Below are 72,089 nucleotides of genomic sequence, written 5' to 3' on the forward strand. Positions count from 1 at the left end.
TTGAACTGTGGTGTTGAAGAAGACTCTTGAGAGTTCCTTGGACTGCAAGGAGATCCAACCAGTCCATTCTGAAGGAGATCAACGCTGGGATTTTTTTTGAAGGAATGATGCTAAAGCTGAAACTCCAGTACTTTGGACACCTCATGGGAAGAGTTGAGTCATTGGAAAAGACTGTGATGCTGGGAGGGATTGGGGGCAGGAGGAGAAGGGGACAACCCAGGATGAGATGGCTGGATGGCATCACGGACTCGATGGACGTGAGTCTGAGTGAACTCCGGGAGATGGTGATGGACAGGGAGGCCTGGCGTGCTGCGATTCATGGGGTCGCAAAGAGTCAGACACGACTGAGCGACTGAACTGAACTGAAAAAGGAAAAGGCTTTCTTAACTCTAAACAAAAAAATTGATATACTTTTAGCATGTAAACAAAACATTTTCTACATGGCAAAAATCAGAGTAGCAAAGTCAAGAGACAAATGGCAAGTTAGAGAAAAACACAACCACTTCATGGTTGAGGAGCCAATCTCTCTAATAAATAAAATGTTCTTACAAAACAATAAAAAGTCAATAAAATTTTTTATGAAGTAAATAGTTTGCAGAATAGGAAATTCAAAAAACTTTAAAAGCTACTCAACCTTATTTATAATAAAACTTTAAAAGTTGCTCAGTCTTATTCATAATAAATTAAATGCAAAGTAAAACCATGATGCCATTTAGTGGGGGTTATTTTGGCTGTACCACATGGCAAGCAGGATGTTAGTTCCCTGACAAGGGATCAATCCATGCCCCCTGTAAACTTGGGAGTCTTAACCACTGGACAACCAGGGAAGTCCCGAAATGACCCCATTTTTGAACTGATATTAGTAAAGATTACAAAAATTTGAAAAATGATACACTCTTGGTGAGGGTATAAAGTAACAGGTGCTCTCATATATTGGGGGAGAGGGTAGTTTGTAAGTTTTCTTAAAAGTACAAATGTGTGAAGCCTTTGATCCAGAAACACCACTTCTAGGAATTTATCTTACAGATACATTAATAAACAAATTATATTATTAGCAACATTGTTTGTAGTTGCAAAAGACTGGAGGAAAAATTCTGAAAAATTTTAGAATATAGATTAGAATTTACAAATTCTAATAAAATTCTGAAAAATTTTAGAATATAGATTGGTTAAACAAATTCTAATTTATCCATTTGATGGAAATTTAGGCAGCATAAAAATGGATGAGAAAACACTTGCTATCTGATATAGAATAATAAGATATAATAACAAATGGAAGCAGGGGGGCAAAAAGTGAAAAAGAAAATATATGCAAATACTTTTGTATAAGTATAAAAGATGTTTGGGAAGATATGCAAGAAATGTATAAAGTTGGGTGCCAATGACAAGAAAACCTGGGTGGCACAGGGCAGGGTAAGAGGAAGACTTTTCATTGTGTTTCATAGTATATCCTTTCGTAAACTTTGAATTTTGAACTAGATGAAAGTTTTACCTCCAAAAAGGGCATATCTTCAAACTCATTTCATGGGGAGGGTTAAAGGCAATAAATGATCTATATAAACTCCACAGCATATAGTAGGTGGTTCCTGAAGAAAGATTCAGTCTTGCTCTCTGGGATGGGACCTGTGTCTTGCCACTGTGGCCGGTCTCAACACCACTGGCCCACTTCTCCCAGGAAGAGTCCTTCAGGCATTCAAGGAAGCCTCTGACTGGCCGTCCCCATGATTTTTTCAATATGTTTGAATCCTAAATGAAACATGACTTTGGCTCAAACTCTGAGTCCCAGCTATATATATTTTTAAAAGACAGAAAATTGAAACCCTACTCTCACAGAGTTCATGCAAGGAAGGTTGAAGAGGGACACTGCCTTTGCAAGATGATCTTTAAGGCTTGGAGGAAAAAAAAAAAAAGCAAAAACAGAATAGAATAACCTAGACTCTGAGAGGCACTGCAGATCGTGCAGGCGGAATTTGCGGCGTGCACACAAGGATTTGTTTACTGGACGAGTGATGACAGCATTACCCCATTATTTTCAGGTGGAAACAATTCTAAAGCTTAACTGGGTGTTCTGAGCATCCAGTTGTCAGAAGCACACTCTTTTGTGAGGCATTCCCTTTATGCAGGCATTTTACACGACTGGTCGGGAGACAAGCAAGCCCGACTGTATTCTAGACTAGGGTTCCTACAGACTGACCTAGACCTGTAAACTCTGTATAACTAGTCCCAGACGAGATAAGTACCAGAAATGGAGAGTGAGAGCGTAGAATAGTGTATCTGCTGAATCCAAGACTTTAAAATTAAGCTTGCATTTTACATTTCACTTTCTATTTCATTTTTATTTTTTCCAGTAATTCTTTTTTAATTTTACTTTACAAAAATGTCAGTCCAAAATAGATTGGAAATTAAAAAACCCAAAAGCACTGGTCCTACACCAGTGCTAGTCTGAGATGCACTGTTTTGGTCTACATTTTCTTCCGGCAAGAATGACTATAAAGTTCCAGTAGAAACTGTGGTGTCCTACATGGCAGCCACTGACTACCACACATGGCTATTAAATGTGGCTTGTCTAAATCATGAGGTGCTGTCAGGGTAAAGCACAGACTGAATTTCAAGTCCTGGTGCAAAAAAAAGTCAATGTTTTAGTAGTGATTAAGTGTTGAAATGACTGTTTTATGACATATTGGGCTAACCAAAATATATTACTAACATTAATTGAATAGTTTTCTTTTTACATTTGAATGCGGCTTCTAGAAAATTTAAATTACATGTGCGGCTTATCTGTGGCTCACATTACACTTTTTCTGCATAGATCTGAGCGCTGCTGTAGACTTTTCCTGTTCCCTCTGAACCAGTTTTGTGGTATCCAGTCTTTCCACTACAAATTCAGCTCAAATATCACCTCTTCAGTTGAATCTCATGAATCATGATTATAAATAAAGCTGCTTTTTATGTGACTCTTTATGGATTCACATAAGGATTTTTGTGAATAATATTGACTGATCTTAAAACATTGGATTAAACCTGTATTCCAAGGACAAACCCCACTTTAGTCATACTGTCTTTTTTCTTGAGTGATTTTACATCTCTGTTCATAAAATATGCTGGTCTGTAGTTTTCTTTACTTGTAATAACTTTGGTTTCAGTATCAGATTAATGCTGATTTTACAAAATGAATGGGGAATGTTCTGGAATAGGATGCATAGAAGTGGTATTATTTCTTAAATGTTTGAAAGAATTCACCAGCTAAGCTATTTTGACCTGGAATTTTCTTTGTCCTCTGGTTTTCAACAGCTTGGATAGGAAATCTCTTGAGGGCTGTGTGTGTTTTGCTTTTATCCTGCGTGAGATTCTCTGAGTTTCTTGATCTGGTATTTGTGTCTATCATTAATCTTACAAAATTCTCCACCACGTATTTCTTATACCCTAGTCTTTCTCTTCTTCTTGGGTTCCAATTATACATAGTTACACTATTTGTTATGGTCCCATAGCTCTTGAATGCTTATATTTTCTACTCTTTTGCTTTAGTTTGAATAATTTCTTTTCTTTTTTCATTGAAGTATAGTTGATTTACAATATTATATCAGTTTCAGGTGTATGGCCCAGTGACTTAGAATTTTTTGCAGATTATACTCCATTATAGGCATTACAAGATAATGGCTATAGTTTGGATAATTTCTATCAACCTGCTTTCAAGTTCACTAATTCTTCCCCTAGCTGGGTAAGTCTTCTGATGAGACCACTGAGTTTCTTCTTGACCTCGGTTACTGGTTTTTCTTTTTTTTTTTTACCTTTAGCACTTTCACTTTATTCTTTTTTTATTGCGTCCATCTCTGTTGAAACTGTCTATCTGATCTTGCATGGTGCTAACCTTTTCCTATGAACCATTAACATAATTATCAACTATGGTTACTGTATTAGTCTGATTTCAACACCTGTGCCATATGTAAATCTTGTCTGTCGTTTGCTTTTTTTTTACTCTCAGTGTGCTGTTTTTCTCGCTTTTTCATAGGTCTTGTAGTTTTTTCTAGTGTTAAGTCAGTAGTGACTCAGTTAAGCTGTTTTTATGTCTGGAGTCCTTTAGTATGGGGTTTTAAGTCAATAAGGTTGAGCTGGTTTTAGGGTTCATTATGCACCAGTCTTCAAATTCTTCTATAAATACTTGCTTCCTGGAGTAGGGCTCAGAAGATTTCTCTCAGTATCTGCTCCTCCTTCAGCTTAGGTTTATCTGTTTGTGCTGTGTGTGCATGCTAAGTCGCTTCAGTCAGGTATGACTCTGTGTGATTCTATGGACTGCAGCCCGCCAGGCCCTTCTGTCCGTGGGATTCTCCAGGCAAGAGAATATATTTAGCATATATTTAGCCTTAGTCAGTTCAGTCGCTCAGTCGTGTCTGACTCTTTGCGACCCCATGAATTGCAGCACGCCAGGGCTCCCTATCCATCACCAACTCCCAGAGTTCACTCAAACCCACATCCATTGAGTTGGTGAGGCCATCCAGCCATCTCATCTTCTGTCGTCCCCTTCTCCTCCCGCCCCCAATCCCTCCCAGCAACAGAGTCTTTTCCAGTGAGTCAACTCTTCGCAGGAGGTGGCCAAAGTACTCAGCTTTAGCATCATTCCTTCCAAAGAACACCCAGGACTGATCTCCTTTAGAATGGACTGGTTGGATCTCCTTGCAGTCCAAGGGACTCTCAAGAGTCTTCTCTAGCACCACAGTTCAAAAGCATCAATTCTTTGGTGCTCAGCTTTCACCACAGTCCAACTCTCACATCCATACATGACTACTGGAAAAACCATAGCCTTTACTAGATGGACCTTTGTTGACAAAGTAATGTCTCTGCTTTTCAATATGCTATCTAGGTTGGTCATAACTTTTCTTCCAAGGAGTAAGCATCTTTTAATTTCATGGCTGCAATCACCATCTGCAGTGATTTTGGAGCCCCAAAAAGTAAAGTCTGACACTTTTTCCCCATCTATTTCCCATGAAGTGATGGGACCAGATGCCATGATCTTAGTTTCCTGAATGTTGAGCTTTAAGCCAATTTTTTCCCTCTCGTCTTTCACTTTCATCAAGAGGCTTTTTAGTTCCTCTTCACTTTCTGCCATTAGGGTGGTGTCATCTGCATATCTGAGGTGATTGATATTTCTCCTGGCAATCTTGATTCCAGCTTGTGCTTCTTCCAGCCCAGCGTTTCTCATGATGTACTCTGCATAAAAGTTAAATAAGCAGGGTGACAATATACAGCCTTGATGTACTCCTTTTCCTATTTGGAACCAGTCTGTTGTTCTACGTCCAGTTCTAACTGTTGCTTCCTGACCTGCATATAGGTTTCTCGAGAGGCAGGTCAGGTGGTCTGTATTCCCATCTCTTTCAGAATTTTCCACAGTTTATTGTGATCCACACAGTCAAAGGCTTTGGCATAGTCAATAAAGCAGAAATAGATGTTTTTCTGGAACTCTCTTGCTTTTTCCATGATCCAGAGGATGTTGGCAATTTGATTTCTGGTTCCTCTCCTTTTCTAAAACCAGCTTGAACATCTGGAAGTTCACAGTTCACGTACTGCTGAAGCCTGACTTGGAGAATTTTGAATTACTTTACTAACGTGTGAGATGAGTGCAATTGTGTGGTAGTTTGAGCATTCTTTGGCATTGCCTTTCTTTGGGATTGGAATGAAAACTGACTTTTTCCAGTCCTGTGGCCACTGCTGAGTTTTCCAAATTTGCTGGCATATTGCGTGCAGCACTTTCACAGCATCATCTTTCAGGATTTGAAATAGCTTCACTGGAATTCCATCACCTCCACTAGCTTGTTCGTAGTGATGCTTTCTAAGGCCCACTTGACTTCACATTTCAGGGTGCCTGGCTCTAAGTGAGTGGTCACACCATCGTGATTATCTTGGTCGTGAAGATCTTTTTTGTATAGTTCTTCCGTGTATTCTTGCCACCTCTTCTTAATATCTTCTGCTTCTGTTAGGTCCAGACCATTTATGTCCTTTATCGAGCCCATCTTTGCGTGAAATGTTCCCTTGGTATCTCTAATTTTCTTGAAGAGATCTCTAGTCTTTCCCATTCTGTTCTTTTCCTCTATTTCTTTGCATTGATCACTGAAGAAGGCTTTCTTATCTCTTCTTGCTATTCTTTGGAACTCTGCATTCAGATGCTTCTATCTTTCCTTTTCTCCTTTGCTTTTCACTTTTCTTCTTTTCACAGCTATTTGTAAGGCCTCTCCAGACAGCCATTTTGCTTTTTTGCATTTCTTTTCCATGGGGATGGTCTTGATCCCTGTCTCCTGTACAATGTCACGAACCTCATTCCATAGTTCATCAGGCACTCTAAGATCTAGTCCCTTAAATCTATTTCTCACTTCCACTGTATAATCATAAGGGATTTGATTTAGGTCATACCTGAATGGTCTAGTGGTTTTCCCTACTTTCAATTTAAGTCTGAATTTGGCAATAAGGAGCTCATGACCTGAGCCACAGTCAGCTCCTGGTTTTGTTTTTGTTGACCATATAGAGCTTCTCCATCTTTGGCTGCAAAGAATATAACCAATCTGATTTCAGTGTTGACCATCTGGTGATGTCTACTGCTAAACAGATTCCCCAAATGGCCACAGTGCACCACTTTACAGTCAAACTAACAAGGTATGAGAATTTTAGCTGCTCTACCTCCTTGTAAACACTGGTAATGTTGATCTTGTCTCTATAAATTTACCTACTTTAAATACCTCATATAAGTGGAATCATACAATATTTCGTGTTTTTTGTGTCTGGTTTATACCAGCTTCCCTTGTAGCTCAGTCGGTAAAGAATCTGCCTGCAGTGCAGGAAACCCCCCGGGTTCGATCTGTGAGTTGGGAAGATCCCCTGGAGAAGGAAATGGCAACCCACTCCCGTATCCTTGCTGGAAAATCTCATGGACAGAGGAGCCTTGTGGGCTGCAGTCCATGGGGTTGCAAAGAGTCGGGCATGACTGAGCGACTAACCCTTATATCACTCAGCATAATGTTTGTAAAGGTTTATTCATTGCATGTGTGTGTGCTGCGTTGTTTCAGTCATGTTCAACTTTTTGTGACCTCATGGACTGTAGCTTTCCAGGCTCCTGTGTCCATAGGATTCTCCAGGAAGAAATACTGGAGTGGGTTGCCATTTCCTTCTCTGAATCCATGTTGTAGCACAGACCAGAGTTTCCTTCCTTTTCAAAGCTGAAGAATATTTCATTGCTTTTATAAACCATACTTGACTTATTTAACCATTCACGGACACCTGGATTGTTTCTACCTTGTTACTATTGTGAATAATGCTTCTATGAACACTGGCATGTAAGTATCCGTTTCAGTCTCTGCTTTCAATTCTATTGAGTATTTTCCAAGGAAAGGCACTAATCATACGGCATGGCATGATCACTCTAGGTGTACTTTTAGAGGAACCACTAAATGTTTCCCATAGGGCTGCTCTTTTTTAACCTTCCCACCAACACTGTACCACGGTTCCAGTTTTCCCACATTTTTACCAATGTGGGTTATCTTCCAGTGTTTCAATACAATAGCCATTGTAATGAGGATTTGAAGTGGTACCTTACTGTGGTTTTGATTTGCATTTCCCTAATGACTAATGATGTTTGAACATCTTTTTTTTGTACCTATTGGCCATTTGTATAGAAATATGTATTCAAATATTTAACTTATTAACTGGGTTGCCTCTGTTGTTGTTGAGTTGTAGGGATTTATATATTCTGCATATTCTTTATCAGATCTGTGGCTAGTATATATTTTCTCATGTTTCATGAGCTGCCTTTTCACTCTAATGATACTGCCTTATGATGCATAAAAGGCTTAAAAAAATTTTTTTTTATGAAGTCCAATTAGTCTATTGTTTATTGTTTCTCTTTTTTTGATTATTCTTTTGGTGTTTTTTCCGAGATTAGCAAATCCAATATTATGGAGCTTTTCTTCTGTTTTCTTCCAAAGTTTTATAATTGCAGTCTTAAATTTAGGTTTTTATTCATTTTGAGTTAATTTTTATATATGGTAAGGGTTCAACCTCATTCTTTTGCATGTGATTATCCAGTTTTCCTATTTGCTGAAAAGACTGTCCCTTTACTGTTCATTAGCCTTGGGACTTGTGTCAAACACAAATTGATAATATATGTGAGGATTTATTTTCAGACTGTTTTATTCCATTGATGTACACATCTGTCTTTATGCCACTGTTTGGATTGCTGTAGCTTTGTAATGTTTTTGAAATAGGGAAGTGTGAGTTCTCCAATTTTGTTCTTTTTAAAAATGTCTTGTTTACTTAGGGACCCCTGAGATTTCCTATATCAAAGACCTAAGTCTCAGTGACAATATTTGGAGATAGGGTCTTTAGGGAGGTTAAATTAAGGTTAAATGAAGTAATGAGGGTGGGACTGTAATCTGATATTTATGACTGTTTGTTTTCTTTTTCTTAGCTGCACTGATGCTGATATGGGATCTTAGTTCCTTGACAAGGGGTCAAACCCAGGCCCTCAGCAGTGGAAGCACAGACTCCTAAATCACTGGACTGCCAGGGAATTCCCAGGACTGTTGTTCTTAAAAGAAGAGGAAGAAACACCAAAGAGCTTTTTTCTCAACTAGTTAAGGAATGAGTTCTCCCCAGAGACCAGCCCTGATGACATCCTGGCCCTGGACTTCAGAACTACGAGAAAGTAAGTTTCTGTTGCCTAAGCCACCTGGTCTGTGGTGTTTTGCCACGGCAGCCCTCGCACACGGCTACCTCTACCAACTACTGTGTATACATGGAGAGCAGAAAATCAAGCACAGTCAGTGGTGACGGCAGCTGGGGCACTCGTAATGGGGATGGTGGACAGTGGACAAGTCTGGGCTACGTTCTGGAGAGCAGCCCACAGGACAGGCTGATAGGCTGGAATGTGAGGATACGGCAATCAAAGGAATTAAATTCCAGATATACCGTAGGTAAATAAAACAGGGCAACTTTTCATTTTCAGTCTGGACTTCAAAAATCACTGAAAAACAGAAATAAGCTTGAAGATGACACAGAAGCTATTTTCAGATGGAAAGAACAGTGCAGTTGTATAAGCACTATCATTTTATGCTGTGACGCCATGTATGTTTCAATAGAACAGGATCCTGAAGTCTGAGGAAACTGAGGCAAAGGCATCTGAAGGAGGCGAAAGCCACTTCCTCCAAATCCCAAAACAAGGCCTCATCTAGGCTCCCCCAACACAGTAACCTATGACTTCTTCCCTCAGTGGAGGAAGAACATACATTATGACAATATTGCTCTTAAATCACTTGGGCACCTATGAGAATATTATCATTTAATGAGGCATTGGAAATTTCTGTGAAGCCACTACTTTAGAGCCAAATTGTAGCCTTCATTTTGCTTTCACATTTTCAGAAAACACCAGTCCTTTTCAGAGTAAGACTTTCAGTCCACAGCAGCAGCAGCAGCGTAATCCGCTTTAGTAGTAGAGAAAAACAGAAGTAATTAGTTTTTAATACAGATTTTTTTCTTATTACCAAAGGTTTGCTTTTTTTTTCTTTTTTGGTCATGTTGAACATTAAAAAAACTAAGATCATGGCATCCGGTCCCATCACTTCATGGCAAATAGAAGGGGAAAAAGTGGAAGCGATGACCGATTTTCTCTTCTTGGGCTCCAAGATCACTGCAGATGGTGACTGCAGCCATGAAATTAGAAGACACTTGCTTCTTGGAAAGAAGGCTATGACAAACCTAGACAGCATATTAAAAAGCAAAGAAACCTCTTTGCTGACACAGGTCCATATAGTCAAAGCTATGGCTTTTCCAGTAGTCATGTACGGATATGAGAGCTGGACCATAAAGAAAGCCAAGCACCGAGGAATTGATGCTTTCAAATTGTGGTGCTGGAGAAGACTCTTGGGAGACCCTTGGACTGAAAGGAGAACTAACCAGTCAATCCTAAAGGAAATCAACCCTGAATATTCATTACAGAGACTAATGCTGAAGCTGAAGTTCCAATACTTTGGCCACCTGATATGAAGAGCCGACTCATTAGAAAAGACCCTGATGCTAGGAAAGACTGAAGGCAAAAGAAGAAGGAGCTGAAATGAACTTGGGCAAACTCTGGGAGATAGTGAGGATCAGGGAGGCCTGGCATGCTGTAGTCCATGGGGCTGCAAAGAGTCGGATGCAATTTAGCAACTGAACAACAATGTGATGCTACACAACCAACTTCCCAGAGCCTTCTGTAGCTGATGGGCCTTCTCTGCCTAGGATATGTGTTCTTTTGAGTACAGTTCCTCCTGGATATGAGGAATAAGACAGGAGAGTACCAAGGTTGGGGGCAGAGATGTGCACAGATGCTCTTAAATGAAGCAAACTGCTGTTATTCTGTTATATGCCTGATTTGGCTCAAATTTTATTCACTTATTCATGTCCCATACTAAAACCACCCAATCAAAACTGGAATAGTAGCTTTAATTTATCCAACAATGACATTGTGATTCTGATCTATTGACCAACATCCAGTCTTACTGTCAGCCACAATGTTAAGCTGTCAAAAAGCACAAAATATTTACCACTGCTTTGCTGCATGGAAATGGTATGTGGCAGTTTTTATTAGCAAAATTACTATTAAATTCATTTCTAAAATTTTTCTTATCCAAGATTATGTAGTATTCTTCTTAGTCACAGCTATAAACTCCTTGAAAATTAATATTTATGTCAAGAAATAAAAATCATAATGAATATTCTATCAAAAATGAATTATGACTTATTCATACATTTTAGGATCAAGTATTATTGCTGTATGTTTGAAGCATTATTTTTTCTGGCATTATATCTGGAGTACATATAACCTTGTTATTCATCACTTGTTAACTACATATTAAAACAATACCCATCACTATTCTTTTTTTTTTTTTCCATATCAATGTGAGTCATGAAACTTCTACTTTTCCTCCAACACTTAAGTAAGACTAAGTTCTTTCATTTAAATGAGCGGAGTGTTCAAATCTAAAGCAGTTTTCAGAGGAAGAAACCAACCACAGATACAGACTCACAAAATTATTTTCATTAAACCTAAGAAAAGATATAAATATCCAAATTTAGAAGTTTCCAACTACCTAAATTAGTGTTTTTAAGATCAAAAGGCATTATTTTTAAAAGAAAACACAGAACCACATTTCCAGTTGTTCTGTTTCCAGATCAGTAATAAGATGCCTGTTCAAGCTTTCTTTCTTTACCCCTGTAACTAATATAAGCCCATAATGACCTAATGCATACAATTATTTTTCTGAGACACAAAAGATAGCTTACTGGCAACAGACACTTGTCAACACATTCGAAACTGATTTAGTTCCTCTTACTCTTAGGGGGAAGAAAAACCAAAAGATTAAGATCGATATAAAGAACTTTTTTTATAGTAGGTTTAAAAAAAGTACAGTGCTTTTTTCAATTAATATATTTGTCATCATTAAAATGATTTTTAAAAGTCCAAAGGAGTAGCTTTTTAATGGATAATTATAAGGTTATCAAAATAAATCTAGTTTATAGAGTAACTGATGAAAAGCCAAAGTTTACTAATAAAATTCAAGCTTTTTAAAGGGTTAAAAAAGTATAACCCTAATCATTATATGACTTCTATTAATCAATACTGTCTCTGCTTCCACAGAGTAATAAACTAGATTTACTATCCCACTTAAGACAACTAAAATGTCTATGACAAAACAGTTTTCATGACTTTGGACATGAAGGAAAAACAAATGAGCCATGAGAGAGGGTTTTCCCAGCTCACTGCCTTGAGTTTCCCTGATGCAGCCATGGGGAGTCAAGAAGATGGAGACCCAGGTACCACAGGTTGCAAAGCAGAACACCAGAGAAAAGAGAGGGGCACAGATGGCATAGAGTTGGCCCTTGTTTTTCAGTCCTTTCTGCCTCTTTGCCTTTTAATTGAAGAGTTCAATCTACTTTCATTTAAAGCAATTGCTGGTAACACAATTTCATTTCTGCCATTTATTTTTTTTCTATGTCCTATTTTTTGGTTCCTCAATTCCTCTATTACTGTCTAGCGTTTATTTGTTCTAGGGTACTATTATGATTATCTAATAGTATAGATATTTTTTACTATATATTTTTTACTTATTAGTGGTTATCCTATGGATTAAAATTTGCATCTTAGAACTGTAACAATCTACTTTGAATACCAATTTACCTTCAATAATGCACAAAATCTCTGCTATTACTCAACTTTGTTCCTCCTTCCTGTTGTAATGGTCACTAATTATATCTTTGTACACCGTGTCCATTACATGGATTTATTTAACTTATATACAGAGTACATCATGAGAAATACTGGGCTGGAGGAAGCACAGGCTGAAATCAAGATTGCCGGGAGAAATATCAATAACCTCAAATATGCAGATAACACCATCCTTATGGCAGAAAGTGAAGAACTAGAGCCTCTTGATGAAAGTGAAAGAGGAGAGTGAAAAAGTTGGCTTAAAGCTCAACATTAAGGAAACTAAGATCATGGCATCTGGTCCCATCACTTCATGGCATATAGATGCGGAAACAGTGGCTGACTTTATTTTTTGGGGCTCCAAAATCACTGCAGATGGTGACTGAAGCCATGAAATTAAAAGACGCTTACTCCTTGGAAGGAAAGTTGTGATCAACCTAGACAGCATATTAAAAAGCAGAGACATTACTTTGTCAACAAAGGTCCATCTAGTCAAGGCTATGGTTTTTCCAGTAGTCATGGATGGATATGCGAGTTGGACTATAAAGAAAGCTGAGCGCCAAGGAATGGATGCTTTTGAACTGTGGTGTTGGAGAAGACTTGAGAGTCCCTTGGACTGAAAGGAGATCCAACCAGTCCATTCTTTTTTTTTTTTTTTTTTCTTTTTTCTTTCTTTTTTTTTTTTTTCCAACCAGTCCATTCTAAAGGAGATTGGTTCTGGATGTTCACTGGAAGGACTGATGTTGAAGCGGAAACTCCAATACTTTGGCCACCTGATGTGAGAGCTGACTCATTTGAAAAGACCCTGATGCTGGGAAAGATTGAGGGCAGGAGGAAAAGGGGACGACAGAGGATGAGATGGTTGGATGGCATCACTGATACAATGGACATTGGTTTGGGTAGACTCCGGCAGTTGGTGATGGACAGGGAAGCCTGACGTCAATGGACATTGGTTTGGGTAGACTCTGGCAGTTGGTGATGGACAGGGAGGCCTGGCGTGCTGTGGTTCGTGGGGTTGCAGAGTCGTACGCAACTGAGTGACTGAACTGAACTGAACTGACACTGTGTGTCCATTACCTAGATTTATAACCAATTTTATGCATTTGTTGCTTAAATCATATATAAAAGAAAAATTACCAAAAAATACAGTAATAACAGTTAACCTCATTCTTGTACTTTGTCATATGGCTTGAAGTTACATCTAATGCTCTTCATGGAAGTCTGAAAGTTCCCATTAGCATCTCTTGTCAGGCAGGTCTCCAGGTGACTGGCTGCCTCAGCTTTTGTTCATCTAGGAAAATCCTATTGCTCCTTCATCTCTGAAGGTCAGTTTTGCCAGATACAGTATTATTTATTAATTTTGGCTGCACTGGGTCTTTGTTGCTGTGCATGGGCTTTCGCTAGTTGCGGTGAGAGGGTACTATTCTCTAGCTGCGGTACATGGGCTTCTCATCGCGGTGACCTTTGCTGTAGAGAACAGGCTCTAGGCACATGGGCTTCAGCAGTTATAGCACATGCGCTCAGCAGTTGTGGCGCGGCCTCAGTAGTTGGGGCCTAACAGCTTAGTTGCTCCACAGCAATGTGGGATCCTCCTGGACCAAGGATGGAACCCGTGTCCCCTGCATTAGTAGGCGGATTCTTATCCACTGGGTCACCAGGAAAGTCCCAGCTACAGCATTCTTGTTTGATAGGACTTTTCCTTCCAGCACTTTCAATGTATTATCCACTCTCTGGCATCCATGATTTTTGATAAGAAATTGGCTCTTAATTGTAGGTCTTGTACTTATTTCATATCAGAGAAAAGAACTGTATTGGAACCAATGTACTATAAGAAACGCAACCAAATCAAACATCCAGTGCTTTGAAGCACAGATAACAAATTCGATAATCATAACAAATGCCACTAAACTGATACACTAAAACTAGTATTTCAAAATTTTCCTAAATGTGTGATCGGGTATGCTTTTGATGGTCTTGGAAAACAAATACTCCACATTTCCCAGTGTAATGAACTTTTATTTTTAAAGCAAAACAGATTTCATTGCACAGAATTTAAAACAGACGGTAGCTTATGTAACTAAATCTAATGGCCTAAAATATTTTCTCCTAAATCATGCTGCACATATTTTATTAATCTATGAATAAAATTTATTCCAGGATGGTACTGCACATATTTAATCATACTCAAGGCTTTCTTCATGCAGATCAAATATAGCTAATATTGCTTAGAAAATGGGAACCACAGAGGGCTTAAGAATTAAGAAATGTTTTAAACCGCATTTCAATTCAAATACTACTTAACGCAATTTTTACTGAAGCATCAAGGAGAAGTTTGAAGAACTGGCTTTGTTCAGAGCAACCAAGATAAAAACATCAAATAATTTCAGTTTTTAAAATGGCATTATGAAATATTTAGAGACTTGAATTAAGGTTTCTGGCAATATAGCAGAGCTAGAATACATGTAGCAAATTATCAACATAAGTTGAAAACTAACAAAATAAGGATGGCTATTTTTAACTGCTATATATCTATTACCTAAACAAATATAAGCTGATAATTTAGCTGAAATCTATAAATATGAAAGTTAAATATTAGAAAAATAACTCATAACATAGAAAAGAAACAGAAGTATTTCACTGATGCAAAAATGCACTAAAATTTTGTGTTCATAAATAAGATACCTCATAACATATGCCTAAAATTGAAAAGAGAACTCTCTTATAAATCATAATATTTCCAAGGAGCATTTTGGCCTAAAATGCTTTCATTCTTGGTCTCAACCCAGATAAATATTTTGGAAAACTGGAAGAAAAATTGTATTTCATGGTTGTTTGAGGTATCTGAATATGGCTGGAAAAAGAAGATATTTTCCCCATTCTCATTTGGGCGCTTTGCCACTCATTCACACATGGCATAAATTTAAATTCTGAAATGGCATGGACAAAATCCTCTGTGAGGATATCACAATTCAGAAATAAAAGCTGGCAATTTCTGACTTCTGAAGCAGAGCACAAACAACATCTGTAATACCTGTTTCCTCAGTGGTGAACTAGGCTTTCAATCTGGCCAGGCATCTGCACGACTCAAGACTTGTTGGCAAAAAAAAAAAAAGACTTGTTGGCAAATGAGACATCATGTGAAAGCCCCTTACTAGGAAGTAAACTGTATGAACAGTATACATCACCCCTATAAAGCTAAAAATGTTTATACATACATATAGGACCAGAAGCTGGAGTCAAAAGAACTCAGTGGCTTCCAGTAATGGCAGCCTGAGTGGTACATACCAGTTCTCACTGAAAACGGCTCTGCAGCTGGGCAAGACAAATGGCAGCAGCTTGAAAGCATCCAAATGCTAACAAGGCAGAGAAAGCCTAAGGACCGTGGCCATGCAAATCTACAGAGGTGAGCCTACCACATGGGACTGCTTTCCCCATGGAGACATCTGCCGACAAGGTGATCAGAGCTGAGCAGGACTTTCAGAAGGATGGCTGGAAAAGGGGACAAGAACTGGAGCTCAGGGTCGCCCAAGAAGAAGGGCCCTGCTGAGCGCTCCTGGCTTTGGGTGATGCTAGAATACGGAACTGAACCCAACTTCAAATCTCAAGCCCTTTCTGGATCACGGAGATCCAGGATCCTAAGTGCCCCCACCCACCTTCCAGAAACAACGATAAACCCATTCTGAAGGAAGATCAACAGTGCCCTCCCTCATCTATCTTCCACACACAAAACACCACCAGTTAGGCAGCCTAGGAGGGAGTCAGCACCACGAGTCACAGAGCAGACCAGGTAACTGAGTCATTGGGCAGACTTCATAGGAAAATCGAAGAGGAGACTAAGAATTCTGACAGAAAATCAGAAAAAATAATTTGAAATTCCAGAACTCGGAGGAAAAGAACTCAACTGGAATTAAGAATTGAATGAATGGGTTTAAAAAATTAGACACAGATAAAGAGAAAAAGTTGATGAGCCATAATATAGGTTAGAAACATGCAGAATGGAGACATGAAAGATAGGAAAAAAAAAAAAAGATTGAAAGTTTTCTGAAACTGATAAAAGATATTTTTACATCATTAAGTAATGCTGAACAACTACACAGCTTAGAATCATATGCGCCAACAAAATCAGCACTGTTCATGTTTGAGAAAACTCCCTATGACAGACAATCCCATATCTCCAATAAATCACAAGAAAAAAAGAAAAATGAAGCAGAAACCTAAGAATTAAAGACTTTGGAAACAAGTCCACCAATCACTGAGTAGGGACTGTAACTGGATCCTGATTAAAATATTCTTGGGAAAAAAGACAGCTGTGATATCCATAAGACAATTGGAAACTTCAACTCTAAGTGGGTATGAAGATATGAGAGATTTATTGTTTTTGTTTGTTCTACTTAGGTTTGATAATAACTTGATTATGTTATAAAAAAGTTACCTTTTGGTGGTAACTGATAAAATGACAGAATGACTGAAATAGGCTTAAAATAATACCAACTGGGTAAATAAATGGGGTTATACATTAAAGCAAATTTGCCATGAGTTAATTACTGAAACAGGTGATGGATTTATGCAAAAAAGGTCCATCTAGTCAAGGCTATGGTTTTTCCAGTAGTCATGGATGGATGTGAGAATTGGATATAAAGAAAGCTAAGCGCAGAAGAATTGATGCTTTTGAACTGTGGTATTGGAGGAGACTCTTGAGAGTCCCTTGGACTGCAAGGAGATCCAACCAGTCCATCCTAAAGATCAGTCCTGGGTGTTCATTGGAGGGACTGATGTTGAAGCTGAAACTCCAATACTTTGGCCACCTGATGTGGAGAGCTGACTCATTTGAAAAGACCCTGATGCTGGGAAAGATTGAGGGCAGGAGGAGAAGGGGACGACAGAGGACGAGATGGTTGGATGGCATCACTGATACAATGGACATGGGTTTGGGTGGACTCTGGGAATTGGTGATGGACAGGGAGGCCTGGCGTGCTGCAGTTCATGGGGTCGCAAAGTCAGACACAATTGAGCGACTGAACTGAACTGATTATACTTTTCAGTTTACTTCTGTGTTCAAAATTCTCCATAATAATAAAGTTTTACATAATTATCAGTAAGCTTGACCATATTTATTACTTGTCCATTTCAATTGCTTCTGTATCTTTTTCTTTGCCTATTACTTAAACATTTGTGGAGCTCATTATTAGAAAAAATAGCCCTTTTCTACAGCATCAGAATTTTGCTTACAGCTGTCATGTGGCATGGCTTCTCATTTTAAAGTAGCCAAATTTATCAATATATTCTTTTATAAATTCATGTCATATTTGAAAAGGTACCCTTTTCTACTTGAAGTTCATAATATTCATCCAGGATCTGTTTAATACTTTATGGTTTCACTTCTCCCCTTTCACATTTGAATTCTGACCCACTTGGAATTTATTTGGGTATAAGAGTGAGACTGGGACCAAACTGGTTTTTTTTTTTTTTCCTCCTAGTAGCTACCAATTGTCCCTGGCAGCTCAGATGGTAAAGAATCTGCAATGCAGGAGATGCAGGTTTGATCCCTGGGTGAGGAAGATCCCTTGGAGAAGGGAATGGCTACCCACTCCAGTATATTCTTGCCTGGAGAATTCCACGGACAGAGGAGCCTGGTGGGCTACAAGTCCATGGGGTTGCAAACACTCCGATACGATTGAAGTGATTAAGCACACAACAGTTGTCCCAATAGGATTTACTGAATACTCCATCTTTCTATTGACCTGAAATGTTGACCTTTATCATACCACTATAAATCCCCACATATATCTTGAATATATTTCTGGACTGTTCTATTGGTTTGTCTATCTCAAACCAGAAATATTCTGTTTGAATTATCTTACTTCATATTTTCATGTCATTTGTCAAAATTAAAAAAAATTCTTTCTTTTAGTGAGTTTTGTATATCCTTACTCATACACTTTCAATGACTTCTAAGTTTCTTTTAAATATGCTTATGGAATTTCAATTGACTGCATCATCATTAACCGATATGTAGGCAAAACTGTTACCCTTATATTAAGCCTTTCTATCCAAGAACAAAAATCATTTTTCTAGGAATTCAAACCTTTCATCTCTTGGTATATCTCAATTTTGAGTGTCTGGTACAAAGCAATCATGGGTAAATGTTTACTGAATGAATAACTCCATTATACCAGTATTCTGGAATTAAGTGTCACAAGTAGAGAAGTTTGAAAACTTTAAAATCAGTGGAGTTTATAACACCTATCCTACTCAAACTCTTCCAGAAATTGCAGAGGAAGGTAAACTTCCAAACTCATTCTATGAGGCCACCATCACCCTAATACCAAAACCTGACAAAGATGCCACAAAAAGAGAAAACTACAGGCCAATATCACTGATGAACATAGATGCAAAAATGCTTAACAAAATTCTAGCAATCAGAATCCAACAACACATTAAAAAGATCATACACCATGACCAAGTGGGCTTTATCCCAGGGATGCAAGGATTCTTCAATATCTGCAAGTCAATCAATGTAATACACCACATTAACAAACTGAAAATAAAAACCATATGATTATCTCAATAGATGCAGAGAAAGCCTTTGACAAAATTCAACATCCATTTATGATAAAAAAAAAAAAAACCTCTCCAGAAAGCAGGAATAGAAGGAACATACCTCAACATAATAAAAGCTATATATGACAAACCCACAGCAAACATTATCCTCAATGGTGAAAAACTGAAAGCATTTCCCCTAAAGTCAGGAACAAGACAAGGGTGTCCACTTTCACCGCTACTATTCAACATGGTTTTGGAAGTTTTGGCCACAGCAATCAGAGCAGAAAAAGAAATAAAAGGAATCCAAATTGGAAAAGAAGAAGTAAAACTCTCACTGTTTGCAGATGACATAATCCTCTACATAGAAAACCCTAAAGACTTCTCCAGAAAATTACTAGAGCTAATCAATGAATATAGTAAAGTTGCAGGATATAAAATCAACACACAGAAATCCCTGGCATTCCTGTACACTAATAATGAGAAAATAGAAAGAGAAATTAAGGAAACAATTCCATTCACCATTGCAACGAAAAGAATAAAATACTTTGGAATATATCTACCTAAAGAAACTAAAGACCTGTATATAGAAAACTATAAAACACTGATGAAAGAAATCAAAGAGGACACTAATAGATGGAGAAATATACCATGTTCATGGATCGGAAGAATTAATATAGTGAAAATGAGTATACTATCCAAAGCAATTTATAGATTCAATGCAATCCCTATCAAGCTACCAACGGTATTTTCACAGAGCTAGAACAAGTAATTTCACAATTTGTATGGAAATAAAAAAAACCTTGAATAGCCAAAGCAATCTTGAGAAAGAAGAATGGAACAGGAGGAATCAACCTGCCTGACTTCAGGCTCTACTACAAAGCCACAGCCATCAAGACAATATGGTACTGGCACAAAGACAGAAATATAGATCAATGGAACAAAATAGAAAGCCCAGAGATAAATCCACACACATATGGACACTTTATCTTTGACAAAGGAGGCAAGAATATACAATGGATTAAAGACAATCTCTTTAACAAGTGGTGCTGGAAAACTGGTCAACCACTTGTAAAAGAATGAAACTAGAACACTTTCTAACACCATACACAAAAATAAACTCAAAACGGATTAAAGATCTAACCGTAAGACCAGAAACTATAAAACTCCTAGAGGACAACATAGGCAAAACACTCTCCGACATACATCACAGCGGGATCCTCTATGACCCACCTCCAAGAATATTGGAAATAAAACAAAAAATAAACAAATGGGACTTAATTAAACTTAAAAGCTTCTGCACAACAAAGGAAACTATAAGCAAGGTGAAAAGACAGCCTTCAGAATGGGAGAAAATAATAGCAAATGAAGCAACTGACAAACAACTAATCTCAAAAATATACAAGCAACTCCTGCAGCTCAATTCCAGAAAAATAAACGACCCAATCAAAAAATGGGCCAAAGAACTAAATAGACTTTTCTCCAAAGAAGACATACAGATGGCTAACAAACCCATGAAAAGATGCTCAACATCACTCATCATCAGAGAAATGCAAATCAAAACCATAATGAGGTACCATTTCACATCAGTCAGAATGGCTGCGATCCAAAAGTCTACAAGCAATAAATGCTGGAGAAGTTGTAGAGAAAAGGGAACCCTCTTACACTGTTGGTGGGAATGCCAACTAGTACAGCCACTATGGAGAACAGTGTGGAGATTCCTTAAAAAACTGGAAATAGAACTACCTTATGACCCAGCAATCTCACTGCTGGGCATACACACCAAGGAAACCAGAACTGAAAGAGACATATGTACCCCAATGTTCATCGCAGCACTGTTTATAATAGCCAGGACATGGAAGCAACCTAGATGTCCACTGGCAGATGAATGGATAAGAAAGCCATGGTACATATACACAATGGAGTATTACTCAGTCATTAAAAATACATTTGAATCAGTTCTAATGAGGTGGATGAAACTGGAGTCTATTATACAGAGAGAAGCCAGAAAGAAAAATACCAACACAGTATACTAATGCATATATATGGAATTTAGAAAGATGGTAACGATAATCCTGTATGCGAGACAGCAGAAGAGTCACAGATGTCTAGAACAGTCTTTTGGACTCTGTGGGAGAGGGGGAGGGTGGGATGATTTGGGAGAATGGCATTGAAACATGTATGATATCATATAAGAAACGAATCGCCAGTCCAGGTTCAATGCAGAATACAGGATGCTTGGGGCTGGAGCACTAGGATGACCCAGAGGGACGGGATGGGGAGGGAGGTGGGAGGGGGGGGTTCAGGATTGGGAACACGTGTACACTCGTGGCAGATTCATGTTGATGTATGGCAAAACCAATACAATATTGTAGAGTAATTAGCCTCCAATTAAAATAAATAAATTAAAAAAAATTAGTGGAGTTTATAAAGAGAATATATTCTGAGGTTACAGAAGAAGCCAGTGCTTTCTATTAATTAGAATTTTTAACCAGTATCTATTTTGTATACCTCATAGTTAGAATGACCTTAAAGCTCTGTAAAATTCCAAGGTAACTTTAGAATTACAATAAATAAACACATATAACTTAGTATTAATTTACTGTAAAATGGACTTTCTTGCCTCCTATTCCTTTGAAAACTGACAGCTGTTTACATGGGTACACAAAAGAAGGAAAACATTGGGTTGGGAAACTAGCTAGTAGATCATTAAATTAGAAGAGAGGTAATGACATAAACTAAGCTGATCATAACAGAAATAAAGTTAATAAAAGAAACTGCAAAAAAAGAAAGGGTCCAAAGGATCTGAGTTTGAGCTATGGTGGTAGAGAACAATGGTACCAACAACAGAAATAAGAAAATAATGAAGCTAGCCAATTTTAAGGAAGAAAATAATTTTAATTTAAAACAGGTCAAATTGGAGGTAAAGCACAAAGTCCAGCACACCAATCATGATAAAGTTTTAGGGGTGGGACTAAAATAATGATTTGATAGTCCTATAGCCAGACGTGAGCACGAAACTCTGGAAATCAGTGATATATGGAAAAAATATATTTATTCGAACCCATCTTATCACTTAATAACAGGTAAGTGAAGTGCCACTGCTCATTGTTATTCTTAGTCATCACTTCTTTAGCAAAGAAACCAAAATATAAAAATATTTTGATCAAATAAAAATATAAAATATGCAAGAAATGCTGTAAGTCTCTTTTTAAAAATTCAGTGATATAAAGCTGAAGGAGACCACTCAGTCCTAGTACCCAAGCTTTATAACCAGTAATGCCAAGAAATGAAGCAGGGAAACTTCAAAGATGCTTACTGCAGGTTTAACCAGAGAACCTGGGGAAAGGGAACATTTTCACACAAATCATACACAAACAACGCTTCTAAACTCACCAAATTAACTGCTAAAAAAGGAAAGGAAGGGGAAACTTGTGCCAGTTTTATACTGATATGTGTATCTGTAAGTAAGTTAAGTCGCTCAGTCGTGTCCGACTCTTTGCAACCCCATGGACTGTAGCCTACCAGGCTCCTCCCTCCATGGGATTCTCTAGGCAAGAGTACTGGAGTGGGTTGCCATTTCCTTCTCCAGGGGATCTTCCCAACCCAGGGATCGAACCCGGGTCTCCCGCATTCCAGGCAGACACTTTAACCTCTGAGCCACCAGTAGAACTGTAATACACATTTTGAAAGTCTCTCAGTAGTGTCTGACTCTTTGCGATCCCATGGACCATACAGTCCATGGAATTCTCCAGGCCAGAATACTGGAGTGGGTAGCCTTTCCCCTTCTCCAGGGGATCTTCCCAACTCAGGGATTGAACCCAGGTCTCCTGCATTTTGGGTGGATTATTTACCAGCTGAGTCACAAGGGAAGCCCAAGAATACTGGAGTGTAGTCTATCCCTTCTCCAGGGGATCTTCCTGACCCAGGAATTGAACCAAGATCTCCTGCATTGCAGGTGGATTCTTTACCAATTGAGCTATGAGGAAAGCCCTTTAGCCGTTCCCTTCCCCAGGGGATCATCCCAACCCAGGGATCAAACCACGTCTCCTGCATTGCAAGGTGGATTCTTTACATATGTTACATGGAATGAAAAAAAAAATCAGTTTTTAAATTTAGAAATTCATTGTAAGGCATCAGCCAGCTTCATAATCTATCTTTTACCCAGTTTTTGAGATAAAAAGATGATATTAATGTTATTTCATACACTCTCCAAGTCCATGTGTAAGTTAAGTGAATAGTAATTAAAATCCTCATCATTAAGCTACACTAACCTAAGCCAAGTAACTGAACTGTGCAATAGGATGTTTCAAAATGGATGACTTCCACTGTACCTGACACGTTAATGAATTCTGGTGGCACAGAATATAACACTGGTTTAATTTGTAATCTTTCATTAATTTGCTCCATTTTATTTCACAGCATCCATTACAGCAAGTTTTCACTGTGTCATACTTCAAAACACACCCAGAAAAGATAATTTATAACTTATATTTTTCATTAATTTAGACTTGGTCTATTCCAAATTAAGTATTTTACCATACTACATATTCTTCACGGTGTAACAATTACTGTTTCAGGTCCCATCTTTCCAATACTCTTTTAAAAATATCTTGGCACCATATCCTAAAAGATTAGAAATTTTGCTGTGGAAAAAAAAAGTTTAAATGTATTCATCTACTGTCTTTAGTCTAGTTTTGACTCCACTGAGTACTTAAAGATGGGGGAATACACATACACACAGATAACATAAGGGATCACATTTAAAATAGAGTGTATTTTAAAAATAATTTGTGTTGATTTATATATCCTGTGTCATAGATATTTCAGTTTAAAGATTCCATCTAAAATAGACATTTTCTGGGAGTTGCTCCATGGGAATTCCAGAGGAACACTGTAATGTTTATACTCATTGGAGTATGTATCCACAAGTAATTGAGCTCAGCATGGAAACTAAAATAAGCCTTTCAAGTATTTAAAATAAATTTTCCAACATCATCCCAAGGTGAAAAGTGATTTCTGGTCATGTTTTCATTCCTTCCCAAGTATATACTGCAAAGAATTTCTCATTAGTAAGGCTTTACATAAAATCATATGTCATGACCTGATGATATTTCCTGGTGATAGCTTTAAACCACTTAGTCTTCACTTTCTTGTGACATACTCTTGCTATGTATGTGTATGAGAGTCAGCTTCTGGACCTGTGTGAAAAATTTAACAACCAAATTTTATCTAACTTAATAACGGGACCTAAGGTACTCAAATTTGCTAAGAAAAAAGGAGCGGCACTTGAGAACTATACTTATTAACAGATTAATCACCTAAAAAAGCAACTGATTAATGTTTATTTCTCTCATACACAAAAACCTTCAATGCTTTACCACTGAAAATATACTCAACCTTCTAACTTGCCACAGGCTGTCCTTTACAATCTCGCTAAACCTTGACTCTCAGCATCATAGCAAAAACTCTACCCCACCTGTCTGGACTGCCCCTTCTCCAAACATACTTTCATCTCCCTGACACCTATTCACACTGTCTTCTGCTCCCAGAACGATAATCCTGATGCCCCTCCTCTAGTCGACGGAGATTATGGTCCCTTCAAAGCCTACCCTGTCCTACTTGATGAAACCTTCTCTGATCATCTCTGGCAGTAAAGATTTCTTCCCTGCTACAGTATTTTGAATACTCTACTCATACAGTGTTTCCTGAAGGGGCTGAACTGAGAGCAAAGACAAGCTCCTCACCACCTAACACCAACCTCTGGAGGGTGGACAAGAGAGCTGCTGCCTGGACCAGCGGCGGCTGCTTGGCGGCTCGTCTGCTGGTTTTGCAGCAGGTGTTCTCTGTGCGGGTGTTAACTCATCCATGGAAATGCTGCATTTTCCTACTGTCGGCAGCAGCAGGCTGTAGCGAAGTGAATAGAGCTGTACTTCTAAGGCCAAGGAATTTCTAGGAAACTGAGGTGACTTAAGAGTCTAATTCTGTTCTAAACCTAGAGCAAAACAAAGAGGTAACCACTAAACGAGAGCAGGAAGAAAGTCCAACTTCAACTGTCTTATTCTCTCTTCTCTATGATGACTGGAGGTTGTGAAGGAGACAGATCATATGTTGTTTTCCTAGACTGCTTGGTCAATTCGCTAATTTCCTAAAAATGGGTAATAACTCAGGAATCAGACTAGTGGGCTATAAAATCAGGAATGATGTACACTGAAAGCAATGTGATCCAGGTAAGCTCCTATCAAATTACTTTCACATAGAGAATAAAACCCACTGTTCATGAGAGCTAGTGACTAAAAGCCTCATAACAGCTAGAAAAGAAAAACTTCAAAAAATTTTCTTTACTGTTCGTTATTGCTGCAATTAGTTTAAGAAATGACAATGACAAATAACTACTGATTATCCCTAAGATTATTAAAAACTATTTTTTAAAACTTTGGAAAGTGATGCAATGAACTTATTGCATCACAAAGAATATGAATAACAAAGAATATGCCTGCAGTGTGGGAGACCTGGGTTTGATCCCTGGGTTGGGAAGATTCCCTGGAGAACAGAATGGCCCACTCCAGTATTCTTGCCTGGAGAATCCCATGGACGAGGAACCTGACAGGCTACAATCCATGGGGTCACAAAGGGTTAGACACAACTAAACGACTAACACACACACAGTGAACTTAGGAGAAAACACAAAGTTGTTTGTAGTCCTTATGCTATTAACTAGAATGAAAACTTCATGTAAAAGACTGATGTAGATTAAAACTCATCCCGTAAGTAAACCTCATTCTGAAAAGTAAAACAGACCTAGGGCGTCAAAGTTATTCTATAAACTATAAAAACAAAAAGAAATGCTAACACATATATACATTAACGCTTTATGTGCTTTAAATGACCATTTTAGACTTAACACCAACCTAAAAAAGAAAAATGTCCAATTAAATATTTATGAATGCAAAAAAAAAATCTTTTCATTTAAAAACTCTTGAATATTTATGCTTTTTAAACCTCTTTCTAACTCTCAGCACACATTTCCAGTCCAACATAACTAACCTAATTAAAAAAACAAACTCGAAATTCCCTGGCAGTCCAGTGGTTAGGACACAGTGCTTTCACTGCTGGGGCCCAGGTTCCATCCCTGGTTGGGGAACTAAGATCCCAGAAGCTGTGTTGCATGCAGCCAAAAAAAAAGGAAAGAAAAACAGCTTTTAGTTTAAGGACTCCACTTGTATAGAACACTGATGCCTGCCTGTTGGTTTCAGATGTGAAAGTGAACCACCTAGCCACATGGGCACAGAACTTACCTACTTCACGACAGTTCTATTAGTGAGCTTCCCATAAGACCTCAAGCAGGGCTCATAGTTTCTGACCTAAAATTTAGATGGGAAACTATTTTGAAAACCAGTACAATCTCTAAATCCGAGTTCTGAGTAGCATGAATAATGACTATCTACCACCAACATTACAAATAGGGTACTACATGCCAGGCCTGCCTGTGGCCCTGCACTTTCCCATGGGCCTAGCTAATCTCCACAGCCACTGCAAGGGAGGCGCCGCCATCACCCCCATTTTACAGACGAGATCCAAAGAGACAGTGATTCACCACGACGTCAGTCTGGCTCAAGTTTGTGTTTTCCGACACTATACTATTGGCTTCATAAACTGACAGTCACTCTATAGGGACTATAAAGGAAATTATACTTCAATCCTCAGACAAAGCAATGGCACCCCACTCCAGTACTCTTGCCTGGAAAATCCCACGGACGGAGGAGCCTGGTGGGCTGCAGTCTATGGGGTTGCTAAGAGTCAGACACAACTGAGTGACTTCACTTTCACTTTTCACTTTCATGCACTGGAGAAGGAAATGGCAACCCACTCCAATGTTCTTGCCTGGAGAATCCCAGGGACGGGGGAGCCTGGTAGGCTGCCATCTATGGGGTCGCACAGAGTCGGACACAACTGAAGTGACTTAGCAGCAGCAGCATACTTCAATACTATCTATTTCCTACAGGGAGAAAGGAATTTTGAAACGAGATTGAAGGAATATTGGACTATCACATACTAGTAGAAAAAGGATTTTATTTTTGAAGACAGAAAAACTAATTAATATTTTTAAGTACAGAGTACCAATATTTTTATATAGCTTAGAATATCTAGAATGTACTAACTGAAATATCTATATTCATCTCTTTCAAAAATATGCACGTTTTTGGAAATCCATACCAATCTGTTTATATTTATATGTGAAAGAATACTTGGAAGAATACAAAACTAAAGAGTACAATCAAATTTCTCAACTTTATTGTATTCATTGCCTATGTATATACATACCTAGGGAGAAGGCAACAGCACCCCACTCCAGTACTCTTGCCTGGAAAATCCCATGGATAGAGGAGCCTGGTAGGCTGCAGTCCAGGGGGTCGCTAAGAGGTGGGCACAACTTCACTTTCACTTTTCACTTTCATGCACTGGAGAAGGAAATGGCAACCCACTCCAGTATTCTTGCCTGGAGAATCCCAGGGACAGAGAAGCCTAGTGGGCTGCCATCTATGGGGTCGCACAGAGTCGGCCATGACTGAAGCGACGCAGCAGCATACATACATACCTAGAAGTCCCTTTAAATGATTTACACCCAGAGACTGATGCGGATATCAACAATGGTTTGATTCTAAGACTGATTTTCCCCACCTGCTTTTTGTATTTTATCTGAAGTACATTCTAATCTTCTTTCACCTGTTCCTATGGCTAGCGTTTTCATATGGTGCCACTGCTTTCAGACTGAACATATCGCAGAATCTCAGACCAGTTTAAAGGGCCCAACAGGAAGATCATGAGAAGAGAGACACTGGATGGAAGTATGACCTGCCAGGGCTTCACACAGTTCTTCCAGGCAGTCAGCGACCAGCTTACAGGATAAAACCAGTTCTGAAAGCAAATGAGCAGCCATCACGCCTGAGTGCTAATTGCTCTTCTCCCATTAGTGGCTATGGAATTTTCTGCACCGCTACTTTTTATGGAATCCAACAAGTTTTTAATTCTTTCACTTGCAGGCTTCTTTTTCTTCTTGGAAAGAGGCACATTATTTGTTACAGAAGGTAGCAGCAGGGCTGCCAACCCCCAAGGCTGATTACTTGATGGCGAAGGGCGGTCTTTACCTTCTTGATGTAAAATCCAGGCACTTTCTCTGGCCAGATCCACAAATTTTTGCAGTTGGCTTTGACTTACATTTTTGCTAATGTTGAGAGAAGTTTCAAAAGGATTCTGAATGTGCAGAGGAGAAGATTCTGGTTTGTTCTGTTCCCTTCCCTGTAGATCGTTACCGGGAAGAAAAAGATGTATGAATGTATTAAGGGCTCAGATATAAAAACTGTTTGGTTTAATAAAATGTCAAAAACACATAAAACACCAGCACTAACTTTATAGGGTAAAGAATCTCTGCCCCAAGGGGGCTCGGTATGTATGCATGTTACGTGTTAGTGTATATACGTGTGTGTACTTCTGACTGGCTTTTTCCACTGTAGTTTTATGAGTGCTCTTTAGAGAAAAATAAATTAGGTTTATGAGCTATGGATGATGATGTCACTGCTCCAATGAGAGGTATCTGGACTAAGTCAACCAATAAAAGTATTTTTAAAATAACATAACATTTATCTAACAGAATAGAACTGGGAAGGAAAAAAACTTATGGAAAAGAAAAATGGCATAAGATAGTTATTTTGGGGACTTCCTAAAAACATACCTATTACACACAAAATAGAAGCACACAAAATTAGAAGCCTTAAATTAAATATAATAATGTTTCACAAGTATGAAATGAGAAAGGTAGAGAAGGAACAAAGGATTATTCATATTTTAAAACATTAAAAGCTTCCTATTTACATTCCTAAAGATTCAACTTAAATAAGGCTCTGCCAGGTGAGATATCTCAGAATTAAAAACAAAAGCTAGAGCTGACTCATGAACATCAGTGATCCACTCATCTATATAATCTTTTTCCTCTTTCAAATGATATCACATACATAAATACTACGAAACCAAGTCAGGAGTCTCCAGCGTGGGCAGCCCCTGTGAACTTCCTAATGCCTCTCAAGCCACTGTCCAGCAGGGGCGCTGCCCTACCACCGTCTCTGAGCCCTGAGCAGTGCGGGCATATAAAGGGGAAGCCATTTCCCGTGTTCTAGGATCTCTTCCTTCTCGAGTACATTCCAGAGCTGTGTGTCTATTACCCTCTCTATCCCACACTTTTTCTCTTTTTTTTCCTTTTTTAAACAAAGTCTCCATGAACAGGATAAGGGTCAGAGAAGGATGAAAAAAGGAGAGTTGAAAAAAAAACAAAAAAGAATATCTGAGTATGTGTTTTATGAAGCCAGTCTTACACGGGCTGTAACTAAATATCCACACGCTAAACAGAATAAACCCAGAGGCCATCTCACGTACCCCCAACTTGTAAACAGATTCTGCTTGGAGTTTGCTCTGATGGTTCTTCTTTTACGGAAAATGCCATTCCGCCTAATCAGATGAACCAAAATCATAAATTCACTTGCCTAGGTAAATTAAACCCTAAGGGCTCAAATTGAGGGAATTACTAAAATTTAACTTATATGCAGAGTACATCATGAGAAACGCTGGGCTGGAAGAAGCACAAGCTGGAATCAAGATTGCTGGGAGAAATATCAATAACCTCAGATATGCAGATGACACCACCCTTATGGCAGAAAGTGAAAAGGAACTCAAAAACCTCTTGATGAAAGTGAAAGAGGAGAGTGAAAAAGTTGGCTTAAAGCTCAACATTCAGAAAATGAAGATCATGGCATCTGGTCCCATCACTTCATGGGAAATAGATGGGGAAACAGTGGAAAGTGTCAGATTTTATTTTTGGGGGCTCCAAAATCACTGCAGTTGGTGACTGAAGCCATGAAATTAAAAGACGCTTACTCCTTGGAAGAAAATTTATGACCAACCTAGACAGCATATTCAAAAGCAGAGACATTACTTTGCCAACAAAGGTCTGTCTAGTCAAGGCTATGGTTTTTCCAGTGGTCGTGTATGGATGTGAGAGTTGGACTTGAGGAAAGCTGAGTGCCGAAGAATTGATGCTTTTGAACTGTGGTGTTGAAGAAGACTCTTGAGAGTCCCTTGGACTGCAAGGAGATCCAACCAGTCCATTCTAAAGGAGATCAGCCCTGGGATTTCTTTGGAAGGAATGATGCTAAAGCTGAAACTCCAATACTTTGGCCACCTCCTGCGAAGAGCTGACTCATTGGAAAAGACTCTGATGCTGGGAGGGATTGGGGGCATAAGGAGAAGGGGACGACAGAGGATGAGATGGCTGGACGGCATCACTGACTCGATGGATGTGAGTCTGAGTGAACTCTGGGAGTTGGTGATGGACAGGGAGGCCTGGCATGCTGCGATTCATGGGGTCGCAAAGAGTCAGACACGACTGAGCAACTGAACTGAACTGAACTGATCTTTGGGACTAGGTATTCCATTTCTTCCACAGAAATTCAATCTGGTTTATGAAATTCAATCTGGTTTATAAAACTGTATATAAAATTATGCTTTCTAAAAAACTTTTTAGAATATATTCCATATTTTGAAGGATACAGTCTTAGTAGCAGGTGATGACAGAGATATCATGGCAAACTGACAAAGACAGATGCTGAAAAAAAACTGGTCTACTAGATGATATCTTGGCCCAAGTCATGTAGCTCCACTAGGTGTCAATTTTTTATTACTCTCTATCATCAAGAGTTGACATGCAATGACATTTGTTAGAATGCTTTGAAAACTACACTCATTAAATATTAGTACAGTAGAAAACCATATACCTAATCATCAAATATTAAATAGTACTTACCTGTCGAATATTTATGGAATTTTTATTGAATGCAAAATTTCCAAAATACTCAAAAAATTCTTTCAGTAGTAATTCTGTAAGAAAATAAAACAAGAAAGATAATAAGAAAGTCTATTTCAGTCCAAAAAGGAACAAAGAAAAGGAAAACACCTACCTAGTGTTTCTGTATTTCCTGAAGGTTTAATTCTATTCAAGTCACGAACAAATGTACAGTTGTGGCCTTCTATTATACACTTATCTTCTGCATCTTAAATAAACAGAAATGGAAAATATTTCACATTCTATTTCAAAGATATTCCCTACTTCAGAAATTTATAATCACACAAAGCAAAGCTATAGATTAACATGTCCTATTATTGGTCAGGGTTTTTTATATATAGTATAAATAGTAGGATTAAAACTCCATTAAAAAGGATTTGAGAGCAATTATACTACAGTAAAATTAACCTTACATGAACTTTGGTGAACAGACTGTCCATCAATGCTCAATGATTCGTAATCTATCCTCTGAGGTCATCAGTTTTCTAGTAATAAATGAAAATGTAGACTTTTCCCATCTTTCACCCACTTAAATCCTGGTACTATCTTTGATCAAGTATATTTAATTTAGATCTCCATTTTCAGTCTTATTACCCTTTTGTGCATTTACTTTCAATAACTCATCCAAGACACATACAAACTGAATGTTCTAAGAGTTCTGAAAAACTTCTGGTAATTTCTAAGAGGCAGGCCTCTGCAGTGACTGGGATTCAGTAAGACTCATTTAATGGCACATTGGACTCAAACACAATTCACCTTTCCTAACAGTATTTACATCTTTAGATGTAATCATTTCCCTAGTTATGGATAAATATACAGCCACCATGAAATCCTTCATCCATTCTAATCCACCTTCCACTGTACAAATGCAGGCAAACAAACTCCCATTCTTAGAAGTCTAATCAACCGCCACTAAAAGGACTTTCTCTTTTCCTAACTGTAAGGGGGCGCTCAGCCTTTTGTCCTGTGCTCCATCAGCAAGCACCTGACCAACCCATGGCTGCATTCATGCTATCTACTCCCTGACCCCAGTCTGGGACTAGAGAGACCACTGTCCAGTCCAAGGCAGTGATGACCTTCCCTCTTCCCACTGGCCAGTCCACAACAACAGTGTCCGGCATACAGCAGGCACATAACCAAGAATCTGAATGCTAGCTGATATTTGACTTTGAATGATTATCTATAATGGCCAGAGAGAAATTCATAAAACAAGGTTTCTTCAAACTACTGCCTCCCTTTTTTTGGTGTGGTTTTGGTTATTTTTTAACCAACCTGGTTACTGACTTAAGTACTCAAAAATCATTCCAGATTCTAACATTGATTCTAAACTCTGAAACTGTTACTCATTTTTTAACAGCAAATTTTATGTGCACTGTTAAACAACTGAAGAATTTATATACAGGTCCATTTAGATTTATTTTTCCTGGGACCTGGGCACATGCCTCGTTATTTCAAATTATCAGCAGGCCAGTCATATATATTGATGCTCTTTTAGCTGCTGTGTCTTATTTTTCTTTTTTCCAGGAATATATTTACAATAGAAAAGTAAATCCACATTAAAGTATATCTATATAAAAGTATTAAATATTTCTAGGAATGTACAGTGATAAAAAACAGACTGTGTCTGTAACTGTCGGTCTTCACCAGAAAAAGTTTTTAACAGAAAGTAGTAAAACTTGAAGGAAAAAAAACGATCCCCTGATTTAAGACAGGGCCAGTTTTGTTTTCTCAAAACCCCTAAGGCATTCAAACCCAGGAAACAACTCAGCTGTTAAGTCTTCTCCCTTTTTATTCTCGCCCCTGTTTTTCTGCTATTAAACAATATACAAATAATAGTCATTAAAATTAAAAATTCAGTTCCTCAGTCACACTACCCACATTTCTAATGCCTGATAGCCACAGGTAACAAGTGGCTGCCCAATGGACAACGTGATGACAGGAAGCTCCACTGAACCATGCTGCCGTAGAGAAATCATTCTCAACCTCTTCAAACATAAGACACCCTGTTGTATGTGTGCGTGCTCAGTCGCTCAGTCATGTCCAACTCTTTGCGGTCCCATGGACTATAGCCCACCACGCTCCTCTGTCCATGGGATTTCCCAGGCAAGAATATTGGAGAGGGTTTCCCTTTCCTACTCTAGGGGATCTCCCCAAATCAGGGATATCTCCTGCACTGGCAGGTGGATTCCTTATTGCTGAGCCACCCGAGAAGCTCCTATGACACCCTATTTCTCTCTGTTCATTTCTATGGAAATTACTTACTTCTTAAAAGTATTGTATGAAACACTGGCGATCTACAGACAAGGTCACGCCCTACTACCCCTCCTACCAGGCCACACATCCAGTGACACTCAGCCGCTCTGGGTGGCACCTACATGCTGCTTCAGAGCACATGCTCTGGGGTAAAGATGGTGATATAAACTCAGCATCTACCTTTACCCCAAAGCACTACTGAAATGAGAGTAAAATGACATAAAATCTTAAAGATGGAGAATAGGAAAGACAAGAGCAACCAAAACTTTTATGTTGAAAAACTGATGGACAAGCAGCAATGACTGAAAGAGCTCTGAGAGCACTGGGTCCTAAACCAGCAGTAAAGAAAGCCAAGAAACCAGACGTTCAGGCAGAGCCCCCAGTAGCTTGGCAGCTGAAGTGCCAGATCTGACCAGGAGGGCCCAGCCTGGATGCCTGCTGCTTAGAGCAGCGAGACCCTGAGGTCTCTTCCTGACAGAAAATGTCGGGTTTACCCTGGAGACAGTATAAGAAAGAATCTCTATACTGGGAGATGAAAGACACGTTTGAGGGTGGGAAAACTATTCTAAACACAACAAATGGTGTAATAAACGTCAAAGTTTCAGCATGTTAGAAGCCAGGCCTTCTCTTCCAGAAAAAAAGACTGAAAGAGCATGTTCTAACATAGGAAACTTAGATGATGCAAAAAAAATTTTACCCAAGTGCCTGGAACTCAATGAATTGTCCCTGGGTCATGAAGAATGAGCAACTAAAGCTCTCTTCTATGTTGGGGTCTCTGCATCAAACTTGCTGAAAGTGCCACTCAGTCATTTCTTCTTGAAACCTTTAATTCATCATAGGAAAGAAAAACAGGCATCCTAAACAAAAGAACTCTAATCAAACGACTGATTATAAGAGGAAGATGCTGGATTAAAAGCATTAAGCACAGAAGTAAATATTACAAAGGGACCATAGCCAAAACAAGACAGAAAACGCAAGAAGACAAAAGAGACACATGGGGAAAGCGGTAGAGACTGTAAGAGAACATGAAGAAACAAAACTTCAAGAATAACCAAACTATGAAAGCTGCCATCGTGCTCAGTACAAACAGCCTTCAACTTTAAAATGTTCATCCAATCATCTGAATCTATTTACTGAACTCCTCTAAGCCAGGAGTGGAAAATGCAGAGACAAAGCAGACAGCCTGACCTAGAAACGCTTGGTCAAGGCAGCCAGATCAAAGAACAACAATCTAATTGTTGTCACAATACAGGTGTGTTCCAGGTGCTTGGAAGGCAACAGGGCACCACCTCTGAGAAGGAAGGGAGGAGAGAGGAAGCCAGGAAAGACCTAAGAAGTCAGATTCTGGACTGGGTTTGTCTTTTCTCTTCCCTGGCTCGATCGGGATGAGCTTCTCCAGGTAAAAAGGGAAGGCGGGAGAAGAAGCCACTGCAGGCGAAGGCACAAGATGTGCAGGAGTGCAGAGGCTCTAGGGTCAGGGAGGAGCATGGAGGACTGCAGCTCCTGAGCTGCACACGGAAGAGAAGGTACAAGCAGAGGAGGGAGACAAAGATCATGAGGGACCCTAAACGCAAAGTTAGAAGGTCTGGACTTCAACTTCCAGATTTCAAACAGTGGTTGGCAAAGTCCTAGAAGTGCTGACAAGTGTTCCACAAACTGACACTGCCTTCTACTAATAAACTAGCAGGCAATCAAGCAAGCTTGCTCTCTTACTTTCTTCTTTTTGAAACAATACAAATTAATAGGCTCTATCTGAATATCAAAGGAGAGGCACAGTTCAGAAAAAAATGACTCTAACAAGACTCAAGCCCCTCAGCTGATGAACCATGGAGTTCCCACGATGGTGATGATTTCACAGTTTAACACTGTTTTTATTCTTAGCCATATTCTGTTGAAGATACATTGGTCTGGGACCCCTGGTTAAAATCAGAAAAGTATAAAAAGCATGGATTCTAAGGAATACATCAATGAGTTAGGGAAAAAAAATTTAGATACATTCTTCTCAAAATTATCTTTACTACATCCTTCATACACACATTTACCTATGAAAAAGTATTTCACAGCAAGTTCAAGATTCCACTAGAAGTTAAAAAATCAATGATCAAAAAGTAGCAACAACTATATCAAGTTCACTTTTACATTTATTATCAATTCACACCTATAATTTGCTATGTGGAAAAAAGCAACTGAAATGGCCTGATTTCTCTGACCATGTTTAAGAATGAGCATGAAAAATGTTAAACTACCAATTTGGTATTTTTAAGTAGAAAATAAAAGAATTCCCATCAAAGGAATGTTTTGATGCCATAGAATGTGATTAAATTTGTATTTGGCTTAAAATAGATTTGGAATAAAAACTCAAAATGTTGTTTTAAATTTGTTCACAAATTATATTTTCTCTAAAACAATTAGTGGAAATTTAAAAAGATAATAGGAAAATTACTGAAAGGATTTCAAGAGAGTGAATACTACAATTAGATGTGAATTTCTGAAAATCACTGTTAGTTAAGAACAGAGCAGTGGGAAGGGAGAAGCGGTACAAATGTCCCCAGGCAGAGATGTGAAGGGCCTCACAGCGGCAGGGGTGGGAGAGAACCACCAAGGTGTGATGGTGTGCCGCTAACACAAATCTGCTTCAAAGCAGCCTCCTTTTTTCAGTTTCTATTCTTTCTTCTCTTCTGAACTCCAAAACCCATGATACTTCCCCAAACAGTTTCTAGGAAAGTAGTCTTAAGCATCAGTGCACACAGCAGGACTGAACAGGAAGTGGTCTTTCCAGGCGGCTAACAGGTGAGATCTACCCAGGTTTTCTGTTGGTTACTAGATTTAAGCATTGCCTGAGAACATCGTCTGTATAAACCACTGCACCAAAAACCACACCTGACACATAGTTTGCAGCCAACAGATCCAAAGTGAATGAATGACACCGAATGAGGAGATGAACACAGGCATGGACCTCAAAGGTGAGATACAGGCCCGCCGCTCTACCTCCCTCTAAACTTCCGACTTTCCATAACCTACCACACGGAGATTTTTAAAGCTTACTTTCAAGTGGTACCAACACTTACAAGCGATTACTTCTAATCTGAATAAGAAAAGTGGCATGGGAGTGAACTTAAAAGAATTTATAGAGAAGAAAAGGCATGTTCCAGGATGAAAAACAAACATCACAAAAAAAGGAGCTAAGAGGAAATGTTATGAACATGTCATTGGCTGAAATGTGGGAATACATGAAGAGAAAGAGTGGGAGAAAAGGCTGGAAAAATGGCTACAGGTGAAAATCCTATATAATACAAAGCTAAGCCAACTGCTTGAGGTTTATTCTATAGGGAATAAAATCCTTTTAAAATCCCTTTAAAGAGGGTCACTTTAGGAGTGAACTTTATAAGAATTATCTGGCAGCAATATATGGGAGGGGCAGAAGATGGAGTGCATATACATTTTCTGAGTAAATCCCTGAATTATTTTCCTTTCATAATTTAAGACTGTAATACCTTAGTATCTCCCCCAGCAGCCTATCAAAATTTCAATTTATTAAAAACACAAATTAAATAGTATACTAATTCTAAAACCATTTACCTAAGATTGCCTATAAACTTTCAACCAAAAAAAAAAAAAAAAAAAAAAATTAGGACCTTGAAACACCATGAAATGGTTTTTGGCATTTCTAAGAGAAATCTGGAAATAGCTTCAAACTTGGAAAGCCATTTGTAAGCTGGGCTCCAATCAGAAGCTGCATCTGGGATACATTTTTCTCCAAGGTCATTCCAAACTTGGTCAAGCCAGGAGAGGCTCCAACTGGCTCAGGAGATGGTAAACAATGTTGCCAACTGACACAGTAAGACAGAGCTCTTGAAAAATTTTAAAGGCCTCTGCTTCACAAATCATCAGCTCTCATGACCCCTGGTGGACATTAAGAAAATTAACAGCTTTTAGATTTTATTAATAGTCACGACACTTTGAAAATACATGACCCTTAAACAAACTGAGTGCCCAAGAACTGATGCTTTCAAACTGTGGTGCTAGAGAAGACTCTTGAGAGTCCCTTGGATAGCAAGGAGATTAATCCTAATGGAAGTCAACCCTGAATATTCATTGGAAGGACTGATGCTGAAGCTCCAATACTTTGGCCACTTGATGCAAAGAGCCGACTCATTGGAAAAGACTCTGATGCTGGGAAAGACTGAAGCCAGGAGGAGAAGGGGGCGACAGGATGAGATGGTTGGATGGCATCACCGACTCAATGGACATGAGTTTGAGCGAACTCCAGTACATAGTGAAGGACGGGGAGGCCTGGCATGCTGCAGTCCATGGGGTTGCAAAGAGTTACCTGACTGAGCAAGTGAACAATAAACAAACAAACACACATGGCTTTGATAACACATGGTAATGCTATCCATTCAAACAGAGAGAAAACAGATGCTTTGAGTCTCACCTGCAAGGGTTTTTAGGTAGTCTAGTGTTGGAAGAATAGGAGGTGACCTCCTCTGGAGAAAAAAGATGACCATCATGGTGAGGGAGAAATTTGTAATCCAAGCACCAGGAATACTACTTGTTAACGAATGTGCTCGAGCCCAGCATCGGACACTGAACACCAAGGCTCTAACCCGCGAGTCCAGGGCACCATACATGTAAAGCAGTTCAGAACTTTTCAACGCAATCCTTCGAAAGAGAAAAATAACAGAAATTTTCAACCCCCCAAATTATGATCCCAGAGTAGAACAAAACACAAACCTGGGCATATATCTAACTATCTTACTCTATCTAAACATATTCAGAACAACAAGAGCAGATCATCAAATGCATTATGTATTTGCAATATAACATTTAATATTAATGATAACCTTTCATTACCATTAAAACATTCTTCTAAATGCTGACAACCACAATGCAGTTATCACACTTAAAAATTTTAAATCAAAGTTCTTAAACATGATGTAATAAGTAAAATAATACCTAAGTGCTGTTTATTAACTATCAATAAAGACACAGGCAGGTCTGTAATTACAGGAGCTTCATACTTTAGTTGCACACAGATTAACTAGTCCTTTTCTGTTTTGAGTCATTATTAATTCCTGTGTTTATTTGCTGCACCCACAGCTTTTCTAGTGTTTTAAGGGGCACTGAAGAGACATGCAGAGAAGATACAGACAAAATGAACAAAGTCAGAATCAGAATCTATTTGGGCTATAGGCATTCCAATCCAGTGGTTCTGCAGATTAATTAAAACTGTGCTGCATGATTATTTCTGATCTTCATATCAGAAGAAGCTGGAAGGAAAATGAAGTCCTATGTAGGATTTGCACTCACCACAGGAAGAAAAATATGACAAAGATTTCCTGATAACTGAATTTCAAAAACAATTTGATCTTGTTATGGATTGATTATAGGTGACCTAACCTTATACTTTATCATCCAAATCAGGACACTTCAGAATGGGAAAGGGAGATTATCTAATCCTTTGACAGACAAGGGAAATATTATACTTATTTTATCAAGCAAGTATAAGTCTTTTAAAATTCAGCCAAAATTACTTAAGTGTACTATTTATAAAAAACACAACTCAGGAAGATTAAATATGTATTAAGAAATCAGTCTTCAGAGCCTATTTTCTAAGTCTTCTAGTCATGTTATAATGCAAAGAGTTATAAGAAATATTTTTAAATTAAGTTCCTAATGATCAAGACATGTCTTGTAATTTCTCAAAGACCCAAGAGAGGGCACATGTTATTTCACAGTATCAACTCCAAACTGCCTACTAAGTACCATCATGGGTGGCACTTCCGGAGTTTAAGGAAAGGAGAGGAAATGGCAAATTAGAAATTCATGGTGATTAAATGTTTGAGCTATGTAAATGAAGCTAAATTAAGCTGAAAAATAAGTAGCACACAGTACAAGGTATCTGATATAAAGAAACATGCAAGTATAAAAAGTCTGATGCATATTAAATAAATTTTTTAAAACTACAGCAACAAGACAATGAAAGTAACATTATTACCAAGATAAAAGTCATTTTATTCGACTTACATACTATAAAGAAAATATAGTAATGATAGAAAGTATAATATGTATTTTTATTTATTTTTACTAAATGAGCCACTTGAGAGAAATTCAGAAGTATTTAGCACTGACTTGTTAGTGAACACTTGAGTTTATTCAAAACTGCTCCAGATTGGATTTTCTGAATCTATTTTTAGTTATGATTATTTAACTAACAGATAGTACAGGGAGACAAAACGCACGCAATGAGTCTGCTGCTGCCGCCAAGCCGCTTCAGTCGTGTCTGACTCTGTGCGACCCCACAGACGGCAGCCCACCAGGCTCCCCCTCACTGGGATTCTCCAGGGAAGAACATTGGAGTGGGTTGCCATTTCCTTCTCCAATGCAATGAGTATACTAGAGTGTAAAGAAATAAACGCCTCAACTGAAGAGTGTTCTCTACTGAGAACCAAAGAAAAGTTACCAGAGCATAAAAGAACTCGTCATTCTCATTACTCTCACTTTTTTTTAAGCAAACAGGTTGATAATAAAAATGAAAACATGCTGAAGAAAACTATGCAGTCTTATTAGGCTGCTCAGTCCACCATTTGCTTGACACAAAGTTGACTATGCTAAACCACTTAAGTCGTGTCCAACTCTGTGCGACCCCATAGACGGCAGCCCACCAGGCTCCCCGGTCCCTGGGATTCTCCAGGCAAGAACACTGGAGTGGGTTGCCATTTCCTTCTCCAATGCAAGAAAGTGAAAAGTGAAAGTGAAGTCACTGAGTCATGTCCAACTCTCAGTGACCCCATGGACTGCAGCCCACCAGGCTCCTCCATCCATGGGATTTTCCAGGCAAGAGTACTGGAGTGGGGTGCCATAAATTTGACTATATCTGGAGGCAATTCCAAGGACAAACTCAAGATGCCACTTTACTTTCTAAGTAAACTAGAAGGCTAGATACTCAGGAATTTTTGAGTTGTTATCAGGCTATATAAGTAGGAACAATGAAACACAGTTCTCAGAAGATGTTTGTTAGGTATGTTAACATTTTAACATAGTATCTTAACATTTTATTAAGAACACCAAAAAAAAAAAAAAAAGAAAAACCCAATAGATATTATATAGTATAAGAGAAAGTACTTCCTACTTTTCAAGTTTTCACATTTTAAAAAAATTACTAGTAAAGCATATCTGACAGTCAAAAATCACTGTTTCTACACAAGAAAAACTATGCTAATCCTTTGTAACATTCATTTTAGACGGTAAGAGACCATACCTATTGTTAGCAGTCAGATCACACTGAAATCCGGAGGCCTGGTGAGAGAACCTGACAAGCGGGCAGCGGGCATTCAGGATCCTCTGGACTCCCACGCAGCCTGGGCCAAACTGGTCTAGGCACTCTCCTATCACAGACAGGATCTTCTGAGTTGCAACTCTTTCTGAAGGAACATTTTTCACTTGAAATTCCATCAGAAAATTTCCTGAGGTCTGAATAAAAAAACATTAGCAAATAGCTTTTTATAAAAAGGAACTTCTGAAACTTTTCTAAAAGGATGCTCTAAGTCATTTCTGGTCAAAACACACATACACAAAACAAAAAATTAATAACCATACAGACACAAAAAATTCTCCATGCAATCACAGCCAAAAGCAGACCCCAAATCCTCAACTGTCAAAATGAAAAGACAATTGACAGACTAGGAGAAAATATTTGCAGTTTGACTGGACAAGGGCCAATATATACAAATGGCTCATACAACTCAGTGACAGAAACAAGAACCAAAGGAAAAAAAAAAGACCCAATCAAAAAATGTGTATAAGACCTAAACAGACATTTCTCCAAAGAAGACACACAGATGGCCAATAGTCATACGAAAAGATGCTCAACATCACTAATTACTGGAGAAACGTAAATCAAAGCTAAAATTAGGTGGGAGGGAGGTTCAAGAGGGAGGGGACATATGTATATCCATGGCTGATTCATGTTGATGTATGGCAGAAACCAACACAATATTGTAAAGCAATTATCCTTCTATTAAAAATAAATTAAAAAACAATTAAATATCACCTCACACCAGTCAGAACAGCCATCATTAAAAAGTCTACAAATAATAAATGCTGGAGAGGGTGAAGAGAAAAGGGAACCCTCCTACACTCTTCATGGAAATGCAAATTGGTGAAGCCACTATGGAAAACAGTATAAAGGTTCCTTTAAAAAACAAAAATAGAGCTACCATATGATCCAAAACTCCATCTCTTGAGCATTTATCTGGAGAAAAATCTGAAAAGATAGATGCACCCCAATGCTCATGGCAGCACTGTTTACAACAGACGAGACATAGCAGCAACCTAAATGTCCACTGACAGATGGATAAAGATGATGTGATATACACTCACACACACACACACACACACACACACACACACTCACACACACACTGGAATACTACTCAGCCATAAAAAAGAATGAAATAATGCTATTTACACAACGTCAATGGACCAAAGATTACCATGAAGTCAGAAGGAGAAAGACAAATATATGATACCACTTACATGTGGAATTTAAAATATGATACAAATAAACTTATTTATAAAATAAAAACAGACTCATAGACATAGAAAACAAACTTATGGTTACCAAAGGGTATGGGGAAAGGGAAGGGATAAATTAGGAGTTTAGAATTAGCAGATATAAACTGCTATATATAAAATGAACAACAAGGTCCTACTGTATAGCACAGATGACTATATTAAATATCCTGTGATAACCATAATGGAAAAGAATATGCAAAAGAACAGACACAATATATGTATAATGGAATCACTTTGCTGTACACCAGAAATGAACATGACATTGTAAATCAACTTATACTTCAATAAAAACATTAAAAAAAAATCTTCAGTTGTCTTTTGATTCTCTAGAGTATAAAATACTAACTTGAAAGATCATTGGCTTTTTATAATTGACTTATGTAATACTACATGTAGAACCACAGACTCTGTGAACATATACATGCCCTTTCCAAGTCAGCCTTTCCATTTTCATAAGATCTGCAAACCCACAGTAGTTACAACAGGAAATACATGCATGAGGACAGCAGATCAACAGAAGGAAACAGACAATATAACTAGATGTAACTATAGGCATTTAATAGTTAATAAAATGAACTCTGCAAATTACTGCAGAAATGCTGTTGAAAGAATGAGTCAAGTGGCCATCAAAAAAAGAAACTAGACTATTCCAAAACCAAAGTAAATTCACCACGGAGCAAAGACTTCAATAAAAAAGGTTTTAATCAATAAAATACCAGAATACAATGGGAGAATGTTTATACAATCATAAAGGATTCTCTAAGCATGACACAAAATTCCAGAACACACAAAAGAATGAATGAATAAAAATGAAAACCATCTTAAGGCCAAGCATATTTATTACTAGATAGAAGACAAATGAAGACAATAGTACATGTCATATAAAGGAATAATGTCCCTAATTTATGAAGGTTTGCACAGAGCCCAATTCTACAAATGGTCAAAAACATTTGAATAAGAAATTAACAGAAGAAATAAAACTGAGCAAGAAACATAGTAAAAGATGTTCTTGTTTTCCAGAAACTAAGAGGAAATTAAAATAGCAATGAGGTTTTTTTGATTATCAGTCTGGCGAAAACAAAAAGGCTGACAGGACCAGCTTTGGAGGGTGAGGAGAAACACATCCATCCTGACAACAGGAGTGTAAACTGAGACATACTTTTGGGACAACTTCAATACTGAAATAGCAAAACTTTGAATATGTAAGATTTTGACAAGTTACTAAAATCCTAGGAAATCACCCCAAAGGAATGCTAATACAAATGAGCAGATTTCCAAGCTGTTCACTCACTGCAGCACTATTTGTGTGGTAGATACCTTCTAAAAGCTCTATCTGGCTTAAAGCCCTCTACCCTCAACCCGCCCCTCTTCGAGAACGCATTCCTCCTGAAAGGATCAAGGCCCTGACAATGCATGTGGGCCAGACAGGGTTGCTGACGCAAGCACCGTGGAGGCTCCCCCTCACCGCCCAGTGTTTCCACCAGAACTGCAACTGAGGGTCAGAGGCTACCAGGTGGCTGAAATAGAACTCAGAAACTTTGGGGCAGGCACATGCTACACCACCTGGATGAAAATGTAAAGAAAATCGAAGTGGGGTGGGGAAAGGAGTGAAGGGGAGGAAAATATTAAACAAAGCAAAACCTGGAGAGAAACAGACCCTTTGTGGATTGTTGATCATTTATACTTGAGTTCTAGTCTTTTCCTAGGACTCACCCACACTCCTGACTCCTGAGTTCTAGGATGCTTCCTCTACTTCTTCTGTTTGTTTAAGCTGCTCTGGGTTGGTTTCTGTTATGCACAACCGAAGAATATTACCTACTACAGTTGGCAATAAAGCAGGAAAAAAGATACTGGTCCCTAACTAACGAAAAAGGACTGGTTATGAAATAAATTATGGTACACTGAAGCGACTTAGCAGCAGCAGCATGGTACATTCATTCAATAGAATATTCTGCCGCCATTTTATAAAAGGATACAGTAGATTGAAGCTAAGACATATATATAGATTTAGTTATAATCTTTTCCTAACTGTCCTTAACTCAGGCTGAAGAATAAAACAAGTCCGGAGAATTACAAACCAAAGTGGGGTACCAAGACACACAGAGCACCAAGAGGAAGGAGAGGTTCATGACGGCATACAGCAATCAAGGAAGCTGCTTTATGGCGGATGAATTTAAAAGCAGTCCTGCTTTTTGTTGTTGTTGTTGTTGTTGTTACTTTATTTTTATTTATTTAAAAATTAAAATTTAAAAATGCTCCTGTTCCTCATTATATTTCTAAGAAGTTTCTATTAGCAAAGCTATTATAATCTTAAATAAGCACATATTTCAGAATATAAATATATAACAACACTGCTTAAGTTAAACCTACATACAAATTATGTCAAATTGCTTAGTGAGACTGGAGCACTGTCTTTTAAAATACTTTTTTCTAAATAGCTCTCCAGTTCAGAAATCTAACATCCAACTAAGTTTGCAACTCCTTCCTCTGCTTCCAACAGAAAAAAACTGTTTCTTACTGTCTACCAATCCTCTCAAACATTCTATGAACTGGTTCTACAGCACCAATCCAGTTTTACAGCTAGGAAAATCAAGGCATAGAGAAGGTAAATAACTTATCCACTGTCACACAGCTGTAAGTAGAAGAATGATTAATCTGCACTGTGACTCCTGAGCCCAAGCTTTCACCATCACAATATATTGTTAGCCATGTTAATTATTTAATATAAAAATAGCCTAATGTAACTTAAGCGTCCCCGCCAGGAATTTAATACAACTTCAAGTATTAAAAGCATGTTAGTCTTAGTAAGACTGATCCATTTCACTGTGATGTGTTTTATATTCCTTGGCCAGTTTTGACTCTGTAATTATACACCGAGCAGATAGGCACTGTGTGGGATGAGCAAATGAACAGACGTGGTCCTTGTTCTGCCCATGCTTATGATACAATGAGAGACACAGATCAACCACTAACTAAATGTAGCCCAGGAGGAATCTGGAGACAGAAAGATGAGCAAGACGCTGCAAAAAAGGAGTGATTAATTTTGACTGGAGCAAAGAAAAAAAAAATCAAGTATGGTTTTAAGAAGATGGAATCAGAACTAGGCCTTGCAAGCTGCTTAGGAATGGCAGTCAGGAATGGAAGGAAACAGCACTCCTCACTGAAGACACATAACAATTGTTTAGTTGTTATCCACATCATAAAAGTGCCTTGCTGCTGTTAGGTAATTAAGTGATGTGACTGAAAACCTGGTATGTGAAGATACAGAATGACAAATTATCACTAAAATGAATTACAAAACAGATCATTTAAATTCTGTGTTAAAAAGAACAGTTCTAAGTTTGTGGATGATCCAATCTGTGTTTTAAGGTAACTTCAGCAGAACCTGAGGGCTAGAATACCAAGGCCTAAGGCGAGGAATACGTGGAAAGCAAGATGTTGTTATAATCATTTAACTGACAATTTATAAGGGACCCTGTGACTGCAGCTTTGAGGATATAAATGAAGAGGCAGGCCTAAAAGATTAGCTTAGATTTCTTTGCTTAGGTGATAGCAAATATCAGGAAAGCTAAAACGCCACTAATTAATATGTGACACATAAATAAGAACTTTCATAAAAACTTAAGAATATTAACAAGGAGATGAAGATAAACTTTTGTTTTCAAAATGTTAAGTTTGAAGTTTCAACTAGACAGTCACACAGAGATTATTAGTTTGAAATACATAAGATAGAAAAGTCATATAAACCTAAGATTGTACAAAAATGCAGTTTTTCCAAATCAAAGTTGTAATTAAATTAAAGCCCCTCATATTGTTTGGGATGATACTGGACACACTGATTAACTTTACTCTGTCAGACATGCATGTTAATAAACCATAAATGGGATATAAAATCTCTAAACTGTAAATGGAAAGAAAGTAAGGGATGAAAGGGCAGAATAAAGAAAGAATTCAACAGAAGGAAGAAAGGAAGGAAAACCAAAGGAAAAGCATAGAAAATAGGAAATAAAAAATTAAACAGTAGAAATAAAATCAAATTTTTACCGGTAATAATAAATAAAAAGACTCAAAGATTGGAGTAAAAGCATAAAATTCAGTGATTTTCTATTAATACCCAAAATATAACAACATATGTTGCTGAGAGAAATATCAACAATCTCGGAAAGAGCCTCTTTATGAGGATAAAAGACTGAAAAAGCTGACTTAAAACTCAACATTTCAAAAACTAAGATCATGGCATCCTGTCCCATCACTTGATGGCAAATAGATGGGGGAAAAGTGGAAACAGTGATGGATTTTCTTTTCTCAAGCTCCAAAATCACTGCAGACTATGACTGCTGCTGCTGCTAAGTCACTTCAGTCGTGTCCGACTCTGTGTGACCCCATAGATGGCAGCCCACCAGGCTCCCCCGTCCCTGGGATTCTCCAGGCAAGAACACTGGAGTGGGTTGCCATTTCCTTCTCCAATGCAGGAAAGTGAAAAGTGAAAGGGAAGTCTCTCAGTCGTGTCCGACTCTTAGCGACCCCATGGACTGCAGCCTACTAGGCTCCTCCGTCCATGCGATTTTCTAGACAAGAGTACTGGAGTGGGGTGCCATCGCCTTCTCCAACTATGACTGCAGCCATGAAATTAAAACATGCTTGCTCCTTGGAAGGAAAGCTATGACAAACCTAGATAGTATATTAAAAGCAGAGACACTGCTTTGCCGTCAAAGGTCCATCTAGTCAAAGCTATGGTTTTTCCAGTAGTCATATATGGATGTGAGAGTTGGACCATAAAGAAGACAGCACCAACGAACGGATGCTTCTGAACTGTGGTGTTGGAAAAGACTCTTGAGAGTCCCCTGGACACCAAGATCATCAAATCAGTCAATCCTAAAGGAAACCAACTCTGAAAATTCATTAGAAGGACTGACGCTGAAATTGAAGCTCCAATACTTTGGCCATCTGACGCGAAGAGCTTCAGTTCAGTTCAGTTCAGTCGCTCAGTTGTGTCTGACTCTTTGCGACTCCATGGACTGCAGCACGCCAGGTTTTCCTGTCCACCACCAGCTCCCGGAGCCTACTCAAACTCAGTTCATCGAGTCAGTGATGCCATCCAATCATCTCATCCTCTGTCATCCCCTTCTCCTCCCTCATTCAATCTTTCCCAGCATCATGGTCTTTTCAGATGAGTCAGTTCTTCGCATCAGGTGGCTGAAGTATTGGAGCTTCAGCTTCAGCATCATTCCTTCCAATGAATATTCAGGACTGATTTCCTTTAGGATGGACTGGTTGGATCTCCTTGCAGTCCAAGGGACTCTCAAGAGTCTTCTCCAACACCACAGTTCAAAAGCATCAATTCTTCGGCGCTCAGCTTTCTTTACAGTCCAACTCTCACATCCATACATGACTACTGGAAAAACCATAGCTTCTCACTGGAAAAGACCCTGATGCTGGGAAGGATTGAGAGCAGGAGGAGAAGGGGCAACAGAGGATGGACAGTTGGATGGCATCACTGACTCAATGGACTTGAGTGTGAGCAAGCTCCAGGAGAGAGTGAAGGACAGGGAAGCCTGGCACACTGCAGTCCATGGAGTCTCGAAGAGTCAGACATGACTTAGCAACTGAACAAAAATGTGAAAGCTGAAAATAGTGATACAGAAGAAGGTTTCTGAGACGGATAACAAGCTGCCATCTTAATAAACAAAAAAGAATTCAAAGATAAGGCATTTACAGAGATGATGGACATAACAATGATAAATGAACAACCCGATAAAAAGGTATAATAATCATACACTTCTTTGAATACAATAAAAATCAGGAAAATTCTGAGAAACGAATGGAAACAAATAACATGAGATGTAAAAAGTATTTCAGTAACTAGGTTATGCAGATAAAATGATTAGTTAATATACACATAATCTGAAAAACACAGTAAGTAACCTTGGTCTACCCCAAAATTTCTCAACCCCCAAAAGGAACAAACATTTTATTACATGTTTAAGATAGTCACAAAAAATGACCACATATTAGACCAATGCAAAGAAGACTTTACAATTCCAAAGAAGCAGTATCAAATAGACTTTACTCTGTAACCACACTGCCTCTTAAGCTTAGAAATCAAGTTATAATTTCATTACGTCCAAAGATTTCCTTGATTTCTTCTAATAATTTTAACTTTGTGATTTAAAGAAATGCAGTTACCTTTTGAGCAGTAAATTTTCCAATTTCATCTAGATCCAAAAACATGTCCAAATCACATCCTAGTTTCCCAAAACTATTCACTGAGGAGCCAAAGGGTCTGACTGCACAGTCCGGAAAGTATGCAGCTGCTACATCTTCAATGAGAGAGCAGGTGAGATATCGGAGCCTGGTGTTCTCCTCTGTGAGCTGGAATTCCCTCAAGAGAGTGTTCAGCTGATCATCTACCTAGCTGGCCAAAACAGAAGAACAAAATACAGAAAATGTTCAGGTCATGTTGCATTAGGAGACCGACTTTAAAAATATACAATCTTTTTACATTGAGCCTTATTACAAATGCACTTTAAAGAGTACTGAGGAATGAGGAACGAGGAAGGATACCAGCAAAATAAAAGATGGCTCGAATTAAAACTATGACTGTTCTTAGGCACTGAGTATAAAGTATTGTTTCAGGAAAATGAAAACAGTAAAGTGCTCTAGTAGAGGAGGCAGAAATAACCACAAAGCTGGACATTTAAAGGAAGTTGCAGGGGAGAGGAGAGCCAATGCTAAAGGCAAGAAACACTAGAAAGCAGCAAAGTTTCAGGAATGAAGGCCCACGATCCCCCAGTTCCTTAGAGCAACAGTCCTGTGTGTTCCCTAGGAGACTAGTCTTAAAACGACCATACCATGAAGGTGTGCGCTGGAGCTCAGACATTCACATTTAAAAGAAAAGCCACAGCCTTAAAGGCCCACAAAGTAGAAGACATATGAAAGGTTAGAAGTTTTAAAAATTAGAAAAATACCCCCAAATAGTATATTTTGATAAAACCATAAAGAGATTCTTGAAAAGAACTAGCTAAATCTTTGACTAGTCTGTAAGAAAAACCAAAACTAATATAAACATCATGGCATCTGGTCCCATAGCTTCATGGCAAATAAAAGGGGGAACAATGGCAACAGTGACAGACTTTATTTTCTTGGGCTCCAAAATCACTGCAGACGGTGACTGCAGCCATGAAATTAAAAGACATTTTCTTCTTGGAAAAAAGGCTATGACCAACCTAGACAGCATATTAAAAAGCAGAGACATTATTTGGCCAACAAAGGTCTGTACAGTTACACCTACGGTTTTTCTAGCAGTCATGTACAGATATGAGAGTTGGACCATAAAGAAGGCTGAGCACCGAAGAACTGATGCTCTCGAACTGTGGTGTTAGAGAAGACTCTTGAGTCCCTTGGACAATAAGAAGATCCAACCAGTCAATCCTAAAGGAAATCAGTCCTGAATATTCATTGGAAGGACTGAGGCGAAAGCTGAAGTGCATATGATGCGAAGAGTCAATTCATTGGAAAAGACCCTGATGCTGGGAAAGACTGAAGGCAAGAGGAGAAGGGGGTGACAGAGGATGAGATGGTGGTATCACCAACTCAATGGACATGAGTTTGAGCAAACTCTGGGAGATGGTCAAGGACAGGGAAACCTGGCATGCTACAGTCCATGGGGTCGCAAAGAGTCAGATACAACTGAGCGACTCACCAACAACTACAAACATTATTAGAGCAGAAAAAAAAGAGATAAAACCAGAAATAAGATATTTTAGTTTACAAAAAGAATGTCATATACAATTATATGTCTGACAAGAGAGAGAAAACTAGAATCCAAAGGCCGCAAACTTTGGAAGAATGTGATTACTTCTTATGATCACAAATGGTGCATCTTTTACTTTTCACTCGGTCAGTATGCTCTGTAATGTGAATATTTAATAATATTTAATAAAAACTTAAAATGTACAAAACAAGTCAAATACACATATATCAAGTTGGGGAAGTATACCTAAAAACTTACACTTTCTGCACAACAAAGTAACTGATAAAGCTTCTTGCTTGAAGGAGAAGACTGGTTACTACATTGAATACTTGACAGTTCAGAAGTCTGGTTTACTGAATTTCTCAATTTTAAATTGAAATAACGTGACTTGAATGGAATTGCAGCCTCAGGGCCCAGGCTTGGAGTCCGGGTTATATTCTGCAACGAAGTTACACTTTCCTTCTGACAAAATTCTACAACAGCATAAAGACCCTAGATCAAAAACAAGAATAGAACACATACCTAAATACTATTAATATTTTTTAACTAATAGTGTTTTAGTTCATATTTCAAAGCAATTATCACAACATGAAAAACGTTCATTATTAAAATCTACAATGGTATGCACACAAGCAATGGTTTTAAACCATTATAAGCAGATCTATAAAAGGAACACTATAAAATGGTATGAGTTAAGTGAAGCTGAAAATAATGCTGACACAGAAAATTAAAAGGTTAAAAAAGACTTCCCACTGGCTCCAATGCCTAAGATAATGGAATGATTTAAAGTAGTCAAATTATTATTCAGCTATAATTCTGCTTATAATTCTGTAATACTCCTATAAGGACTTCTCATATTAAAAAAAAAAACCTCATTAAAGAAATTTAGATTAAAAAAAGCTGTAGGATATCAACAGGAAATATAACTTTACCATGTTGCAAAGGCAAGAGAGCAAAAAATAACTAAAAATATATATATGACTGTTAAGTCAGACTGTTTCTCAAATACTTACAAAACTTTCATAGAAGAAGTGGGTGTTAATAGGTCCGTGCTGGGATAAGAACTTGAGAAACTTCTTCTCATTGATTTTGTTTGGGCAGTGGATCAAGACAGTCCGCTGGGCCTGCTCTCGTCTCTCGTTTTGCAACTCAGAGAATCTCTTTTTTGGAGTTCTGTCTTCAGAGCCTAGGAATGAGACAAAGACATTACCAACACGTGAAATTTAAAGCATCTCTTAATAAGGTATATAAAGACTGTACACTTGACTACAGTCAAGTTTATCCTAACCTCATCTTCTTTCTTCTCCTCCTTTATCAAGGTGAAGTTGTGCTCCTCTCAATCTTTCTATTACCATTCCCTTGTGATTACCATTAAGCTGTCCACTGTTTTGATTGACTATATTCAATGAATAGCGCTAAAAAGGGAGTATTCCATAAAATTTTCTTTTTTTTTTTTCCATAAAATTTTCAAAGCAAAACCAGAAAAGTAAAACCACTTTTATAAATACACACATAAGATGTCTATTTAAGCTGTAACATTTCAAAGTCTAAAAGAAATACAAGCCTAAGTGCAATGAAACAAATGTGCCAAAGTCCCCTTTATAAAATAGTTTTTTTAAGTTGAAAGCCTTATTCTTTGACTTCTTGCTGTGTTCCCAGTCCGGTCTAAGCCCCATGGCCTGAGTATGAAGCGCCCAGCACCTTGGCCCCTTCTCACCCACGTTAACTTTCACCACCTCCTCCTCCTCCACACTACGCACCTACAGTGCTCTTCACACGACACCATCACACACACTATGAACTTTCACAGCCTCTTCTCTCTGGCTGCAATGCCCACCTTCTCATTTTCTGTCTCACAAACTCCCATTCATCCTGCAAATTGCGCTCAGGTCTGTGGAGACTTCTGACTCTTCTTGGCAGAACTGCCTCCACTCTGTCATACCTCACTTCAACATCTCTGGAAGAATGTCAGTCACAGTGTTGTATTTACTTTAACAACACAGAAGAGAACCTGTCTTCCATCCTTGGGCCAAGGATGACCTCAGTCTACTGACAGCCTTCCCACCTGGTCCCTATTTCCTTCTTTTTTTAATGGTCCAAGTTTTTCTATCCACTTTTCCAGTTATAATTACCACCTCGATCTTCTTGCTGCTGCTATTTACTGAGTCTACACTGATGTTCAACTGCTAATTGTAAAAGTAAAATCAAACTGCAAAATTTCATAGAGTAAATGTATAAATCCTCCTCCAGTTCTAATACCCAAGTATTCCAGACATTTTCAAGGCATATATAAACATATCCATCTGTACCTCTCCAGAGATAAACATTTTTCACACAACTGAAATTACTGAAAATGTACTGTACATTCTGTTCTGTAATATGCGTTTAAATATTTAATAGACTGTCATATCTTTTCATATCAGTAGATATATATTTACCTCATTTAAAAAATAATTGCATAAGTATTCTTGGATATTTATGGTAATTTAATTAATCCTCTATGATAAATATTTAGATGGTTTACCTTTATCACTATCACAAGCAACACTGCAGTATCATCAGTATACAATGTTTTTGTGCTTTTATGCAAGTATTTGCCTGCAGTTGGACTACTGAGGAGGATCAGACACTGAATTTGAGAAGGAGATCGAGAAGTTTGTTGAATGATGGAGAAACATGCTTGAAAAGACAGGAGGTGAGGGGGGAAGGCAGAGTCTACAGGACTAACAGCTCTGGCCTTGAACAACAGAAGGTACGAATGATGTAGACAGAACAAAGTCATGAAAGAGGGGTCAGAAAGTTCAGGTAATGTAAGTTCATTACCTTGTAAAAAGGCTTGTCAAATGTACAGAGAACACAGAGTGGGAAGGAAAAAGTAGTAAGTGCTAATATTTTAAGACAGATTCAAATTTTCAGCAGTCGTGATAACAATCTGATAAGCAAAAACACAGAGAATATTGTCCTTCATTTAGAATCAAAAACAACATAAACACACAGGCACATAACAGGGGGTGGGGGTTGGGTGGGTGGAGGAGAGGGATCAGCTAGCAGTAGATATATAAAAGAACAAAAGTGCGATCTGATGAAAGTTCAATATAAGCCAGGAGAATGTATTAACTTCTGGGGTGAGAATGGGGAGAAGATCGATATATATATAAAATCCAAGTTCAAGGGGTACCGTCACTTTTTCACTATTCACTGGTCAGGTCACACGTAGAGTACACACTCTGCTCCAGACATTAGGGATCTGAAGGATGCTGATTAACCAGAAAGAATCTAGAAAGAAGTAATAAAAGGTCTAAAACTCTGGTAGGGAAGCACTGCAAACAAAGAGGGGATTTACAACCTGGAACAAAAACCAGCGAGAACCCAACAGCTGCCCTTCCCCTGGTGCCGCACTTCCCAGCTTTCACAAAAACACTCTCTTCTGAATCTCATAATAACCTTTTGAGATAGACAGGGTAAGTATCATTAATGATGAAAAAACAAATCAAACATGTAACAAGCTGGGTAGCCTCTTAAAGAGCTCAGCTGCTCCTTGGTTGCCTGACACATGTCCCCTGTTCTGGTAACACACAACCCTGTCTGTGAGGTTGTAGGGGGTGGCTGTCAATAGCTATCTTCCCTTACATGCGCCCATGCCCCACTACGCGGGCCAGGACTCTTAAATGATTTGAAACAGCTCCTCTTGGTCCGGTAGGTGAGGGTGGTGGTGTGGGGTGGGGTGATGATCAAAAACTCTTTTTTAGATCTTTCAAATTCAGGCAAAAGATTATTCTCCCACTGGACAAAGTTGCAAGCTACTACTAGCGGCCATTCCTCCCCACCTCACCATTAACAAGCTGTAGAAGAAGAACCTGAGATAAGGAGGCCGCCACAAGACCAGCAGAGGAAATAACTCACTCTCATCACATCCATCCAGGTGACCTTAAAGCAGTCATGTCTCCTTCTGGAGTTTGGTTACATGATTGGTGGGTCCTCCCTTTAATTTGAGTGAGTTTCTGTCATCTGCACCCAGAGTCCTGAACAATACAAATTCTTGTTCTTAAATCAGGGTTCTTTCCATTTCTCACATGAAAGCTATGTCAAAACTAAGACCAACAGGGAAATGGGAAATTAGTAGCTTTAGCTCATTATAAATATTTTCTAGCCATCCAAGCCTCATCAAAAGTGAACTGACTGATTTATGAAACAGGGGGTTCCTTGTTATTAGAAAATGTTACTAGCAAAGCTTTGGCAATGAGTTCTCGCACTGAGTGAATAACTCAACTGGGTATTTCTCAATTTTCTTCTAATTATAAAATTATATAGAAATAATCATCTACTCTTTAAAAATAGAAAAGCAATTCAAATGAGGATTTTGTCATTTGTTATGCTTCACAAGAATCTCTAAATATTTAGCCAGTTATATTACCCTAATGATACAAAATGAAACACATTTCCTAAGGAAAACAAAAAAGTTCTACTAAATGAAGCATTGGAATCAGAAGGGTTTATTCTTACCTTTGCCACTGAACAGCTGAATAAGCTTGAACCACTTACTCTCCACCTAGACTAACTTGTTTCTATATCTATAAAATGGACTAATAATAATTCCTTCCAAACTGAGCTCACATAGTTCTGTATCTCAAAGAGCATATGAAAATACTCTAAAATTAAGCCACTATAGTCATGTTAAATTATAATAGCTTCTTTGGCAGAAGTCTTACTCAAATTTTCAGTCACTTAAAGAGATTCTAACAGAAGCAGTTTCTACTACACACAATCCAATCAGCATTTCAATGAACTGTCATATGAAGCAATATTTCCCACTCACTGTTAATGAGTCTCTCAAACAGTCTGATGAGGACAGCAACCCTATCATTTATTTTAGGGAAAAACACTTTCCTGGTTTAGCATGTTTTAGAGTTGTTCCCAGAAATAATTTCGTATCTTAAAATTCCAGCTCCAAGAAATGGTGTTTAACAGCGGGACTCGAGGTATAAATTCACTCAGCTGCAAACCACTCAGCACCTTGGGCCTCTGTCTAAATCTCTAAAATGGAAACAATGATACATCTCTTGCCAGACTGCTCTAAGAATTGTAAACAGCGTATACGCATCTCTTAGGTTTCAAGAGGGGTAGCTGGACTTCTGAACACACCAACACATAAACTTAAAACTCCTGCCTGTTCCAGCCCCTGCAGATCTGCTATCAGGCTGATTTTGTTCAAAACTGTCAGAAGAATAAAGCAAAAGGCAGTAACTTCAGAGGCAGAGCCTCCACTGGAGGACCAGGGATCCCAGTTACTCATTCATCAAGGCTTCGCTCGGCCTCCATCAGCAACTTGTGAGCATCAAAATGTTACATTTGTGAGCTAGGAAGCTACCGAAAAACGAACTGTGGAATCCCTACCATTACTGGCAACAATGTTTCGCCAAACTGTCAAACAGTGGCAAATTGTGTTCTTGGCCTGCAAACGAGCCTTGAACGACTTCATTGCTGGACATGGAGTCCCCGAAGGCAGAAATGTCACAAACCCCGCTACGACCACGAGCCACGGCGGCGGCTCTAGAGTCCCCGAGCGCGGTCAGACGAGGTCGGGACACCTCTCCGATGGCCAAAGGCTCCCCGGCCGCTTCCACAGGTCAAGCGCCCGCCCGCGACTCCAGACTTCCTCCTGCCCTGGCCCGAGGCGGATCGCGGCTACAGCCCCGGCACCACACCTGTCTCCGCATTCCCCGAGGACTGCTCTTCCCTCCTGAGGTCTGCGGCCACCGTTCCTGGGCAACTGAGAAGCCTGCGAAGAGGGCGCTGGACTTGGCTTCTCTGAACGCGCAGGGACAAACGGGTCAACAGCCCCACGCCGCAAGCCGCCATTGTCAAAGCGGCAGAAGCACGAACGAAGGGGCGCCGGGCTTCCGCGCATGCGTGCTGAGGCGAAAAGCATGGGAACCCTAGAGGGTCAAACTAAGCAAAGGCCGTTTCCCTTAGATAATAAGATGCGGCTTGAATAAGGATACCTGAGCTTTCTGACATGTTTTAAATATTTCCACTCTCCCACGGTTCTCTGAAAGAAGACCCTCAAGGGAACGAGCAGGCGACTTACTCTTTCACACTGAAAACAGAACCAGAGACGGGGGCATGAGGAAGGGGCGCTGACTTGGGAATCTTAAGAATATAATAAACTCAACACTTTTTCTTTACCAAACTCTCAGCCCTTGACGTGTGTTGACTTTTTAAATTCTTACAACAGCCCTGTGACGTAGGAACTCTTACTATGCCCATTTATTTATGGGGAAGTTAAGGCTTAGACAAGTTAAGTACCATTCCTAAAGTTCTACAGCCAGACTAGGATAGAAACAGAAGTTAAACCTAGGTTTAATAGGGTTTCCTTTCCTTCCTCCCTCTCGCGCTCCCTCCCTGTCATTTTTTGGTAATATTTTTATTGCGATTTAATCCATATACTACAAAATACACCCCTTTAGGTTCATCATTCAGTGATTTTTAGTATATTCACGAAAATGGACACCAATCACCGTTGTTTTTAGAAACACTTTCATTACCTCCAAAAGAAACCTTGTCCCCTTGTCAGCTACCACCCCTAACAACCACACTCTCCCCAGCACTAAATAACCACTTATCTACTCCGTGTGTCTATGGAATTGCCTTTCTGGACATTTCATATACATGGAATCATATGAGGGTTTTTTTGTTTGTTTTTTTTTTTCTTTTGTCACTAGCGTCTTTCACTGGATACAATCATTTCAAGGTTGAGCCATGTTGTAGCATCTATCCGCACCTTATTTCTTTCTGTGGCAGAATAATATTCCATGGTGTGACTATGCTGCAAGTGGTTATCCAGTCATCACTTCATGGGCCTTTGGGTTGTCTCCACCTTTTTGTTACTATAAATAATGCTGCTATGAATTTTCATGTACAAGTTTTTGTGTAAGCATATGTTTTCACTTCTCTTGGATACATACCTAGGAGTAGAATTGGTGGGTCATATGTTTAACTTTTTGAGGAACTGCAGGCTATTTTCCATAGCTGCTGAATCATATTCATTCTCACGACTAGTTTATGAGTGTTCCCGTTTCTCTACATTCTTGTCAATACTCCTTATCTGTTTTATTTATGTATTTATTCCATTCTATTTTTGTTCAATAGAATTCTAATTATAAAACGTTTTTAGACTAAGTATGTCCACACATTAATTTAGCCATTTAAAAATTAAATGTAGAATTCTTGAAGGATAGTGGATAGTGTTTTATTTTTTAAACTGTGTGGTGGGGCTACAGTTGTTCACTGGATCAGAATTCTTCTTACCATACACATGTTTATAAATGTTATTTTGTATCTACTCAATATTTAATACAAAGTTACATTCATGTCATTGAGTATTTTCTTGTAAATGACTGCTCTTTTGGAAAGTCCAGCACATGTACATTTTGGTCAGTAAGTTGGTGATTCTGGTTAGCTGAGGTCAGTTCATTCAGGTTTCTCTATGTCTGTCAATAATTTACCCCACATTGCTAAGGAATTGGTAGATGGGGGAGGGAAGGAATGGGAGGTTGGGACGGACAGATTCGAACTATTATATATAGAACGGATAAGCAACAAGGTCCCATTGTATGGCACAGGGAACCATATTCAATTCCTGTGGTTATTATAGTGAAAAAGAATATGAAAAAAGAATATATATATATATAACTGAATCATTTTGTTGAAATTGAAAACCAGCAGAAATTAACACAACATTATAACTCAATTACATGTCAATTTAAAAAGTTACTCCCATAGATTCTCCTAAACATGGGTAAAAAGAGCCTAACTTTGAGGTATTACGAATATTTGTTACAGATGGCAGCCTTAATTTATTGACTTACAGAGTTTAGCTTCTATTGTGGATTGAATCGTACCCATCCCATCTAAAGTTATCCTAACCCCCAGGAACTCAGAATGTGACCTTATTTAGAGATAGGGTTATTATAGATGTAATCAGTTAAGATAAGGTCATAGGGAAGCAGGGGCAGGGAGTATAACTGGTGTCCTTATAAGAAGGCAGCCAGGTGAAGCCAGACACACAGGAAGCATGACGAGTGATGACAAGGTGGAGACTGGAGAGATGTAGCCAAAACATAGCCGACAAGCCACAGAATTCTCCTACAGGCTTCAGAGAGAACACAACCTTGCTAACACCTTGACTTTGGATTTCTATCCTTCAGAATGGTGAGACAATAAATTTCTATTATTTTAAACCACCTAAATGGTGCTATCCGGAGAAGGCAATGGCACCCCACTCCAGTACTCTTGTCTGGAAAATCCCATGGACAGAGGAGCCTGGTGGGCTGCAGTCCATGGGGTCGCTACTAGTCGGACACAACTGAGGGACTTCACTTTCACTTTTCACTTTCATGCATTAGAGAAGGAAATGGCAACCCACTCCAGTGTTCTTGCCTGGAGAATCCCAGGGACGGGGGAGCCTGGTGGGCCACCGTCTATGGGGTCACACAGAGTTGGACCCGGCTGAAGCGACTTAGCAGTAGCAGCAGCAGCAAATGGTGCTATCTGTTGAGGAGGGAAATTAGGAGCTGAGGGGCATAGAAATCAGAGACTTTTAGCATTTAGCATTTTTTAAATTAATTCATGAGTTTGGTTGCCTCGGGTCTTAGTTGTGCCACGTGGGATCTCCGTCGCATCATGAGATTCTTCTGTTAACAGGGTACTGACTCTTAGTTGCTTTGAGACATGTGGGATTCTAATTCCCCGACCAGGGATTGAACCTCCATCCCCTGCATTGCAAAGTGGATTCTTAACCACTGGACTCCCAAGGAAGTCCCAGCATTTAGTATTTTTTTTAAACACACGGGTATTATTTTTATCATTAAAAAGAAAAAGAAATCCTTTGCAAATGGAAAGCCAATAGAAAAAAAGTAAAGAAATTATTAAATCGTGTCTACATTTCATATGCCACACAATGCTTTTTACATGTTAAAGCTTGTCTTTGATAAAATGTGAAAGTGTGTGATTTAAGCCTCCAGAGGTCATATATTCAGTGGTGCTCATGTAATTATTAACTCCACACTCTCACTCTAACAAGTATTCCAGTTCAAAGGATAAATTATCTGGCTACCTTACTAATGGCCTTTCAGTTCGTGGTTTCCTGTTCAAGTCATCAAGAAGGATTTTCATGTTCAAAGCTGAGTATGTCGACTGAGAGCAGCTCAGCAAGCAGAAGTGCAAAAGAAAGCTTTACTAGCAGAGAAAAGCAGGCTTACAACCACCGGGATCTCGAAAGGCATGAGCTATCACAGTCTTACAATTTCTGAGAAATTATGTTTTTTATCTATAAAATCATGAAAGTGTTGCATTCTGTACAATATTTATATTTTTCTGCAATAGAAAAATATTTTTCTCACTGCTGCTGCTGCTGCTAAGTTGTGTGCTAAATTACAGTCAGCCTTCTATGTCCATGGGTTCCACATCTGCAGATTCAGCCAACCTCAGAAGGAAAACATTTGAAAAATAAAATTCCTGAAAATTCTAAAAAACCAAACTTGAATTTTCCCCACGAAGGGAACTATAACATTTGCTCTGTATTAAGTATTATAAGAAATCTACACATGATTTAAAGCACAGTTGACTTGAACAACACGGGTTTAAACTATATGAATCTACCTACATGTAAATTTTTTTCAATAACTATATTGGAACATTTTCTGGAGATTTGTGACAATTTCAAAAAACTTACAGATGAAATTCATAGCCTAGCCTGGAAATATATATAACAAAAAAGGTTATGCTATGAATGCATAAAATATATTCAGATATTAGTGTATGAGAATTTGCATGTCAATGAAGGAGAAGCTAAAGATGCATGTTTGATCTCTGGGCCAGGAAGATTCCCTGAAGAAGGAATGGCAACCCACTCTAGTATTCTGGCCTGTAAAATTTCATGGATAGGAGAGCCTGGCGGGGTACAGTCCATGGGGTTGCAAAGAGTAGGACACGACTGAGTAACTGAGCACACATTCACAGTGTATCCTTACATAGGCATAAGATGAGTGATATTTACTACAAAATTAATAATGGGTTACTTTCCTTGTTGTTTTACAGCTTTGCTTTCAAAGAATTTCATTACTGTATAGTATTCCTCTTGTAATTGGAGAAGCTGTGTATCAGCTATCATCATAGGTAAGTGTTTTTTTTTTTAATGTAGCAATGCTTCCAATACAGTATTATGAATATGACTAACACTCTATGCCATAAAATTTTATAATGATTCATTCATTTTGTACATGAATTGTGGAGCAATCTTACCCATGACACAAGGCAACCATAAAGTTATCAATGCATGATTTGTTATAACTATAAATAAACTAATTTCCTTTTCACATTATCTTTTCATTTTTGATGGCTAGTGTTAGTAATATGTATGACATCTACCATGTTTTATACCATCTAAGACAATATTGACATAGGTACTGACAAAATGACTCATAAACAGATGATGTATGGATAAATATAATACAGTACCTGTCTTTTCCTTATGACTTCCTTAATAACATTTTCTTTCCTCTAGCTTGTTTTATTGTAAGAATATACTGTATAAGGGTGGAAGAGGATGAGATGGTTAAATAGCATCGCCAACTCAATGGACATGAACTTGAGCAACCTCCAGGAGACAATGGAGGACAGGGAAGCCTGGCATGCTACAATCCACAAGGTTGCAAAAAGTCAGACATGATTTAGTGACTGAACAACAACATACAGTATAATACATAAAACATACAAAATATGTGTTAATTGACTATCTATGCTATTGGTAAAGCTTCTGGTCAACAGTATGCTTTAGTAGTCAAGTTTTGGAGGAGTTCAAAGTTACCTGTGGATTTCCCACTGCATGGGAGTCAGCACCCCAACCCCCTACTTATGGGAGGATTTGTGTATGTTATATGCAAATACTATGCCATTTTATATAACAGACTTGAGCATCCGTGGATTTTGGAGTCTGCAGGGATCCTGGAACCAATGCCCCAAGGATACTGAGAGAGGTTGTAGTTTACTTTCCCTCTCAAATCATCTTTGAGGAAAATCAGCAATCCACAATTCTCATCCCCAGTTGCCAGAGATTCCTGCCCTCCCATCTGTGAGGCCCAGGGGTGACACTGGAGACTGAAGCTCCTTTATCAAATGCTTCAGTATTCCATCAAAGGTGCAACTGCAAGCTTTCACTGCCTTTTTGGCATCACAGCATCGAATCAGGAGAGACCCTGGTGGAAAAACGCTGAGTCTACAAAATGGTCCACCTCACCCAGCTTTTCACCTCTCAGCAGCAAGGAAAGCTCATAAACCCCTTTGACTTGCTTCAGATCAGCCCAGGTAGGAAGATTTACTTCTCTATCAGCAAACAGAAATTTATACTATCTTATACTAATTTCACCCATCCATTCATTCATTGTTTAAGACCAAAGAGCCAACCTCATAGCTGTTTCTCAAAGCTCTGCCTAGCACTTTGTATGAGGGCAGCCCTTGGCTGTAATCTGAGATCAGGCAAAAGGATCAGGAGGTGTGAGAAAAGCACTGGCCTGGTGAGTCAGGAAGCTGGATTCTGGTCCTGCCTCTTCCAGAAACCTGCTATGAGTGTCCTCAGGAGAGAAACTCAAATTCTTCTATCATTTCCGCCTTGACAGACTTTATTTTCTTGGGCTCCAAAATCACTGCAGACAGTGACTGCAGCCATAAAATTAGAAGATGCTTCCTTGAAAGAAAAGCTATAAAAAACTTAGCATATTAAAAAGCAGAGACATCACCTTGCCTACAGAGGTCCATCCAGTCAAAGTTATGGTCTTTCCAGTAATCATGTGTGGATGTGAGAGCTGAACCATAAAGAAGGCTGAGTGCCAAAGAATTGATGCTTTCAAACTGTGATGCTAGAGAAGACCCTTGAGAGTTCCTTGGACTGCAAGGAGATCAGTCAATCTTAAAGGAAATCAACCCTGAATATTAATTGGAAGGACTGATGCTGAAGCTGAAGCTCCAGTACTTTGGCCACCTTATGTGAAGAGCCAACTCACTGGAAAAGACCCTGATGATGAGAAAGACTGAAGGCAGGAGGAGGGGGCGATAGAGGATGAGATGGTTGGGTGGCATCAAGGGATCTTCTCTCTCGTCACAACTCCAAGACTTAGAATTCATTAAGACATATTCCCTTAAAATTCTGAGCCAGTACTACCTGGTGCTATAATGTTTATATCAAGAGTAAACTGTGTTTCTGCTCTCAGGGAGTCTACCTTCCGCTGAGGTGATCAGACTAGTTGATAGGTTAAGTAGCATCTAGTGGCAAATGCTGGAAGGGAAAGCAAACATGAAGCAGATGTTCCCCAAAAGACATGGTGTGTTGTGAGGGAGGGGTGGGCCACAGGAATAGACAAGCATGGTACATGAACACTTTCTCTCTCAAGACTGTGAGCAGCTTGCTGTTATAAGAATTGTAACTCAATCATCCTTGTTCCTCTAGCACTAAGAACATCATAGGTTCACAATTCATCGAATTATGAACCAAAATTTTAAAACACTTGTGCTAACACAGGGCATCTGCTCATAAACTGGCATATTACTTTTCATTTCCATTCGGTGTAATTGTCACTTTCTTCCATTGGCTCCCTTACAGAAATTTCATTATAATTTTATATGTCTGAAGACAAAGAATTTGTTAATCTGCTACCAATCTGGAATTAAGATAATTTGGACAGAGATGAGACTAAAGTTACCTTTCCATTGTTTATGAAACCGGACTTCGCAATGAAAACTAAATGTCAACTATGTGTGAATTTCTTTGAACCAGTTGAATTTTAGAAATGTTCTTCAGATAGTTTATCTATACTTCTCAGAAATTTAAATCCATATAATCTTTGACCCAGCAATTCTACTTCTAGAAATGTATAGTAGAGACATATTTGCTCTTAGTGGAAGAGGTAACAAATGATCTAAATGAAAGAGGAGGCTCTTTAGCTACTGATCTGGAATGATCTTCAAGATACATTGCTAATTCAATATCCTGTAATAAACCTTAATGGAAAAGAATATGAAAAAGAAGATATCTCTGTGTGTGGAACTGAGTCATTTTGCTATATATCAGAAACTAACATAGCATTGTAAATCAACTGTACTTCAATTTAAAAAAAATTTAAAGAGAGATACATTATTAAAATTGCAAGTGGAGCAACCAGTGGGTAGGACACAAAACACACCCATTTGCTGGTGTGTGTGCAGACTACCTCTGGAAGGATACACAGAAAATCTGGTAGCCTTGATCAATTTTGGAGATGAGACTGAAAGGCTGGAAGGCAAGTATGGAAGGCGGATTTTTTTTTTTTTTTTGCCTTGTGTAGCTTTTGAACTTTTAAACATTTTCAAACATTATAACTCTAAATTTTATTTTAAAGATTCAAAACACTCCTTCATTAAAAATATAAAATATCTCATATCTATAGCTTGCCTCTGAGGAGATTAATTGAAGATCTAATGGGGCTGTGGGGGGGTGGGGTGGAGGAGACAACTTACTTTCACTGTCTGCCTTTTGCATCTTTACCTTTTGTTTTTAACCATGTGTATCTGGGGGGAGAAAGGAAGTATGTACCTTTAAGCATTTTAGATCTTCCATATAACTTGGTATTTGAAGTTACTATATACATTCTTGGGTGGCTTCCCTGGTGGCTCAGAGGTTAAAACGTCTGCCTGCAATGCAGCAGACCTGGGTTCGATCCCTAGGTCAGGAAGATCCCCTGGAGAAGGAAATGGCAACTCACTCCAGTATTCTTACCTGGAGAATCTCATGGACGGAGGACCCTGGTGGGCTAAATACTACATTGAAAAAAATCTTATAAAGTTTTAAAATTACATATTTCTAAATTTATTCCAATTCAAACTGACCTTTCATATCCATATCTTTTGATGGTTTTGATGGTTTATGGCCATTTTTCAACTGTTACTTGAGGTTCTGTAGTTCTAGATGCTGTCTACTTAAAAAAGTGAAAGCTTCTTTTAAAAACATTCTCTTACTGACGATCCTACTTGCAAGGCAGCAAAGACATTCTGGACACAGCAGGGGGGAAGGGGAGGGCGGGATAATATGAGAGAACAGCACTGAAACATACATGTACGTTACCCTATCTAAAATAGATAGCTGGCGGGAATTTGCAGTATGATGCAGGGAACCCAAAGCCAGCGCTCTGTGACCACCTAGAGGGATAAGAAGGGGAGGGAGGTGGGAGGGGGGTTCAAGAGCGAGGGGACACGTGAGTACCTAATGCTGATTGATGTTGGTGCTTGGCAAAAAGCTATCACAATATTGTAATTTTAATCCTCCAATTAAAAAAAATTTAACTCATATTCTCTTTTAGTTAATCCTTTTGAATAGATTGTAGAGACCAGACAATTAAGGTCGACATGATGTTCTGTGAAACACAATGGATGAAACATGAAAATCGATCACCTGACAAGCCAGTTGTTAAGTATATTCAATGTGCTCATTACATAAACTCCAGGCTGCATCAGAGGGCCTTTGGGGTAGTTACAGCCCAACGAAACCACTCACTAAAATCCAGTATCAGAATTTGTCAGGGTTTATCAGGGACACACATAACTGCCAAAGTGCTGTCTCATGGTTATATTGTGCAAGGAGATCCACTGATCCTTGGCAGTTTCTGTAGAAATGATGACTAACTCCACCGTTCACGTGTACCTATGAGGTCATCATCTGTCAACATTTAAAGTAATCGCTCAGGCTTTTCTTTTCAGGTCGGGAGCGCCCAATACCCCTTCCCTGAGTCTGTCTGTCAGGTCGTTCAAGAATCCCAGGAACATGCTTCTGCCAGGGGACAGTCTGGTCACGGGACACCACGAGAAATGAACACAAGGGATCGCGTCGTTTCTGGCAACGCAGGCCTTCTTTCTGCGGCTGCTGTTTCTAATATGGCCACACGGGGTCACTGTTGGACCCTGGTGATTCCACAGTGCTTCGAGGACGTGTCCACGGCGGGCCCCCGAAGTAGGATGTCTGCTGAGGGACGGTGAGTGGTTTAGTCGCCAAGTAGTGTCCGTGTCCGACTCTTGCGGCCCCATCGACAGTAGCACGTCAGGCTCCTCTGTCCATGGGATTTTCCAGGCAAGAATACTGGCGTGGGTTGCCATTTCCGTCTCCAGGGGATCTTCCGGACCCAGGAATCGAACCTTGGTCTCCGGCAAATAAGCGGATTCCTGCTTGATTCCTGCTTTGCAAACGGATTCGTTACCGACTGAGCTACGAGGGAAGCCCAGACTCAATGTCCCAGAAAAATAGCTTACCTTCACTGTGAGCTCACTATGGACCAGTACTGTACGCTGTCTACTTGTATCACTTTATTTAAACCTCGCAACATGCCTGTGTTAAAAAACAAAATGCCACGGAGTAAAACTGAAGATCTAATTGGTTTTATTCAGTGATTCGGAAGCAGGGCAGCACCTCACCTCGCATCTAAAAGGCACTCCAAGGGGTGGTACCAAATGGACGGTTTCTATGAGAGAAGGATGGGGCAAGGGAACTATTAGTAAAAAGAAAGGAAAAGATTATCCGAGGCCCAGACACTTTTGGAGTGGGAGGGGGAAGGGAGTTTATCACACAGCTGGCCGCCTCCCCCTTTCGGGGTGGGGAGGGGAGTGGAAAGGACCCATGTGACAGATGAGGTCATTGGTGCTGAGCAGAAAATTCCAGGCTGGTTGATTAAGATTACGTTTCTAGGGGAGGTTGAAACTGCAGATAAGAGAGCCATTAAGTCTAGGCCTGATATCCTTCTGGGATGTGCTGCCCTTGTGGGCCTGTGGTTTTTCTCTGTAACACCTGTGAATTTTATCATTATTCTCATTTGATCTATGCAAAAACCGAGACGCAGAAAGGTTAAGTAGAATGACTAAGAATCCTTTGGCGAACCTAATCCAGATTTGACTGCCTTTCTTACCTCCAACCTTTAAATATCATTCTTGCTTTTTGACCTTAGTATTTTCACTTTTAGCAGTCTGTCCTAATTAGAGGTGGACATGAAGTTTTACATATAAAAATATTTGATGCCATATGTAATGGTAAGCCTCTTATCCTTCTCCATCAGAGGGAAGACAGACTGAAAACCACCATCACAGAAAACTAACCAATCTAATCATATGGACCGCAGCCTTGTCTAACTCAATGAAACTATAAGCCATGCCATGTAGGGCCACCCAAGATGGACGGGTCGTGGTGGAGAGTTCTGACAAAATGTGGTCTACTGGAGCAGGGAATGACAAACCACTTCAGTATTCCTGCCTTGAGAATCCCATGAATAGTATGAAAAAGCAAAAAGATAGGACACTTGAACAATGAACTCCCCAGGTCAGTAGGTGCCCAATATGCTACTGGAGATCAGTGGAGAAATAACTCCAGAAAGAATGAAGAGATGGAGCCAAAGCAAAAACAACACCCAGTTGTAGATGTGACTGGTAATGGAAGTAAAGTCTGATGCTGTAAAGAGCAATACTGCATAGGAACCTGGAATGTTAGGTCCACGAATCAAGGCAAATTGGAAGTGATCAAACAGGAGATGACAAGAATGAGCGTCAACATTTTAGGAATCAGCGAACTAAAATGGACTGGAATGGGTGAATTTAACTCAGATGACCATTATATCTACTATTGTAGATGGAAGAAATGGAGTAGCCATCATAGTCAACAAAAGAGTCTGAAATGCAGTACTTTGATGCAGTCTCAAAAACGACAGAATGATCTCTGTTTGTTTCTAAGGCAAACCATTCAATATCATGGTAATCCAAGTCTATGCCCCAACCAGTAACACTGAAGAAGCTGAAGCTGAATGATTCTATGAAGACCTACAAGACCTTCTAGAATTAACACCCCAAAAAGATGTCCATTATAGGGGACTAGAATGCAAAAGAAGGAAGTCAAGAAATACCTGGAGTAACAAGCAAATTTGGCCTTGGAGTACAAAAATGAAGCAGGGCAAAGGCTAATAGAGTTCTGCCATGAAAATGCACTGGTATAGCAAACATCCTCTTCCAAAAACACAAGAGAGGACTCTACACATGGACATCACCAGATGGTCAACACTCAAAACAGACTGATTATATTCTTTGCAGCCAAAGATGGAGAAGCTCTATACAGTCAGCAAAAACAAGACCGGGAGCTGACTGTGGCTCAGATCATGAACTCCTTATTGCCAAATTCAGACTTAAATTGAAGAAAGTAGGGAAAACCACTAGACCATTCAGGTATGACTTAAATCGAAGTGAGATTTAGATTTAAATCAGTGGAAGTGAGAAATAGATTTAAGGGGTTAGATCTGATGGACAGAGTGCCTGATGAACTATGGACAGAGGTTCATGACATTATACAGGAGACAGGGATCAAGACCATCCCCAAGAAAAAGAAATGCAAAAATGCAAAATGGCTGTCTGGGGAGGCCTTACAAATAGCTGTGAAAAGAAGAGAAGTGAAAAGCAAAAGAGAAAAGGAAAGCTATACCCATTTGAATGCAGAGTTCCAAAGAATAGCAAGGAGAGATAAGAAAGTCTTTCTCAGTGGTCAGTGCAAAGAAACAGAGGAAAACAATAGAATGGGAAAGACCAGCAATCTCTTCAAGAAAATTAGAGATACCAAAGGAACATTTCAGGCAAAGATGGGCTCAACAAAGGACAGAAATGGTATGGATCTAACAGAAGCGAAGATATTAAGAAGAGGTGGCAAGAATACACAGAAGAACTGTACAAAAGAGATCTTCACAACCCAGATAATCACGACGGTGTGATCGCTCACCTAGAGCCAGACATCCTGGAATGTGAAGTCAAGTGGGCCTTGGGAAGCATCCCAAGAACAAAGCTAGTAGAAGTGATGGAATTCCAGTTGAGCTATTTCAAATCCTAAAAGATGATGCTGCAAAAGTGCTGCACTCAATATGCCAGCAAATTTGGAAAACTCAGCAGTGGCCTCAGGACTTGAAAAGGTCAATTTCCAATCCCAAAGAAAGCCAATGCCAAAGAATGCTCTAACTACCACACAATTGCACTCATCTCACTTGCTAGCAAAGTAATGCTCAAAATTCTCCAAGCCAGTCTTCAACAATACATGAACTGTGAACTTCCAGATGTTCAAGCTCGTTTTAGAAAAGGCAGAGGAACCAGAGATCAAATTGCCAACATCTGCTGGATCATCAAAAAAGCAAGAGAGTTCCAGAAAAATATCTATTTCTGCTTTATTGACTATGGCAAAGCCTTTGACTGTGTAGATCACAATAAACTGTGGAAAATTCTGAAAGAGATGGGAATACCACAACCTGACCTGCCTCCTGAGAAATCTGTATGCAGGTCAGGAAGCAACAGTTAGAACTGGACATGGAACAACAGACTGGTTCCAAATAGGAAAAGGAGGACGTCAAGGCTATATATTGTCACCCTGCTTATTTAACTTATATGCAGAGTACATCATGAGAAACGCTGGGCTGGAGGAAGCACAACCTGGAATCAATATTGCAGGGAGAAATATCAATAACCTCAGATATGCAGATGACACCAACCTTATGGCAGAAAGTGAAGAAGAACTAAAGAGCCTCTTGATGAAAGTGAAAGAGGAAAGTGAAAAAGTTGGCTTAAAGCTCAACATTCAGAAAACAAAGATTATGGCATCTGGTCCCATCAGTTCAGTTCAGTTCAGTTGCTCAATCGTGTCCGACTCTTTGTGACCCCATGAATCGCAACACGCCAGGCCTCCCTGTCCATCACCAACTCCTGGAGTTCACTTAGACTCACGTCCATTGAGTCAGTGATGCCATCCAGCCATCTCATCCTTGGTCATCCCCTTCTTCTCTTGCCCCCAATCCCTCCCAGCATCAGAGTCTTTTCCAATGAGTCAACTCTTCACAGGAGGTGGCCAAAGTACTGGAGTTTCAGCTTTAGCATCATTCCCTCCAAAGCAATCCCAGGGCTGATCTCCTTCAGAATGGACTGGTTGGATCTCCTTGCAGTCCAAGGGACTCTCAAGAGTCTTCTCCAACACCACAGTTCAAAAGCATCAATTCTTCTGGTCCCATCACTTCATGGCAAATAGATGAAGAAACATTGGAAAGAGTGGCAGACTTTATTTTTGGGGGCTCCAAAATCACTGCAGGTGGTGACTGCAGCAATGAAATAAAAAGATGCTTACTCCTTGGAAGAAAAGTTATGAGCAACCTAGACAGCATATTAAAAAGCAGAGACATTACTTTGCCAACAAAGGTCCATCTAGTCAAGGCTATGGTTTTTCCAGCAGTCATGTATGGATGTGAGAGTTGGACTATAAAAAAAGCTGAACTCCAAAGAATTGATGCTTTTGAGCTGTGGTGTTGGAGAAGACTCTTGAGAGTCCCTTGGACTGCAAGGAGATCCAACCAGTCCATCCTAAAGGAGATTGGTCATGGATGTTCATTGGAAGGACTGATATTGAAGCTGAAACTCCAATACTTTGGCCACCTGATGCAAAGAGCTGACTCATTTGAAAAGACCCTTATGCTGGGAAAGATTGAAGGCAGAGGAGAAGGGGATGACAGAAGATGAGATGGTTGGATGGCATCACTGACTCAAAGGATATGAGTTTGAGTAAGCTCCAGGAGTTGGTGATGCGCATGAAGCCCTGGCGTGTTGCAGTCCTTGGGGTCACAAAGAGTCGGACATGACTGAGCGACTGAGCTGAACTGAACTGACAACGGTCTGCCTGAAATGCAGGAGACTCCAGTTCGATTCCTGGATTGGGAAGATCCCCTGGAGAAGAGGAAGGCTACCCACTCCAGTATTCTGGCCTGGAGAATTCCGTGAATGGTTAGTCCATGGAGTCACAAAGAGTCGGACACAACTGAGCGACTTTCACTTCCCTTCTCTTCACTTCATAATGATAGAAATATTGGAGATGAGCTAAAGGGCCACCAAGGAGGGACTAGTTAATTTATAATCTACCCACAGGTAAAAGTACTAATAGATTGTATCTATTAAGTGATTAATTATTAGCGAGTCACGGTTCTAAGCATTTTGTTTTTTAACTCAGTTAACTCTCACAAATGCTTAGGATATCCATATTATTATCATATTTCATCCAACAACAACAAAAGGCATCATCATTATAGAACATTCCATTATTTTATACACGCTTAAGAAAAATACGCCAGTTAATTTAGGACACAATGCTTTAAAAAAGAAAATCATTATCAGACATACTAAATTATGGGGAAAATGTCCATTTAGAATCGATAAAATAAGCTGTTATCATCCTTATTTAATGTGTGAGGAAGCTCAAGCATAGAGAGATTGAATAATCCATTGTTATTCAGTCCCTAAGTCATGTCCAACTCTTTGCAACCCCATTGACTGCAGCATACCAGGCTTTCCTGTCCTTCACTGTCTCCCAGGGTTCACTCTAATTCATGCCCACTGAGTTGGTGATGCTACCTAACCATCTCATCCTCTGCCACCCCCTTCTCCTTTTGCCTTCAATCTTTCTCAGCATCATGGTCTCAAAGTTAAAAACAAAAAACAACAACAACAACAACAACAACAAAACAAGCTATGAGTAAAGGTAGAATAGTAATTAGGATAGCCAACATTCCCAGCTCCGTTGATATCTTTCCTTCTCAAGAAAAAAAATGTGGTATATAAACAGTATTTTTAAAAAACAACCAAAGACCCTTAAAGAATATAATTCAGGTGCCTCTGAACACAGAGGGCTTTTGTACAGACCTCCAACCACAGGAAACATTTCTGTTAGGACCACAAAAATCTCTATTTGGTGAGCTAAGCAGAGCTCTGAGATACGAAGTTACCTTAATTGAAAGCTTTTCCTATAGTCTTCATTTTCCCAGAGAGGCACTAGCAGCAATGGCAGATTTTCTCTTTCTCCTATAATTTTTTGTTCTAAGAGGTTGCTCCTATTTGGGGAACATGAAGTTGTAACATTAGATTCAAAGTCTTGTACAAACACTTATAATTGTGAGCATTGGCTTTGGGAACGTGTCAGCAATGTTCTTGCAGTTTTTACTTTGTATATTTCATACTAAGTGTGCTTTCTCTTTTAGGAAGGCTAGGATTTCTAAAGTTGGTTTTGGGGCTTCCCAGGTGGAGCAGAGGTAAAGAATCTGCCTGCCAGTGCAGGAGACACAGGAGTCGCAAGTCTGATACCTGGGTTGGCAAGATTCCCTGGAGTAAAGAAGTGGCAATGAACTCCAGTATTCCTGCCTAAAAAATTCCATGGACAGAGGAGTCTGGTGAGCTACAGTCCATGGGGTTGCAAACAGTTGGAAACAACTTGGTGATTGCATTTGGTGAACTTAACTAAAGTAGAGAGTTCCAGGTTATATCCCCAGACTTAATCAATCTATCTAGGGGTGGGATTCAGGAGTCTGCATTTTTTTTTTTTTTTTACAAGTTGTTAGTGTTTTGTTGTGGTTATTCAATCACTCAGTTGTGTTCAATTCTTTGCGACCCCATGGACTGCAGCACACTAGGGTTCCCTGTCCTTCACCATCTCCTGGAGCTTGCTCAAACCCATGTCTATCGAGTTGGTGATGCCATCCAACCTCTGTCGTCCCCTTCTTCTCCTGTCCTCAATCTTTCCCAGCATCAGGGTCTTTTCCAGAAAGTCGGCTCTTCACATCAGGTGGTCAAAGTAATTGAGTTTCAGCTTCAACATCAGTCCTTCCAATGAATCTTTAGAGTTGATTTCCTTTAGGATTGACTGGTTGCTGTTAGTGTTAGTATGCTCAAGCTGGAGAATCACTGCTGATATAATCATTAAGTTGACCTGAGACAGACTGAACAGAGAAAAACAAACTGAAGTTTTGCATGGAAGGGAGTTCATAAAAATAGGAGATTCAAAGAAGTGAATAAGCAGGCACCTTTTATACCTCTTAGACAAATAAACAGTAAATTCGTGAAGAATCGATAGCAGGAAGAAGTGTAGGTTTGGGGCAGTAAATTACTGAGGAAGCAACAAAGTTTGTTTACACAACCTTCTCAGCCTTGAATTCCCTGTATCTGATGATAAGGATGTCTTTCTACCCTCCTGGTACAGGGAGGATCACTTCACTTGGAAGACTTATTTCCTGCTTTCAGGGAATAAAGGAGGGTCAGTGTGGCTTGCACCAGCCACTGCTCAAGAGGCTTTAATTCAGAATAATCTATATAGTAACGTGGTGTATTTTGAGGTGGCATATTTTGTTCCCTTTTTTAAAAAATTCATTTGTGCATTTTATTTTTGGCAGTGCTGAGTCTTCGTTGCTGCTTGGGGGCTTTCTCTAGTTGCAGCAAGTAAGGGCTACTCTTTGTCACCATGCATGGGCTTCTCATTGAGGTGGCATCTCTTGTTGTGGAGCACGGGCTCTAGGCATGTGGGCTCAGTAGTTTTAGGCCACAGGACTTAGTTGTCTTGCTTCATGTGGAATCTTCCCAGACCAGGGATCGAACCTGTGTCCCTGCATTGGCAGGAGGATTCTTAACCACTGGCCCACCAGGGAAGTCCTTTCCCCCTCTTAATAATAATAATAATGGCTGTATTTGCTTACATTATTTTTTTCACTTAGATTACAAAGAGTTCTACTGATTCACTTATAAGTGAGTTTGAATTGTCATTCTGTCTTTAATGATGAGGTCCATGACCGTGTGTTAGTCGATCAGACATGTCCAATTCTTTGGGGCTCCATGGACTGTAGCCTGCCAGGCTCCTCTGTCCATGGGATTCTCCGGGCAAGAATATTGGAGTGGGTTGCCATTTCCTTCTCCAGGGGATCTTCCTGAGCCAGGGATTGAACTGAGGTCTCCTGCAT

General features: G+C 39.1%; 1 protein-coding gene across 2 annotated transcripts; it reads right to left on the bottom strand.

Annotated features, from left to right (window-relative positions):
• Positions 1-23,140: 23,140 nt before the first annotated feature.
• On the bottom strand, positions 23,141-55,118 carry MTPAP (mitochondrial poly(A) polymerase). Of its 2 annotated transcripts, none has more exons than XM_012188471.5 (9): positions 54,634-55,118; positions 50,253-50,425; positions 49,498-49,731; positions 47,673-47,897; positions 40,171-40,382; positions 37,345-37,571; positions 30,772-30,864; positions 30,618-30,691; positions 23,141-28,063 (listed from the first exon to the last, which is right to left on the bottom strand). In XM_012188471.5, the coding sequence occupies exons 1-9, from the start codon at positions 54,716-54,718 to the stop codon at positions 27,704-27,706; spliced, it is 1,683 nt and encodes a 560-aa protein (XP_012043861.2). In that variant the 5' UTR covers positions 54,719-55,118; the 3' UTR covers positions 23,141-27,703. The 2 variants fall into 2 exon arrangements, with proteins under 2 accessions (XP_012043861.2, XP_004014322.1); XM_004014273.6 differs by having other exon boundaries at positions 26,817-28,063; positions 54,945-55,118.
• Between the last annotated feature and the right edge of the window lie 16,971 nt (positions 55,119-72,089).

Source organism: Ovis aries, chromosome 13 (genome assembly GCF_016772045.2).
Source record: "Ovis aries strain OAR_USU_Benz2616 breed Rambouillet chromosome 13, ARS-UI_Ramb_v3.0, whole genome shotgun sequence".
NCBI lineage: Eukaryota > Metazoa > Chordata > Mammalia > Artiodactyla > Bovidae > Ovis > Ovis aries.

What these genes read in the sequence shown, in the direction of transcription:
- MTPAP (XM_004014273.6), bottom strand. Translation starts at nt 55,098, where the DNA reads ATGGCGGCTTGCGGCGTGGGGCTGTTGACCCGTTTGTCCCTGCGCGTT. An exon ending in GAAAATTTACTGCTCAAAAG is followed by an intron (nt 40,383 to 47,672) that starts GTAACTGCATTT and finishes TTTTTTATTCAG; the next exon opens with ACCTCAGGAAATTTTCTGAT. An exon ending in AGGAAATACAGAAACACTAG is followed by an intron (nt 30,692 to 30,771) that starts GTAGGTGTTTTC and finishes ATTTTCTTACAG; the next exon opens with AATTACTACTGAAAGAATTT.